At 37.1% G+C, this 60,948-nt stretch overlaps 7 protein-coding genes across 11 annotated transcripts; 5 read left to right on the plus strand and 2 right to left on the minus strand.

Annotated features, from left to right (window-relative positions):
• Positions 1 to 10,264: 10,264 nt before the first annotated feature.
• LOC137734140 (zinc finger CCCH domain-containing protein 11) lies at positions 10,265 to 14,954 on the minus strand. The gene is made up of 9 exons (XM_088696607.1): positions 14,830 to 14,954; positions 14,568 to 14,734; positions 14,302 to 14,386; positions 14,036 to 14,179; positions 13,861 to 13,949; positions 12,818 to 13,006; positions 12,511 to 12,641; positions 12,333 to 12,432; positions 10,265 to 10,633 (listed from the first exon to the last, which is right to left on the minus strand). Exons 2-9 carry the CDS (start codon positions 14,727 to 14,729, stop codon positions 10,442 to 10,444), a joined length of 1,092 nt encoding a protein of 363 aa, XP_088552733.1. The 5' UTR covers positions 14,730 to 14,734; positions 14,830 to 14,954; the 3' UTR covers positions 10,265 to 10,441.
• Positions 14,955 to 15,376: 422 nt separating this feature from the next.
• On the plus strand, positions 15,377 to 19,859 carry LOC137735075 (mitochondrial hydrolase YKR070W). Of its 4 annotated transcripts, none has more exons than XM_068474447.2 (13): positions 15,377 to 15,576; positions 15,677 to 15,780; positions 16,014 to 16,049; positions 16,190 to 16,263; positions 16,399 to 16,439; positions 17,142 to 17,213; positions 17,326 to 17,527; positions 17,765 to 17,860; positions 18,249 to 18,316; positions 18,712 to 18,916; positions 19,005 to 19,088; positions 19,202 to 19,414; positions 19,518 to 19,859. In XM_068474447.2, the coding sequence occupies exons 1-12, from the start codon at positions 15,422 to 15,424 to the stop codon at positions 19,268 to 19,270; spliced, it is 1,206 nt and encodes a 401-aa protein (XP_068330548.1). In that variant the 5' UTR covers positions 15,377 to 15,421; the 3' UTR covers positions 19,271 to 19,414; positions 19,518 to 19,859. The 4 variants fall into 4 exon arrangements, with proteins under 4 accessions (XP_068330548.1, XP_068330547.1, XP_088552735.1 ...); XM_068474446.2 differs by having other exon boundaries at positions 15,407 to 15,576; positions 19,202 to 19,262; XM_088696609.1 differs by having other exon boundaries at positions 15,407 to 15,576; positions 18,712 to 18,905; positions 19,202 to 19,262; positions 19,518 to 19,596.
• Positions 19,860 to 20,367: 508 nt separating this feature from the next.
• LOC137733119 (serine/threonine-protein kinase ATG1t) lies at positions 20,368 to 22,549 on the plus strand. Its single transcript, XM_068472278.2, has 8 exons — positions 20,368 to 20,773; positions 21,005 to 21,122; positions 21,226 to 21,284; positions 21,441 to 21,505; positions 21,627 to 21,720; positions 21,798 to 21,878; positions 21,957 to 22,068; positions 22,186 to 22,549. Exons 1-8 carry the CDS (start codon positions 20,507 to 20,509, stop codon positions 22,239 to 22,241), a joined length of 852 nt encoding a protein of 283 aa, XP_068328379.1. The 5' UTR covers positions 20,368 to 20,506; the 3' UTR covers positions 22,242 to 22,549.
• A 37-nt stretch (positions 22,550 to 22,586) lies between these two features.
• LOC137734047 (leucine aminopeptidase) lies at positions 22,587 to 25,534 on the minus strand. Its single transcript, XM_068473304.2, has 4 exons — positions 24,488 to 25,534; positions 23,827 to 24,060; positions 23,415 to 23,741; positions 22,587 to 23,063 (listed from the first exon to the last, which is right to left on the minus strand). Exons 1-4 carry the CDS (start codon positions 25,469 to 25,471, stop codon positions 22,767 to 22,769), a joined length of 1,842 nt encoding a protein of 613 aa, XP_068329405.1. The 5' UTR covers positions 25,472 to 25,534; the 3' UTR covers positions 22,587 to 22,766.
• Positions 25,535 to 30,727: 5,193 nt separating this feature from the next.
• Positions 30,728 to 33,486, plus strand: LOC137734977 (protein TONNEAU 1a-like). Its single transcript, XM_068474323.2, has 8 exons — positions 30,728 to 30,955; positions 31,296 to 31,428; positions 31,512 to 31,600; positions 31,715 to 31,837; positions 32,272 to 32,405; positions 32,510 to 32,535; positions 32,620 to 32,776; positions 33,230 to 33,486. The coding sequence occupies exons 1-8, from the start codon at positions 30,869 to 30,871 to the stop codon at positions 33,279 to 33,281; spliced, it is 801 nt and encodes a 266-aa protein (XP_068330424.1). The 5' UTR covers positions 30,728 to 30,868; the 3' UTR covers positions 33,282 to 33,486.
• A 10,228-nt stretch (positions 33,487 to 43,714) lies between these two features.
• On the plus strand, positions 43,715 to 46,176 carry LOC137735220 (putative adenylate kinase 6, chloroplastic). 2 transcript variants are annotated; one of them, XR_011068621.2, is made up of 5 exons: positions 43,721 to 44,141; positions 44,226 to 44,366; positions 44,745 to 45,017; positions 45,221 to 45,498; positions 45,836 to 46,176. XR_011068621.2 is itself a non-coding variant. In XM_068474630.2 (4 exons), the coding sequence occupies exons 1-4, from the start codon at positions 43,833 to 43,835 to the stop codon at positions 45,362 to 45,364; spliced, it is 867 nt and encodes a 288-aa protein (XP_068330731.1). In that variant the 5' UTR covers positions 43,715 to 43,832; the 3' UTR covers positions 45,365 to 45,734. The 2 variants fall into 2 exon arrangements, 1 of the variants encoding a protein (XP_068330731.1); XM_068474630.2 differs by lacking the exon at positions 45,836 to 46,176 and having other exon boundaries at positions 43,715 to 44,141; positions 45,221 to 45,734.
• Positions 46,177 to 47,840: 1,664 nt separating this feature from the next.
• LOC137734054 (two-component response regulator-like PRR37) lies at positions 47,841 to 59,231 on the plus strand. The gene is made up of 9 exons (XM_068473309.2): positions 47,841 to 48,373; positions 48,875 to 49,254; positions 49,953 to 50,114; positions 50,222 to 50,355; positions 50,513 to 50,683; positions 57,262 to 57,358; positions 57,444 to 57,900; positions 57,994 to 58,780; positions 58,884 to 59,231. The coding sequence occupies exons 2-9, from the start codon at positions 48,948 to 48,950 to the stop codon at positions 58,989 to 58,991; spliced, it is 2,223 nt and encodes a 740-aa protein (XP_068329410.1). The 5' UTR covers positions 47,841 to 48,373; positions 48,875 to 48,947; the 3' UTR covers positions 58,992 to 59,231.
• The last annotated feature ends 1,717 nt before the right edge of the window (positions 59,232 to 60,948 follow it).

The raw sequence follows: 60,948 nt of genomic DNA on the forward strand, positions 1-60,948 counted from the left end.
GTCGACGTAGAACTGATTGGTCAACTAAAAGAATCAATTGATGACGAATGAGATGAATGAAATAGTGAGAATGACGCCTTGTGGCGCAAGGCTTCTCTTATACGTCATGTGATTGATTGCAGCATTACAAACATGGTTGTAGTATCTCTGGGACCCTGATACGAAACCTACATGGAGTTTCCAAATGACTTACATGTACTGATTCAAATAGTTCTAGACCACAAGAACACCTTCTCAGTTTTGACGAGGCCTTCACTTTACGGATGTAGAACTATCCAGGCAAATGTGGTATACCCGCCTAAGTGAATATTTGATCCGTTAGGGATACATACCCCTGCGTGTACAAAATCCGAAATTGTTAGAGTTGAGAAAACCGACTCGCACCTAAAATCGGACTTTAAGATGAATGATCTTGAAATAACTCGACATTACCTCGACCTGAAGTTTTGAGCTAGTTCTAATGGTATTTTGGTCCACCAATCGAACTAAACCCAGAAGGTGTTATGTCTAATCATACCTTGATTGTCAGTACGCTACATGCAAATGAGACCTTTGTGAAGGGTATAAAGCAAAAGGTTCCATATTGGAACATAAGGCAACCATATCTAAGTATCATTGACATTTGTTTTACTTAGCTCAAAAGCACTAGATTGGACATCTTATAGGTTGATAATCTTTTGGCATAAAGCAACACTGCGCCTACACGCCACCACCAAATTTGGTGCTAAAGACGTTTTTCCGTTACTACAGATTTAGGCTTATATATCCCTATGCATCTTAGAATAGATCACACCCCTTTGATCTTCAGAATGATGCCTACCTTATGGGATTCGCTGAATCAGACTAACTATCTGACCGCACAAGGTGCGTTCCCGAATGGATATGTCTTTACCATTAAGGAACACCGTAATATCTTGGAGGTCAACCAAATAGACCTTTTGTTGCAAAACCTTTGAATTGTTCCAAGACTCAGTGTATCTCATCACATGAGAGATATGGTTCAAAATCCCTACGTTTTTCATCTATTGTTAAGTCCCAATAACGATGCATGAAGACAGCGCCGTATGTATCAACCAGATTATGATACATCCCAACAAGTCAACACCAAGCATATTGTGTCTACATCAGCATGAGCATCGGAAGATTGAAGTCAAGCAGTCTGATCCCAGACAACTTTGCTGACCTCTACACGATGTCACTGCCAAAGTCTACCTTCCAGAAACTTGTCCAAGGAATTGGTATGCGTACCTTTCTCACTTGCAATGCTTGTAGTTTCATTTGGAAGTTTTGTCAAACTTAGAGGGAGTATCCGGAAATATACTCCATTGACCTTAATGTACTATTTTTCCTACGATTAAGAGCATTTTTCCCACAGAGTTTTTGTTACTTGACTAGGTTTTAATGAGACACCCATCTTGGGTTGGTCATACCATTGTGTACATCCTACTTGCAACTCGAAGACGTATAGTTTTGACTTAATGCACTTCTCACTTTTCTCCTTTGACTATGGGCTTTTGTCCCACCTTAGATTTTGCCATAGCGAGGTTTTGTGAGTTTTACCACCATTACATTCTTTCGTTTGTTTTGAGACTTGCATTTGCTACTTGTGCCGACTAGACGAGACGACTTCATCAACTGCTTCTACATTTGCCTGAAGATCTGATGCGCCATCTACTTGAGTATTTGGCACACTCAAGGGGGAATGTTGTGACTTATGTTTTTATTAACATTGTGATTGTGTAAATCCTAAGTAGAGATAGATTAGGAATTCTTTAGGATTTAGAAGATCTTTCCTAATAGACTTTGTATTACTTGGAGAACAAGTTTCTCTCCTCCTTATTATTATAAATAAAGGCATAACGACTGGGGAATTAACACACAATTCCTCAAGCCTATTCTCCACTCTCTTTCTCTCTATGCCGCAACCCTCATTTAAATATAGGCCACAACATATATGAAGTTAAGTTAGAAGTTATATTCGCAACCTATATGTAACATTGAGAGCTTATAGGCATGAAATGACGATATTAACCTTTAAATGTTATATGCAAGTCACGTGACTTAAGTTGACAAAAATTCAATGGAACAACTTTAAATATTAGATTAGAGATGAAATCAACATTTTTTAATGAATTCAGGTACTCATTTTACTCAATAAATAATTTATGAATCTAATTTTTACTAAGATGATAATTCAACAGCTAAATCCGCAGTTCACCTTTAAAAAAATAAAAAAAATGAATGATTAATCGCCCACTTAGCTTTGTTTTTCTTTGGGGTTTTCCTAGCCAACATACAACATGTAGGCAATATTGTTAGCAATTCTCACTTCTAATTTGTTGTGTGTCTATCTATAGCATTACCTGTGATCAGACATGTAAACACATAGTAATAAATAATCAGTTACAATGTTGATTCTATCCTATGCATCCACGTGCATTTTTTTAATTTTCTCGCTATACATACATCCGTGCATTTTTGTGTACCGAACATGGTTTATGCACTAATAGGGAGAGAGAGAGATAGAGAGGGAGGAGGATGGAATCTATGTATGAAGATCCGAAGATTCCAAACACACCCAAATAGTCTATACAGTGTTCACACTGCATGCATGAATGATATGATTGCAGTCCTTTTTGACAAAGTTGCCCTAATTGATAATAATTGCTTTCCCCATCAACATATATTATTATAATTCCCTACTCATTCACTTCAGCTCACTTTACCACTTGATATCCTGCTCTTCCTTAATTTCTGCTGCTTCTTCACATAGAAAGCAAAAGCAATAAGCCGGTGAAGAAAGGCAAGGGATCAAAAGTCATAGCCAATAAGAGTATCCCACCATAATCAGCTCAGGTCAAAGCTAGAATCTTTGAAGAAATAGTGGAGATTGTGACCTACATAGCAGGAGGAGCACCAGGAGGAATGTATGGTGGCAGTTTTCTAGAAAGACCAGGCTCGTCAGGTGTCTACTCATATTCTTCTGATGAGAAATACTAGCACTGTTTGGGAAAAGAGGGCAGGGTGAGGAAGGGTAGGTTATTTTCTCTCTTTTTAAGTTGCTACTTTTAAATGTCTGAGGGTTTGGGAAAAAAAGGCAAGGGAGAGGAAGGTCAGGTTATTTCCTCTCTCTTTTAAATTGCTACTTTTAAATGTCTCAGGGTTTGGCAAGTATCCAAGTTGTTTAGCCCTAGGGGTTGCCCAAACGGCAAGGGTGATTACGGTCATGGTTAGGGTTAGGGCAAGTTAAGCATTCGATTTCCATTACTGTAACAAAAAAGTAATGTCCATTTTGATTTTGCTATAAATTAACTGTTCATCATTCATAATAATATGGATATATTCAAATCTTTTAGATGACAGTTTATCTACAAATAATTAGAACTTCTATTTGGGTTGGACCAATTGAACCTTAGCATGCCATAAATCCACAATATGTGATTACATTTGTTCTAATTTGTTTGTATGTAAGAATTCCCAGAAAAAAAAGTGATATATCACAGTTATATTCATGAATCTCCAAAAGATAGTTAGAGAGAGGTTTGCTAAGTAGGAAAAGGATCCTCTCCGGATCCCTTTCCACCTAATTCACCAAGTTCATGATTCGGCTACAAACAGGGGGTCCATTTAAAAGTTATAATAACTGTAGCCGTTGGATCAAATTTCAATGGTACAGATTCTGTACTTGGTGGATTAGGTAGAGGATCCCTTTCCTGCTAAGTATACAAAAACACTTCTGATGTGGTCCAAATTATATGCAAGTTGTGCTTTTGTCTATATTAGTATTTCTGATTGGTTGAACTTGTCTACTTGTGTGTGTCCAAAACTCATGTGTTCACACACATCTGCTGCTTTTCACTGTCATATACAAAACTCACTTTGGTCTCATCAAAAAAAACCCCGCCAACTTCCCTTCTTCTTCATATATAATTCAGCTACGATCTATAAATATTTATTTATTACAAAAAGCAGCCAAATTTCCACCCTAGAAAGGTAAAATTAAAGCTAAAACTTTGCTAGGAAAGAGAGTTTTTTTCAATCTAATAGGATGGCAAATCTAAAATAATTAGAGTTATGTATGATCTAGTTATGAATAAATAAATAAAATTGTTAAATCGATGATCACTGTAAAATTTTGAAGATTTTATTATAGTAGAATCTGATTTTTGAGCCACTTAATGTTGTCCATTTCGAATGATCAAATAAGCCTGATCTCGAATATAAAAATCAACTCACATTTTTAACTATTTGAGCTATTAGTTTTAGATGCATATGAATTATTTGTTTACATTACTTGTTTAAAAGTAATTTAATTTTATTTGAAAAATGAAAAGGGTTTCTTAGGGCAGCTCGATCCAGCGTGGGAACCCCCCATGCAATACACTATACTATCCACCCAGTGAACAGTAAATGCCTTTAATGAACAATAACCGCCTTTTGCATCTCCACCGTTGCACTTCAATAGTCATGGCAATAGGTAATAAAATATTAGTATTTTTTTTATTATAAAATAATACAAAATAATTGTATTTTTAATTTCAGATAAAATTTTTAATCGTTCTCGTTGCGTCACATGTCATTATTCGAAAAATTATAAAATAATTTTATTTGTAATTTGGGATAATATTTTTAATCTTTCTCATTCCAACACTCCAGATTGTACCACATGGCACAACGGTAACATTTCTAAATTTTAAAACTATTTTTTTATCTATAAAGGAGAATAATATCAACCGTTGATCTCAAATCCAACGGTTGATATTAAATAAGATTTTTTTTTTTTTTTTACCGTTGTAAATCAGATGGTCCACGTTATATATTGATCTCAGATCCAATTGTACCTTTCTGAAGTCATCTTCTTTTGTTCTTTATATTTTTTTTTCTTTTATTATTATATATTAGTCTTGATTATTCAATGTCTTGTTGGCTACACTTATATCCATGGGTACATTTTTAATCTACATGTTTCGTTCTAATATATCTATTGCTATAATATTTTTTGGTTGGTTCAAATTCGTTTTACATAAATATATGGGTACAAAGTTTTTGGAGAATATTATGTAAAATGGTTTTTAAGGTTGCTGCATTTTATGTACGTACCCACATATGCATATCTATAAAACAATGTGGTATGATGTACATTCTTTTCCTTGGGTTTTTAAATGTACTCATGAGTTTTCTTGTAAATTCGGTATGTACCCATATGCTATTAATGTATGGGTACGTACATTGTTTTTGATCTAAGTTCGTGGGTACATTGCTTTTGTATATATGAATTCATGGGATACATTATTTCCCTTAATTCTACTCAATAAAATTCACAAAATATGTGCAATGTGCATGAATTTTTATTGTAGAAATTGTTTTTTTATTAAGTCTCATAATTCGTGAGATTTGTACATATATGATCCCATAAAATTTTGAATTTTTAAAATTTTAAATCTCTTTTAGACTTGATCGATTGATTAAATCTCATAATACTAGGATTTTGAATTACATAAATTCTTGGATTTAAATCCCTTAAATGTTGGACTAAAATCAATATTTTAAATTACAGTTTTTTATTTAAGATTTCAAAAAGATGACATGGAAATATAGTAATACTAAAATGCTAAGGTGTATAAAGTTAAAGAACTTTGATAAAAAAAATAATAAATACTAAGATTTCAATCTATAACAATTGAGTTGACTAGGGTCCAGAATCAAAATGATCCATAAAGAAAAGAGGAAGCAGCACCGAAGCATCTAAAGAAATCGAAACAGGAGAGAAACAACCCGTGGCCTTCGAGGGCAGGGCCGTCCTTTTACTGTGGAAAAGATGGCAAAATTTTGGCTTAACAAACGAATTGAGGGGCATTTTCGTCTGCACACTGCCTGTGAATAGTGCACTTGAGTTTGAGTTTTAGTGTGTATATATATATATAATATAATATATTATATTATGTGTTTTTAAACGCAAAATAAAAATGATATGTACTGATTCCTTCATTCGTCATAAATAAATATACTATATATATATATATATATATATATATATTATCATCATCATCATCATCGTCATGCATGTGACACTAAGCCAATCATGGACCCAAAATATCTCGATATATTGGACAATAGGGGCCTCTCTACTTCTCACTTCACTTTACCATCTGGCCCTCTGTGACTCCTTCTCTTCTCTCTCAATTTCTTTCTTTTCCACCACAATTCAGCTGAGAAAAAAAAAATGGAAAACAAAGGCGGCAGCAGCAACCCAGTGATGAGGAAAGGAAAAGGGAGGGACTTGACCAATTTACCACCAAAAAGAGGTCTCATCAAACCCCGTATCTTTGGGATTGGGGGCAGATCTAATAAAGAAAGTTCATCAGGAGGATCAGCAGCAAGCTGTGACACCAATTCTTCAGGGGAAAGCTCACCTTCTGCAAGCTACTCTTCTAATGGGTTCGATTAAAGCCACCAGCTTTTGGGAAAGGGGAAGAGAGAGAGAGAGAGAGAGAGAGAGAGAGCAGATTGTAACTATATGATGAAAGAAATTAATTAAGGGTAGTTATCTGTTTCTGGTGTTTTTCTTTTTTTTACTTTGAATTTTGAGGGTTTGAACTTTGAAGTGATTATGTTATCCAAGCTGTTCTGCTAGAAGTATGTAACTCTTCCTCTTTCTTGGCAGTAATTAAGTTCCATTTTGCTACCTCTCTTCAGTTTTCTGGATCTACCTTTCTGCACTGCAGTTACAATCCTGAATTTTACTGAACATTTTGCATGGATGAACGTCTGTTTCCTAACAGCTCCAGATCACATAAATTCCAACTCGTTGTTATCACTAATTAATTAATTATCTAAGAAACAATTTGATCTATGATCAACTAATTAACTTCTTTTATTGGAGATGGGAAGTGAGATTATGTTCTCACTAATTAAGAAACAAATTATCTGCATCATGCACACTCCTTAGTAGTGCTCAAATATGTGGTTAACCAAACTAGCTCGCTTTTTAGCGACAATTCTGTATTGGCCCTTCGTGACTGACCATCGGCTCCCCGAGGAAGACCTTTCAATCTGTTGTACATTGTTGATGTATCCCTCTGAATTATGAATGAAATTTCGTATTGATGAAAAATTAGAAAAATTGTATAGGAATTAAGGAATCTGCAGAGAAGTATATGAATTATTAAAGTATGACAATTTTTTAAGCAGTTCATCAACCAAATCATATCCATCCAATATTCTTATTAATTAATTTAGCTTTTTTTAACGGATTTTTTGGATGATTGGAATCGAACTTATCCAGACATTGGAAGTGATAGCAGACGGAATATTCATTGTTTACTTCATCAAATTGTATTCATTCTTTGACTTCAATAATTGTCATCTTACATCGCCCATAGGATATTCATTGTTTATTTCATCAAATTGTTTCATTCTTTGACTTCAATAATTATCATCTTACATCACACATAGGTTGTATCATCAATATGTCACTCAACAATATCTCACAACTTTATAAATTAATTAATTAATTGTGGGGTGTTTGTTTAAGTGTTTAATTAATTATGTTTAAGTGAATATTAGAATGCTTGCTTAAGTGATATAATAATCTAATTATTTTGGCTGAGAGTGAAGGGATTATGTGCTGTATGTAAGTTGCCTGGTACCAACTCAGCTATAGTCTCCTTCTTTTCCCATTTTGTAAAAGTTGCAATCTCTACAAATATGAGAGAGAGAGAGAGAGAGAGAGAGAGAGAGAGAGAGTGAGAGTGGTTCAAGGGTGTTCAAAGTTCAACTTTCAAAAAGATTATTTCTTTAGGATGGTGAGGACAAGAAAGACAAATCCTTATGAAATATTAGATTTGGAAAGAATGAAATCATGTGTTCACATTTCACAGCAAATGCATAATATATAAGGAAAACTAATGAAAATGACTTAAAAATTTTGAGTTTTAACGAAAATGACAAAATAAAAGGGTAAAGTGAATAGTATCAGGATTGACTTTTTAGTGTAAAAATGTGGTTTTTCATTAAAGTGAACAGTACCGGAAGTTTTTCGTTAAAGTTCCCTAATATATATTTGTCCTAATTTGGGAAAGGGGATGAAAGAAAACTACCTAAAGCAAAGATGGCCAATGAAACATTATGGACCCGTATAACATTTGGACTCATTTGGTCAACACATTACCATTTAGTTAGTGAACCGCACCTACCTTTGGGAGTATGCTTTCTTAAGAGCATATTAAAACATGGATCTTGGGAATTAGTCTTTAATCTTATCTTATTTGGACTAAGAAATGACATCCGTACTTGGTTTTTTCTCTTTCTTGCACTCTTGTCATTTTCTTCTAGCCAATAAATTGAATAAATCGAATACAAATCAAGAAACTAAGAAATTGTATGTGAAGAGAAAATTGAAGTGCGGAAATCCTCTCTTTTAAATTAGCTTCCTAACCCAATTTTCTTCCTTTCCAAGGTAAAAGTGGATGACAGCGTTGCTTGAAGCCCGAGCCACAGATGTTGGTAAAAGGTCACCATCATGATTGTGAATGCATGGTGTATGTGAAATGGTCTTAATTATCATAAAGTAAATAGTGCACCAAATGGCCTGCAGCCCTAGTTACACAAAAGATTATTATTGGCTTAAATTAGCTCATCAAATCAACCACAGTGCCCAGTGGTAAGAGCGCAGACTGCGACTTCCCAATAAATAAAAAATGTGAGAGGTTCTAGGTTCAATGTTCCGAGTTGGTGAATCTATTTGACTGTGGCTACAGGTAGGATGAAATTCTCCATAGTCTCTATGGACCCGAAAATATTGATAACCGTAACTTACCACCCGTTGTCCCCTTTTACAATAAAAAAAAAAAAAATCAGCTCATCAAATCATGCATAAGCACTTTTTAACATCCTCATTCAAGACATCCAAAAGATTTGTCAAAGGACCAAATATCTATCATGTTCTTTATTTGACAGAAACATATATAAAGGAGGCGGGGGTCAAGATCAAAATTCCCACATGGAAATTCAATGGAGAATATGTTTTGAAATATAAGGTAATTTTGAACAAGGAGATGTGAACGTTTGACTCTCCTTTGGCACTTATCTCTACGAACAGAAAGGGGTCACCACCATTCAATTCAAGGTTTCTTCATAATTACGAATGTCTTGCCCGTCGTACTGGTGGATTGAAATTAAGTCCAAGCCAGTTCTATAGAGTTTTTGTTGAAAAGTCTGGTGGGTAATGAATGCCCACAATATATTAGCAGAAGTCTTCAGCATGGGCATAAGTTTTCAATGCCCATGCAAAGTAAAAGTTGAATATGTAATTACATAGAAATTGTATTATCAAATGAAGTGTCGTAAGTTTCAATATGCAGTTAATGCATCAGTTTGAAGTTGTTCTATAAATAGAGCACTCCGTATGTTTTCAAGTTACAGAAAATATAAGAAGAAGAGAACGAGAGAAAAATATCAGTAACATCATCTATTTCTCTGCCTTTTATTTATTATCCTCTTGTGCTATAGTTTTAGTGTGGCATTTTACATCTACCATTAAAAAGGTTATTCCGACCTTTTTATAACAGTTTTGTTATTCCTGATAGAACTTGTAAGACACAATATGTTGGACTATTGTCTATTTTAATAAGTATAGTTTCAATATTTTTACAACTTCACCAAATAGCGGCAGATATCGACATAGGAGTCACCAAACGAAAGTAACATTAGAGAATGACGAGGATTTTGATTCCAGAAACATTATCATTCCACCAGTTGTTTGTTACCTAGGGTAGGTCTTTAATAATCGGGACTACTAGATAGTCCGAATTTATATCCAATAGATTGGCAAGCAAGCAAAAATAATATTTTCTCAATTCAAACATAACCGTCCATTTTTCATATTACTGAGTAGTCTGCCCTAATGAAGAAAAATTGTGTTACCTATAGTGAAACTCTAACACTTAGTTTGGCATTGATGTGCTGTGGGAAAAATCACCTCTGGAAGTGCTTTATGAGAAATCAGTTGTGAGAAAAAACAGTAAACTAAATTTTAAATCCTTGTGAAACTCTTAAGCCCGTCCCTCTCCCGGAGTCCCACTTCAGAGGGGCTATATGAAGCTTATGCGTCGACCTTCAATCTTAACATGGCTCTCCCAAACTGTTCAGCTCTCTATGTTACAGTTAATTGAATTTTCATTTCACTGAAGTTGAGAACTCAGCAGAGTTTAAAAATGCAATTAGAATATGCACGAGACACCGGAATGTTAATTGAACAGCAATCTAAATCAAAAATTGGATTTTTCCTTGCATAAAATACCAAGCCACATCCAGAACACCAAGAATTTAGCATAAAGATAGCATCTCAGGATAAATAACACATTATTTCCTCACATTTCTCGTTATAGTCTCTTTCCACCCCCGACAAGCAAATCGTCAACGTTACTCTCCCTGCCCCTCTTCAAGATGCCTCTATACCTGGCTCGCGTATCTGAATGGATGTTCTTGACAAACTTGCTTCGAGTTCATTTAACTCATCAAGGTCCAACTCATCATCATCATCATCATCTTCAATGTCATCATTGACGGGAACTTCAGAACCAGCAGCACTAGTCGAGGCGCTTGGCCCTCCTGCTGCTGAGTTGTCTTTGGCCTGAAATGAAGCACGGTCAAACTCAGATCACATAAAATAATGGAAATTGTCGAATTGTTCATGTAAACGGGATCACACAATATAAGGGAAATTGCTGAATTGTCCATGTAAACGGGAACCATCGGACTTTATTTGAAATAGGTAGTCTTAAGAGTTCAATAAATCACTGGATACATTTCACCAAAAAAATAGAAAGCACTGGATAAAAGAGGACACCCAGGATATTCATCAATCCTGGTTTCAGAATATTTGTTCCTTGGTAATGAGCTAGATGTAGTTCTACAGAGTTGTAAAAATAATTGTTCACCGAATAGAGAATAACCAAAGCGAAGCTTTCAGTTATTGTGTCACTGATGTATCTTAAAAGAAAAAGTATGAAAATTTCTATTTTGGAAAAGACCACCACCTCACGTATGGTCTTGAGAATTTCTCACCATAGTGTATTCACATCAATATCAAACTTCAATCTCATGCAATCTCATGATGTCATCACTTCTTTTAACATAAGTGAACAGTGTGTTATTATGATCATGTTTTAAAGAACATGTTTTTATCTAAATGTACCGTAGAGTTTCCCCTATAGACGCTACAAGTCAAACAGGGGCCACTCTTTCAAAACAGGATACACCTAGACTTTTGAAACAACTAATATGGATGAAGGGAAAAGAAAGAAAAAGACTGAAACTAATTACGTAAAGCAATAGCACTCCGTGGCATGAAATATCATGTCAACAAATAACACTTAAAATGGAGTGCAAGCACATGTAGACATGTTAAGGGTTAGAGCACAAGTTTACCCAGTCACAGACGCTCACTTTAAAGAGTTCATGGTTAGAATTACTGAGGATGCGTGGAACAAGCAACACATAGAACAAAGAAGGGATAAGACATACACCGTATACACCCTTAAAAGGATCCTGATGCATGTAATCAAAATTTTATAATCTCACCAGAAAAACCCTTGAGACCATGATCTACTTATAAACAGAACCAACAAAGAGAGACATAACTAAATAAAAAGCATAACGAGATAGAAAAAGGATTTGAAAAGCAAATCACGTCAAGAACAGAAATTTTATCGCATAGCTCCAATCACATCATTTTGGTCATTGGCAAATGTAAAAGAATGTTCCATGATCTCTTTTAACCCATTTTTTCACAGCACTATCATTATAATTGCGGCCATTCTGCGCCCTATGCAATGGCCAGAAACCCAGCATTAAAACTTCTATCCCATTACACTGCACAAACTTTGTATTCTAGAGACAAGATAACAAAAAAAGATTAATTCCTTTTATTTTTCCTTCAAAAAAGAAAGAAACTCAGGTGATGCACATAGCAGATAATAACTTCCAGGCAATCAAACCCAAAAACAAAAAAAAAATAACAAACCAACCCACAATGACCAGAAAAAGAGCCTCTATGGACACTTATTTCTTTTGATAAGCCAATGCTTTTCTTTGGTAGCATAAAAACGTGCTGACTTGAGATACAGAAACCTCTCTTAATACCAAAATGGAAGCAAACTCACAGATAAGAAAATAAATTCACACAAGTCAGCGATGAGATGTTGGAAGTTAAAATTTAGCCAACACGATACCAAAAGATGTACAGAGACGTACTAAGGCGGCCGACTTCAAAGTGACATACTATCAGTCCATAAATCGATTATATTCATAGTATAAAAAGAAAATATTACCTTCTCTTCAGCGGCCTCAGGATCTTGTCTTTGATATTTTTCATACGCTTCAGCATCATCCACAAACAAGGTAGCATCTGATAGAAACAACTCACGACCACTGAAATACAGGAAAGCTTGAGTCAATAGCATAATACAGAGAACATTCACAAAATGCAAAGCATAAAAGGAACAGAACCTCATGCGGTCATTCTTAGCCCTCTCTGCTCGTTGTGCGGCCAGGCCAGCCTCTTTCTCTTCCGTCTTTTTATTCCTCCATTGCATGAACAACTCAGTGGTCATTGGAGTAATGGTTGTTACTTTTGCACGCTGCAGTAATCATCAGATGAGCATTAGTAAGAATTAAAAATAAAACAGAGGAAACAAGGCTAAAAATACTTAGGGATGCAATACACAACAAATGTACAAAGGGTTTCTATGATTCTATCACCAAATAAATGGACACAATGAAAATGCAAAGTCAACAAAATCAATATGATCATCACCTGATTTTCAATTTCATCCTCAATGGCAACTTTTTCAGCCTCTTCATCAAGAAGCGCCTTCATCTGAGATTTCAAAACATAACCAGGAGGAAGAGCATGTCTGTAGTGGCACTCTTTTCCACCATTTGGACAAGACCAAAACCAACCATATTGCTTCTTTTCCACTGCATCTAAGAAGTGTTTGCAAACCTGTACATATTAAACGCCAGCTTAGATTCATAACATATATTGCATGCTAAAGTCAGAAATTTCACGTTACCCAATGATTAGGTCAAATAAGAAATAGTATTTACTGTTTACCTGTCACCATTTTTAATATTTAAGTATTTTCTCATCTCGAGGACAAAAAAAATTTCCCCTCTATTACAATAACTCCACCCAGTTTAACTCACTAGCATAGCCTACAAATAGGGAACCCAAGCAAAAATCCCAAATATTTTGCAAGCAACATTACAAATTCTATACAAGAATATGTCTTAGTTAATATTCAGCAAAGCAAAACCCACAACTGAAATAGAGTAAAAGTAAAAGTATCCATCTGCCAAATCTTTGTACATAAGACAGAAAATTGATCGCCTGAACCCACTATAAAGTTGAGCATTTTAACGTATACCATTGTCAATGACTTGTTCTTTCAAAGACATAAATCAGCTATCAGATTGTGACGTCAATAATTTAAACTGTAACATAACCCTTAGGATCAATGATTGCACAGCTGATCTACGCCACCTAAACTAGTTTTAAGTGAAGACTGATGTCCAATGCAACTAAGGCTCTGCCAGTCTGCCTCCCTCTTCTTTTTCTCTCTCTTTTTCCCTTCATGAAACATAATAACATATCATTGATGTAGTGGGTAATGTGCCCAGAAAGGCCTTCATATTCTAATCACCAAAACATTTGGAGGGTGGGTAGGGAGGAAGGAGGGGGATAGATAGATGGATATCTAGAGACAGATGGAGAGCAACACATTCAACTGCCAATATCTTACTAAAAGCTTCTATATCAGAAATCAAAAATAATTTACTGTATGAAAACAGACATACAATTTCGGTGGGCTTATTCTGGTTATACTCATTCTTCTTTGACTCCACAACCTTTTCCAACGTCGCTTGATCCCAATCCTCCATAGTGTCTGAAATATAATGAGTAAAGAATAAGCAAATCACATGTGATATATTAGCATCAGAATATTAAACAAGATAATTCCATCCTTCTCACCTTCATCATCACGTTTATCACTGTAAATATCAATCTTTTCACCCTTCCTCTGGACATTCAAGTCATGCGAAAACTTGCACTTGAATCCCTTGGTACATTGTCCAACCTTGAAAAACTCGCATAATATAGACTTGGGATCAACACCTATTCAAATTCCGAATTCGATTACAAGCATTCCAAATCCAATCCGCTATCGAACACAACATAATCGACCACCACCAAACAACAATTAAAAAAATGTGAGAGTTGGGGGACATACTACATACCAGCTGGCACTTTAGGCTGACTAACAGCAACCTTAAACAAATCATTAAGCTCCTTCTCTTTTGCTTTCTCTTCCTCCTTCTTTTTCTGCAAAACCCTTTACTTTGATAAAACCCAATTCCAAAAACTCACGCCCAAACACTAATTCCCGATAAAAATAGTTAATTTACTTTCTCAGCTGATTTCTGCTTATCCAAACAGAACCCAACAGGGAAAAAACAACAGAGATACGAAAAAGGATCCGAATAACGAAAAGCGGGAGTATGACCTTAGCCTTGGTGGGGTCTACTTTGGGCTGGACAGACTGCTGGAGATTCTGGACGTACTTCTGGACATTCTTGCTCTTGTTCTTGTTCTTGAGCCCGAAGGTCTTGTCCTCCACCACCTTCTGCTTCTTCGCCAAGTCGGCCTTCGATGCCTTTGGCGGCATGGCTCCTTCGAATCCAACAAACAGAAAAATCAATAGTAAAAAGGGGGGAAATTGAACAATCTGTGGTTTCCGAATTGAATGAAAGTTATGAACTCGGTACGGATTCGCTTAATTTTGAATGAGATGGCGCTTAGGGTTTTCGACAGCCCTCTCTGAGGCGCGAGAAGGACGAGCGAACGGCGGTAGAGTGACGAGGCTGAGGACTTGAGAGTGTTTTTGATTGGCTGGGATAAGATGCCGATTTTGCCCTAACTTTCTTGCTACTATTGACTAGTGGTGAATTTTGACTGTTAAGCAAAATCATTAAAATTCTATTTTTAAAACTAAAATTAAATAAAAATTTAATAACAAATTGTTGAGTAATTTCAGGCCTTATTTCAAATAATACGTTTTGTGTTTGATTTGTAGCGTTGATAAATCAAACAATAGCAAGCTAAGACTAAAATGTCTTTTTGAATTTTCCCGTCCTTAAAAAGCTGGACTGCAACCATCAACTAGTTTTCCCCTTTTTTTTTTAATTAAAAAAAAAAAAAACTGATTTTGAGAATTAAAAGGATATAATCGTCACTTTCAAATTACCCTTTTAGGTTTGCCACGTGGCGTTCTAACTTCTGTGAGGTTCACAATTGCGTACTACGCGCCGAAGCGAGACCGTTTACCGTTAAAGTGTTAGCCACGGACCACACAGAGCAATGCTTAAAGAGGGAGAGGGAGAGGGAGAGGGAGAGATGACGCCGATGAGATACCGCGCGGTCTATCGGATTTCTCAGTACAAAAACAGAGCGCCATTTTTCTTCCAATTCCGTCCCTACTCTCAGTCCAATTATCAACAATCCAGGCCGGAACGGTTGGTCCAATTCAATTATCCAAATCCTCTGTTTGGCTGCCGAGAAACTGTAGGGAGGGAATAGAAAAAAGTTGAAAACATGTGTTTAATTGCATTTCAGGTCTTCGTTTGGGATTGCGTTCGACATCGACGGGGTTATTCTCCGCGGCCGGGCTCCGGTGGGAGGGTCGCCTCGAGCTTTGAGGAAACTGTACGGACATTCAGGTGCACTAAAAACTTCATCTTTCTCTCTCTAAAGTAAGAAATTTCGTTTATTTTTCAGAAATCTGAAATAAAAAATAGAGAATTTTGGTTTTGTATTATTGTGATCGTTGGTTTGGTTGTAGCTACATTGGCTAGAGCAGACGTGGCAGCAAGTTTGAATCCCGCTTCTCGTAGTTTAGATTGTAAGGAAAGGATGGTCTCACCAGCTTAATAAAACTATTGCTTCTTTGTAGGTACTTTGAAGGTTCCCTTTGTGTTTTTGACCAACGGTAAGACACCTAAGCGGTTTGTTTTCGTGTAGCATTGCGAAGAATTAGTATATATGATAAATTTCTATGGAAAGTGTATCTGCCCCCATTGTAATTGCATTGGATTTTTGTTCGAATTTCATTTGGTTTGGTTGGAACAGGAGGTGGCGTCCCTGAATCAAGACGAGCAACTGAGTTAACTGAAATTTTGGGAGTTAACATCCTGCCTTCTCAGGTAATATTCTGAGATCTAATTCTTTGATTATTATGAGCATAAGGACGACGTTGTGTTGTCTCCCATTTTCTGCGACTGTAATTTGACTGATGGAACCTTTGGCATAGCTCTCTTTTCTGTGTTATGGTGGTGCAGGTTGTTCAGGGGCACACACCTTTTAAAAATTTGTTGACGAGGTATAAATCAGCTTCACATGAATCTTTTTCTACAGAGATTTTTTTAATTCAATGTCAATGTGTCATACTCTTCTTCATCTTTCTAGGTATAAATCTTAGTCTGATTAATGGTCTCCTTGTTTCTGTGCTATCTTTGAGTAACAGTGTTATATCGTAGGAAATATCATGCAACCAAGGCCACAGAAATTGTTCTTACTTTACATGTTGGATGAGCTAGAGGGATCGAAAGTGGGTAGACAACTTAGACGAATACAAAATTTGGGGGATATTTCGTGTCTGCCAAATTGAAATTCTTTGGTTTGGAAGTTCCTGAATGTTGTTTATGCTGGTACTGAATAATAGCCAAATTTGGAGATAAATCTCATCGGAGCTAATAGCTGACTCTTCTTCCATAGGTGAAATTGTCCCTCCATGTCAAATAGTCATATCTTTTCCTATCGCATACCTCTGTTTAGTACTTCTTGGATGTCCATTTTGCAAAAGTTGAAAAAGCACTATCTCGTTGAAAGGTTCTATACATCCACCCTTTAAGAGCATCTCTTGCATGGAGACTTATTCCTCATTTTGTTATAATAAGAAATTCAAGTTTTCCTGTGTACATACGTACTTGGGCCATGACTTTGTTTATGGTTCAGAGTATAACAATGTATTGACCTGTTTTCATCATCTTATGTTATGTCTATTTTTATCCTTTTTATTCAGATATGAAAATGAACTCATTGTTGCTCTGGGAAAAGGGGAACCGGCTCTTGTAATGTCTGAGTATGGTTTCAAGTAAGTTTTACCTTCCGTTCTTAGTTGTAGCATCTTCTGGTTTTGAACTCCGTACCTTCTGTTGCTAGATTTTGTAAAAGTAACAGATAGCTAAATTTATATTGGGTGGCAGAAAGGTTCTCTCATTAGATGAGTATGCATCACACTTCAAGAATATTGATCCTGTATCCCAATATAAGATGTGGAGAACTAAGCAGACATCGGATTGCAGTAGCCAACACAAGGAGTCTGTGCCGAGATATGATGTTTATTCTGACAGGGTTAGTGCAGCTTTTGTTGTCAGCGATCCTGTGGATTGGGGTAGGGATATTCAGGTACTTCATTTCGCTGCTTACAATGCAGTATTAAGGAATCATTGTGCGTTAGGATCTCAAATTATAGCTTCTTTTGGCATAGCAGTTTCATTTCTCACATAAATTGCCAAATTTTGCATGCTTATTATGAACTAGAAAGTAAAGTTTTGGGAGCTGCAATACCGTCATGTTATTCCAGAAGGCCTCGATCATTTTTGTTCCTGCAAAAGCTCTGAGCTGGTTCATGAATTGGTTTAGGTTCTCTGTGACATTCTAAGATCTGGAGGGCTTCCTGGACAAGAGAATGGGCATCAACCACCTCTATATTTTGCCGCAGATGATCTTGAGTATCAGGTTGGTCACTATGATTTTCCCTCTCTAAAGATGCTGGACCATGAATATGGAGATATAGAAACAACCTGAGATTTGTTTGGTTTACCATTGACACATTATCGTTAGAATAAACTGAAAGAGGAAACCCTTATTTAACTATTGTCCCATCATTTTTTCGTGAGTATGTGATCCGCTTGCTGAAATCCATTGAACCTTGACTATTCCCATGAACATTTTTAATGAATCCTCATGTCTAATAAAAGGGTTCTATTTGGTTGATTTGCTCCATTCCCTCGCCTTTGGAAGAGTAGAATTCATTCACTCTTATTTTCATCACGAACTTACTTTTTATTCAACTTGAAGTTTCACATGATGATTAGGATTGTACTGATAAGCTGCCTACATACAGGCTGCATTTCCTTCTGAGCGACTTGGAATGGGTGCTTTCAGAATTGCACTAGAAAGCATCTTCAACCGGTGAGACTGGCTGTTTTGTCACGCCTAATTGGTGTACCTTTTCAGTGATGCACATCTGATCGAATATTTAGTCAAAGGGCTCTTCGGTTGTAACTGCATGAGCTCATAAATGGCCAATACAATATCTTAGCATTGCTTCTTTGATCCCTTTTGAGAAGCCCGGTAATTGTCATAGCTCATCCATTAAGAGAGTTTTACAAGATCAAATTGATGATGATTGAAGAAAGTTTAGCAGAGATAATTGATTTGTTTTGGGAAACTAAGCACAACTGAAATATGATTTTAAAATCTTGAACTACTTATATGAAAAAAGCATGCTCATGCACATTTAAACTAGTGAGTTATTCTGGATATCTACTATGTCGTAATATGATTTTTGTTTGGCTTTGCTGCAGAATTCACCATGATGCTCTGGAATATGTATCTTTTGGGAAGCCAAATCCGTTTGTATTTGAGAACACTGAAACTCTGTTGGCACAGCTTCAACCATCTCATTGTGATAATGATATTACAACTGCTGGAGACTCTCCGTCACATGCTTTCAAAACCCTTTATATGATCGGCGACAACCCTTCAGTTGATGTCAAAGGTGCTCGGCAGGTTTGTTTGTCATGTTTCTTGTGGTGACAAGTTTTTACCGTTAAATGATTTGAATGTGCATTGACAAATCATCACGCCTGATTCTCAGGCTGGACATCCTTGGTTTTCTATTTTGACGAGGACCGGCGTTTTTAAGGGCAAAGATAATCATGCTGAGTTTCCAGCAGACCTGGTAAGTTGGATATATATGTGTGCGCGCACATGTGTACATATTACTAGAATACTTGGTTGCGGGTGAAACGAATTCTACGCTAAGAAGTTCCTTCGCTTTTGTTCCTTCTGTAGGTTGTAGATACTGTACAAGAGGCAGTGGACTACATTCTGAAGAGGGAAGGAACTTCTGTAGGTTGTTAACGCTCATAAGCGCACTTGCTTTTACTACAAGAATGTTGAATTGCTCGAATCTAATTAATACAACAAATAATTACGGGAGTTGTCACTGGCACCCTAAAAATGTCACCATGCATTCCTCTCGAGTGAAGGAAAAAATAAATAAAGGTGAAATAGCATGACATATTTTCAAGTGTTTACAACAAATTAATGTTAATAGCTGTGGCTAGGATCGGTGGTAACTTCATACTTCTTTTCCTTTTTGCTTCAGCTTGCGTTTTCCCCTACTCTCTCCTAATATGCCTTTGATCCCACCGTCCTTAGCCCCAAACTCCGTCCTCCACTTCATTCTACTCCCTGATTCTTGTTGGTGGATCTACAGCGGTAGCGGGGGTTGCAAGCTGCTAGGGTTTGTGTTTTGCTTTCTTGCTTTGTTTTCTTTCTATTTTGGGCTCCAAAACCTGTTTTGGGCCATGTTTTGTTTTGTTTTGAAGGTCCTTTTCTTTATATTGTACTTATCTTGTAATTTAACCTCTACAATGAGTTGAGCCCTTACATGATGGTGTGGGCTCGAACCTCTTCAATCATTAATCTAACATTTAATTTAATAAAATTTATTTTTTGACCAAAAAAAAAAAAAAATACCCTACATGTGTACATTTACTTTGTTGGTAATAAAATTTACCTTTTAACCGAAGAGTCATGCTCTCTTAAGGTCCTCATTTTAAGGACGTATAAGAATCAAATGCATATTAGCTAAGATCCAAAGGCTTAAAATATTTGACAACTTAATAAATCCAAACAATGAAATAAGTAGAAAATTAGTTTATGCATTTGGTTCTCATCCTTAAAATGAAGACCTTAGAAGAACAAGAGACTTTAATCAAAAAGGAAAGGGAAGTGTTATTGGCACTCAAAAAATCACATTCTACACTCCTCATAAGTGTATTTTTCTTTCTAAATATAGAAAGCATGAAGTGTAGAATGAGAATTTTGGAGTACCAATAACAATTCCCAAAAGTAAACTTAAAAAAGATAAGTTGGCAAAAATGACCCTGGAATTTACAAATTCTAACATACCACCCGGTCGGCCAATTTTTTACTTACGTAAACACCAAAATGTCATGTAGGTTATTTTCCACCCCTCCTAATACCATTTAAGCACCAGAAGGTCCGGAACCTTCGACCAACCCCCACCCAACAGAAAAACCGCAATAACATGTTGTCACTTGTTACTTGAGAGCTCAGCTCGAAGAATCCATGGAACCCGAAAGCAAGGGACTCAAGACAGCTGAAGAAGGAGAAGGAGAAGGAGAAGGAGACTACATTGTAATTTCAGAGGTGGGACGAGGCTCTTTCTCCACCGTGTCAAAAGCCGTGCACCGCCAAAGCGGCCAGGTGGTGGCTCTCAAGCAGGTCCACCTTTCCCGCCTCAACCGCCACCTCAAGAATTGCTTGGATTGCGAGATCAATTTCTTGTCCTCCGTTAACCACCCCAACATCATCCGCCTCCTCAGTTCTTTCCAGGTTTTCAAGTTTTTCTGCGTTGCGGTTAACTGCACTTTTTTAATGCGGACATGCTGTCAAATAAATATGTTGTCGATGTTGTTGATATTATTGATACTGCGAACTTACAGTTGCCAATATGCGATCGGTTTGGTTGTGGATACATTAATTTGTCTGCAGGTGCAGTCAACCGCAACGTACAAGTACTGTTTAATTTGGTTGCACGAAGTTGAGCTTCTGTCTTTATTGCAGGATGAAGGTTGTGTATTCATGGTGTTGGAATTCTGTGATGGGGGAAATTTGGCTGCGTATATTCGGCGTCACGGAAGAGTTGAAGAACGTATTGCCAAGAGATTTATGCAGCAGCTCGGTAGCTTCTTATTCGCATTGTTCCCTGTGAATTTGTAATGGGGATCCACAGCGCTTCGATTCTCCGGTCTGAAAATCTAATCAACTTCTTGTTATGCTTGCAGGGGCGGCGTTGGAAATACTACATTTGCACCACATCATTCATAGAGACTTGAAACCAGAGGTAAAAACAGGAGTCTACTGAAAGATGGTAACAAAATGCAGTTTCATATTCGTATTTTTTGAACTCGATTCTGTTGATTTTTTCGCTCGCATCCAAAATTGAAGCAATGAATTGGTTTGTTCAAAAATTGCCTACGTTGTGATTTTGTTGTACTAGAACATTCTACTCTCTGGCACTCAAGATGATGTGGTGCTAAGGGTAGCTGATTTCGGTCTCTCGAGGTAAACTCTAGCAGAGAGATCCTTATGCGGAAATTCATCCGCTAACCCGTTTAGTATGATTTAAAGCAACCAACTGTGGTAGTTTCATTCCTTAATACCTTTTCTTTTCTATATTGTACAGAAGTTTACATCCAGGTGATTATGCCGAGACAGTTTGTGGATCCCCATTGTACATGGCACCTGAAGTTCTTCAGTTTGAAAGATATGATGGGAAGGTACGGTCTTGTCTATAACTCGTGCCATTTTCCCCTTTCAATCACGATGAGTCAAAATTGACGGGTTCAGTTTATAGGTTGACATGTGGAGCGTTGGTGTAATTCTTTTCGAGCTTCTCAATGGTCGCCCTCCTTTCCCTGGTAGGACTAATGTTCAGGTACTAACTTCTGCTTTTCATTGCAAAAGGTCCCTTTAGTCACACTTGCCCAGATCGTTGATAAATTTTACTTTCCAGGTGCTTAAGACCATCAAGTCATCCACATACCTTCCTTTTGACCAAGTCATCCTTTCTAGATTGCATCCAGACTCCGTCGATATGTGTTCAAAACTGTTGTCTCGAAATCCAGGTTTAGCGTTTTACCTTCCTCAGTTTCATACGCCCTTTCTACATCGCATCCTGACGTATGTGTTCAAAACTGGCTATACATTAGCTATTCTCTGATGTATTTGATGCACTACTGCAGTTAAGCGCCTGTCCTTCAGCGAATTCCATTCGCACAGGTTTTTTCGAGGTTTTTGAGAAGAATTGAGATGCGAAAACATTTACAGGAACACAAATGTTGTAGCACTCTGCACATAAAGTGATTTCACCGTTGTGTATGATTCCCAAACCGATAAATTGCGTTAGAAGAGGTGTTGAACAGAAATGTCAAGATTCCAGGCTCCGTTGTGCAATTTCGCTGTTTAAGGCAATTGTTTTGGTTGTAACTATGAGCGTAGAAGTTGTAATCCTCCTACGAAAGTGGACTACACAAGTATTATCCTCGTTCCTGTTATGCATCAAGTAAAGTTGAGTTTGCAGGCATAGCGTTCCTGTGAGTTTTCAAATTTACGCATACATAAAATATCATCAGGCATCAGCAAATGCGATATAAAAGGAGCTACTTCTTATTTACGAGATCATTCATATCAGCGAAAGCATCAAGAAGGATGCGTGTGTTCAACGAAATCAGGTCTAGCCTACAGATCTCAGGGATTAGCATATAGCCAATAACGGTTAGCTTCCGAATTTCTGTTCATGTGTAATCTACATTCTCACACCATTTCAGCAGTGCTTGTTAAAAATTGTCTCGATAACACTCTGAGCTATAGGATGATAAGTCTCGCGAGCGGCTGCAAACACCTGTTTCGCCAAAATCTTCTCTTCCTCCTTTCCATTGCCTTCCACAAGAGCACTGTAGAGGGGGACAAGGTACTTCTTCCTCCCAACTTCCTTCAAAGTTCTTTCCACCTCGCCGAAGTAGTCTTTGCACTTGGAAGCAATGGCCAGCAGGAGAAATGTCACCTTCACGTCATAATCTCTCGATTCTGACAGACTGAAGCGCGAGTTCAACTCTACAATCTGCAAATACATAAATCATGATGAGACAACATAAAAGTTTGGAGAGATTCGACGGTAAAATGGGAACTGAAGCTGACTCAGAAATGTGTTCTAATAATTGACAATATTAACATTTTCGGTTCTGAGAAAACAAGAAGATGTTTACTTAAATTTAACTTTTCAATGCAGAAAGAAAACGAAAACGCGAAACTTTCTAAGCTCAGTATGATTACCTGGGAATTGCCACAGCATTGCAGAGCTTAAACAAACTAAGAAATTAACTACAAAAAGTGTGTTGAAGGCCGCTATAAAATCAAGTAATAGAAAACAAGGTAATACGAAAATCTTAGAAGAGAAGAAACACAACAGTACCTGTAAAGGTTCAATAGACTTGGGGAGGTTCTCCAAGTAGAGTTCCCACTCCTGCCCTCTCCAGTCAGCAACTTCATCCGCCCCTGGCATCCTACCAAACTTAAATTCATTTGCCATGGACACAATCTTTGCATATATGTTAGAAACCGGTTCATACGCATCAGGAGGGATACCGGTGCCCTCAGTCCACAACACTAAGTCAACCTCTTTCTCTATTCCAGGTAGGTTTGCTTTCAGAAAGTCGAGAAATGTATCGGTATCAATTGATTGGAACTTGAAGGTGGCAATGTATTTCTTCAGAAACTCATCAAATGCAGGCCTTCCAACCTTTATATTTTTAAAACCAAGTGCCAATCAGATCGTCTTTACAGGTCAATACCAAGAAACAAAAGAAGTTACAATTTCAACATACCTGACGTTCAATGCGCCACAGAAACTGGAAACCCTTTTCGTATGGAACTTCAGAATACACATCATCTGGGTCAACTCCTTCCTGGTTGGTTTTCAGCTTTGTGACCTCCAAGTTATCCTTGAACCTCTCCATTTCCTTATTCAAACCCCGCCAGCCAATTCCAATGTTCAATGCAGCTCTGTCCTCACCTTGCACAGCCTCAACAATTCTCCTCTCAGCATACGTCGTGAAACCCTGTACCAATAAGTAAAGATTAACACCCTGATCTCGTTTCCAAGAACAGTACGAGCATAACATAGATCAACATAATCAACTACAACCGGAAGCTCGTAATCAGTAAGACATTCATTCTTCACATTCTCCTAACCCTACACGGCATTACTCCGTCAAGGATTCGCACATTGCGGTTTTAACAAGACAAAACTAAAAACTGGCCTCAAATGCACTGTAGGCAGATAGTATTACGTCAAAAGAAGAAAACAAGCATTTCAAGATCACAACATTGATCAAATTTGAACTTAGCACCAATCAAATAGGCAAAAACAAACAGCATCTATCTATTGAAAATTTCGACATAAAAACCGAGAATCTGAACCAATTGATAATCAGGAATTGAAAAGTTAATGCCATCAAACGAATGTATGAATGTAAATTTTGGTACCTCATTCAACCAAAAATGTTCATTAGTCTTGTTGGTGATCAAGTTCCCAGTCCAGCTATGAGCCAGTTCGTGCGCCACCACCTGCGCGCCGCTGGAGTCGCCTTTGAGCACCGTTGGCGTCAAGAACGTCATTCTCGGATTCTCCATTCCACCGTACGGAAAGCTCGGCGGCAGCACCAAGAGATCGAACCTTTCCCACTCGTACGGCCCAAACAAGGCCTCCCCTTGCCTGATCATGTCCTCGGTGCTCGCAAACTCCGTCGCCGCCGATTCAAGCACCGCCGGCACCGCCTCAGAGTAAACCCTCGTTCTCGGGCCCACCTCCCGGTACCCTAGCTCACCGACGGCAAACGCGAACAGGTACGGCGGGATTGGCTGCTCCATCACGAACTCCTCGACGACCCTGTCGTCGGCACACCACAAGGCGTCGCCAGAGATCAGCGCCGACCCCTCACCGGGGATTGGGTCGCGGCGGTCCACGTGACGCGCGGACATGACGGCGGAGAGCTGGCGGGGTACATTGAGCTTGGCCGCGTAGCGCACACGCGCAGCGGGAGTGTCCTGGCAGGGGAAGACGGAGCGCGCGTGGATGGCCTGGCATTGGGTGTAGACAAACGGCAGCCGTTTGTTGAAGGTCTGGGGAGGGGAGAGCCACTGGAGGGCGGAGGAGGAGGGGGAGGTGGAGTAGAGGATCAAGACGGAGGAAGCGTTGGAGAGGGTGAAGGCGAGGTGGCAGCCTTTGATTGGGTCAGGAGGGGAGATGACGTAAGAGATAGGATCGGAGGGGTTTTGGGGGTCGATGACGGAGTGGATGGTGAGGCCACGGACGTCGAGGGAAACTGGGCCGGAGTACGGGGCGGGGAGGGTGAGGAGGGCGGAGGCGTGGATGGTGGAGGAGGGGAAGTCGAAGAAGAAGGAGAGGGAAATGTGGGTGGCGAGTGGGTGAGTCGAATCAGTGAACGAGTGAGGGTCGATGGGCGCCATTGAGAAATGTTTTGGGTTTGGGGCGTGGAAACGGACAAATGCTGAATTTAGTGAGGGTGGATGGGCGCAATAACTATTTTTCTCAATTTTCAATTTTCTCTTCTTTTTTTTTTTTTTTTTTTTCCTTTGACATGAACTTTTTGGATGGAGAATCAGGCGCGGGTAGATATATGCTAAACTTTTGTGGTTTTTACATTTTTTTAGGGAGATTTATTTAAGAAAACTAATAAAAATGATTTAAAAATTTTGAGAATGACAAAATAAAAAGGTAAAGTGAATAGAATTAGGATTGATTTTTAGTGTAAAAATATAGTTTTTCGTTAAAGTGAGCAGTACCTGGAGTTTTTCGTTAAAATTCTCATTTCTTTTAGGGATGTGGTATCCACACATCCCTTTTTACTTCTTCCACACTTTTTTAGTTTTAACCGTTGGATTGAATGAATCAACGAAGATCAACGGATAGAAATTAATAAGGGTGTGTGAGAAGTAAAAACGGGTATGTGGATAGCACACCCCTTATTTAATTGAGAGATTTTATTTTTTTTAATAAATTTAGGGATATTTAATTGAAAAACATTATTTGAACTCATCTAAGATCATCTTCAAAGGAAATATCAAATTTTGAACGTAAAATTTAAATTTTCATAGTTTTTGTGGCACTTTGACATCTTTTAAGTTTTGTTCTCCAACTGATATATCAAATTAAATTTATTATTTTATAAAATAAATTATTAAACTAATTAAAATTTAATAAAAGACATTTAAAGTTCAATCAGTAATCTAATCACCTTCCTTGATTGAAAATAAGAAAAAAAATATGATAATTGTATCGGTCAACTCAACATTAATTATAATAAATTATTAAACAAATTAAAAATTAATAAAATACATTTAATAATTAATAATAAAAAAAACATTTGAAGTTGCTATCAAATTTGACCGCAACCTTTTTTCCATGTCATTGCCACATAGGATTTGGCACTTCGGTTGGAGAATATTAGTGTGGTCTTTTTTTACTATTATAGTTGATGTGTACATTTTGGCATTTCATTTGGAGATGCTCTAACCTCTTTCTACACTCAAATTAAAATATGAAATGTCTTTATTACCCTATTACATAATTATCAAGTACAAAATAAAATTAACAAGCAAAATAAGATTTATCTATAAATCCATACCCAATAATGAAACCCTAACCATCACGTAATTTTTCTCCTTCGTTCTACTATGACAAAAATCCTAAGACGCTCTCATAGAGAAAAACAAGCTCTTTTATCGAATAAACGTTAATTTTGAAGTTTTGGATCCTCTAACTAAGACATGAATCGGTTTATGCAAGAGTTGAATTATTGGTTTATATGTCATATACTAACGTTATGATTGATGCGGGCTGTAAAGTTTCTCAAGTCTTTTCATGTTCATTTTGGACACTATTTACCAAGTCTTCTACTTAATTTATATAACATAATCATGACATTCTGCTTTCTTTTATTGAATAACAACAGCTACATACTTTGTTTCATTGTTTTGGCATTCTTCCCAACTATTTTCATTTGATTCTTCAATTCACCACCATTCTAACTCTCTTCATTAGACCACCACTTTCACTCTCTTCATTGCGCCACCTTCTTTTGGTTAACTTTCTTTACATGTTCTTCTAAAATTGAAAAAGCAGATAAAAAAATTATATATATATATTAGCGTTTAAATTTTCCAATTTTCGTTTGTCCCTTGATTTAAATTCTATCATTTCACCTTTGTCTTAGTTTTACTTTGCAATTTTATTCCCCAAAGAACATTACTTATTACAAGAAAAGGGAAAAAAGAAACCAAAGACTTCATGTCATTTCACCTATAACCTATATATGCTTATAGGTTATAACTTATAAAAGTCTTTATATCATCCAAAACATAAAAAAATAAAAATAAAAACTCAAATTCATATGCAACATACATCGTCACGCAAGGCAACCAGAGATTATCGAGCAACGATGTAGAGGATGATGAAGACTCCATCAAAAACAACTGTTGGAAGGAGAGAACGTCAAAGGAGATAATGCTTTGATTTTGATTTTTTACTTTATTTTTTAAATGGGTGTAAAGATAAGTTAACACATATATTGAATTGGGGTTGTAAGGGTAGTTTAGGTTGAAAGATTGGGTTTGAAGAGATATTGATTGTTTAATTGAAAATAATATGGGTGTAAAGAGTAAATTAGGTGTACAAAGAGATTATATGAGTTTAAATAAAAGTTTCCTATTTAATTAGAATCTTGAAATTCATAATGTATTTAATTAGGATTTTAAAATATTTTATTTTATTTTATTTTATTTTTTGAATATCCGGGTGTATTCAATTAGGATTTTAAATAACATATGTATTTAATTATGAATTTGTTTTAAAGAATTTCAAAAAGTAGAGGAATATGAGGGAATTTGAGAGATTTCATAGTGTATTTTAAGCAATCACAAATCTTACCTCTCCCCTAAGATTTTGAGAGAAATGAATAAAAAATTAACACGAAATCTCTACAATCGATTAAACTTTGTCAAAATCTATTAAAATATTTCAAAATCTCAATTGATTACACCCCTAATGAAAATCTGAAACTTTTGTTCTAACAATTGAAAACATGACACACTCCTTTTTATCTCTCAAACACTCCTTTCAATATTTGATCGTCGAGTCGAATAAATTAAGGGCGTGTTTACACACTTGTAATCGGAATGAAAATAAGGAATTCGATTCCGATTACAAATAACTCTTGTGTTTACTACAATTTAGAGGAATCAACAGTTTGTGGGACCCACACGAAAAATGGACTTCAATTCCTGAAATTGGAAGAATTAGACTCCTTCCATAGGTGAGGTATTTGGATTCCAGGATGGTGAGGGAATCGGGAATGCATTTCTTCTTTCCTATTATGCCCTCTTATCAAGAGGCTTCGCAGATGCTTCGACAGACGCTTCGACATCGTCGACACAGCCAGCTCATCCTCGTGTAATGTTGGTTTGACAATCGGGACCTTGAAGTTCGGGGCCAAATTGCTTGTGCCGTTGGCGATGTTGATGCTCGTCTGATCATTGGCTCCAATTGCTTTCCGAAATATTTTCTGCAGGGTGGGAACTAGGAGGATGCATAGGCTAGGTTCTTAAAATGTTAATTTTTTTTCTGCGGGGTGGGAACTGGGAAGATGAATTTGGCTAGGTTCTTAAAATAGTATTTTCTTCTGCGGGATGGGAACTGGGAAAATGATCTGGGAGAGTGGTGTTGGAGGATTGGGGTATGGCGATGCTGAGGAAGAGAAGTGAATGAGGGCATTTTAAAATAACTAATGAAAATGTGATTAAAAATAAATATAGATGAAATAAAAATAAAAATAAAGAACTAAAGGGGCATTTTAGTAATGAAAATGTGATTAAAAATAACTAATGAAAATGTGATTAAAAATATTTGATTTGAGACAAGGACATTTTAGTAATCATATTAGTTTATATTCCAATTTTGGTGAATTAGTAAATAGCTTTATGAAATTGTATTCCGATTCTGGACAGTTTTAGTAAACAATTTCAGTAGGAATCTAATTCTTATTCCACCTCATTTCAATTCCTCCTCGATCCAATTCCTCCTCAATTCAATTCCTCTCAATTTGATTACGGATTAGTAAACGTGCTATAAGAAAGATCAAAAGACATAAATGTATAGAAGGTAAAAATAAATATGTGAATAGCATCACTCTTCTATTATGTTTCGAACAAATATTGAATAAATAAAATATCCAATATACGATTAAAATTTTTTGTGCATACTAAAAACTCCTATCAAGTATCAAATTTGAGTCCTTTTTTAATTAATAGATAACATCTATGTAGCGTATAACTTCTCTCTCTTTTTTCTTTTTTTTTTTTAATAGTAACTTGAGTATATTCTTTGGAAATTCTCTTGATAGTTACAATATTCGTGGATTGTAGGAAGAATTGGAGTGCATAGACCTCATCCGCATGTGACAGGTTTTAAGAGCAACTCTACCCTCTAACATAATTATTGCTTAAGCTATTAAGCAAATGTAATTTTTGTTCAAGCTATTTAGGAGTGGAGATACACTCGACAATTACTGTTCACTAAGACAGTAATTGTCTTTGCTCAATAGCTTGGCAATAATTACCTAGTAGGGTGGAATTACTCTAAATAATCACTCAAAACGTTTATTGTTACATGTGTAATTGTGTAGTAAAATACAATGATTTAATTAAGTAAATTGCGAAAGACACAATGGTATGCGTGTCAACAATTTTCTTCCCACCATTGTATATTAATGATTAGGGAAAAGAATTACCCATCAGCCAAGAATGCACTTAGATCGTATATTACAAATTGCATCAACGCATAGAGTATGTGATGAAACAAACAAAGTATGCATACTCAGGATTAAGAATGATACTCATACCTTATATAATCACATTAGTAAGAGCTCGTTTTGATATGCTTTTAAAATGACTAAAAACACTTTTAGAGAAAATGTTTTTGGTTCCAAAAACACTTAAATTGTTTTATGCAATCAGACAAGAATGCACTTAGATCGTGTATTACAAATTGCATCAACATATAGAGTATGTGATGAAACAAATAAAGTATGCATACTCAGGATTAAGAATGATACTCATACCTATATAATCGCATTAGTAAGAGCTCATTCTGATGTGTTTTTAAAATAACTAAAAGCGCTTTTAGAGAAAAAGTTATTTGGTTCCAAAAGCACTTAAAGTGTTTTATGCAAAAAACACCAGTTATGTGCTTTTTCAGAATTTACTTATATTTTTACTAAAAATTGGTTTTAAAAATATTTTCACCAAAAACGCTTTTAGTTATTTTAAGAGTAAATCCAAACAAACATTAAGTCAACATGCCTAGTTGCAACCAATCACACAATAAGCAAAACATATACGATTACGCAAAAGTTTAATACTTGTACTTAGAAATTCTCTCTCGTAATTTTTTTTTTACAACAAATGAGCGGTTGAAATTTAACTAAATGCGTTATAATTTAACGGTGAAGTTTGCTCAAGTTATGCGGCTAATAATAGAGGCTAGAAAAGAATCCCAGGCTTAATTATTTAACGGCCCAAAACTTCACGATCCAACTTCACAGCACCAGCCCAGATAATAGTACCGGGAAACTGCAGGCCAGCAGTGGAGCCCGCCTTCACCCCCACCCATCATTCCGAGAGCAACTTTCCTCTCTCTCTCTCTCTCTCTCTCCTCCTCTTTCTCTCATGAAGCAAGGCATCGAAGAGAGCTGAGAATTCAAAAAATGCAGGGAAAGCTCTCTCTCTCTCTCTCTCTCCCCCCCAATCAAAACCCTCTCCCTCTGAAACCCTAAAAAACAGAAGAACAAGATGGACGACTACACGAGGGAGATGATGGACCTCAAGACTCTCGTCACTCGCACCCTCGAGAAGAAGGGCGTACTCGCCAAGATCCGGGTACAATTTCAAATTCCCTTTTTGCCCATTTCCCCCTTTATGTTAACGTTCGTCATCTAGATCTCCTTTCTCTGATTCCGCAGCTGATTTTACCCCAAAAACGAGGTTTTTTCCTCGGGTTCATTGCGTAAATTTCCCCCAGCTTTGTTGACTTCGGCTAGGGTTTTGCAATTTCAAAGCTTGTCTGCTTTTTATTTGCTTATCTGTAATTCGAAGCTTCGGATTTTGAGAAATGCGATGCATTTTTTGCATAATTAGGCAGTTATTTGTGAATAATCGAACTTGTTATTTTGGTTTTTGGGTTGTTTTTATGATTAATTCAACTGTTTTGTTTTGGTAGGCTGAGTTGAGAGCAAGTGTGTTTGAGGCAATTGAGGAGGAGGACAAGGTCATCGAGAAAGACGAAGGCTTGCCTCCAGCATTGCTTGGTAGCTGCAACGATCGAGCTAAACAGCTCCACGCTTCTCCTTCGGGTTTGTCTACTAACACAATGCTTATGCTTGTTTAAAACCTTTTGTTCATCAGCTAAATTTCACTTTGACATGCTTTGTTATAGGAAGGTTGCTTACAGCACTGATATGCGAGTACTTAGACTGGGCTCAACTAAACCACACGCTAAAAGTTTATCAGCCCGAGTGTAATTTGGTAATCATGTAAACTTTTAGTGCAGAAAGTGTCAGGTGTTTTCAGTAAGTTTTGAACTAATGTGTTGGCTATCTGATGCTAATGAATGTTGCATTTATGTTTGCTGAATCGCAGCAAAAGGATTCTTGGAAAGCTGAGTTGAAGGACTTTAGTAGCAAGAATGGATATGATCTTAACCGAAACGGAGATAGTGGTCCTTTGCTTTTGGATGTGCTTGAAGGATTTTTGAAATTTGAGGTTTGGTATTATTTTCAAGTTAAAACACAAAATTTTCATGTTCATTTCAGAATCTGCATTAGGACGGTTGTTTTTCATGGCAATATTTTATTGGCTTCAAGGTACATTTACCCGATTGTTATGTCTTATCACATAATTAAGGCTTATTTTTCTGGACATAGTACAGATTAATTAAGATTGCATGATTTGTTCTCTGGTATATGTGTGGGCACTTTTCCTCTTTTTCTTTAAACCTATTGGTCAGTTATAGGATGGGATTAATATACAGTTTAGAGGTTCAACTGACGTAGGGAAAAAGTTCTCTGGCTAGAAGAGATAGGGGATGATATGATTCTGGATTGATAATGAAGGAAAAATACAAATTTCTTTAGCTTATGTTTTGTTTGTAATTATTCCTTTGGTGGATTGCTTACCACTAGATTGTTTTACTACAGAATCTATCTCAATCAAGGGGTACTGGAAGGAGGCTAACGACTTCAGAAACAGAATCCCTGTCCAATTTAGATTCTCGCAATATGAGAAGACCTTCTTCATCATCTGTTGCTGGTGGGCTACCTCCACTAGGAAGGTGCTGATCTACCTTACCGCCCCAATATTACGTGTTTGATTTTCCCCTTTTATTTTGTCCTTCAGCTCGTAATTGATGTTAGTTTGTTGGTGTGCTTATGCTAGGCCTGGTGCATCTTCCCAGTCATCTGGTGAGTGACAAAGCTATTTCTTGTGTCTTCCCTTTACATGATTCCTTTTGTTTCTCTTTATCTGATACATTCTAGCATATTCAGATCGAAGAGGTGGGTCATCCATGTCTGGCTACAGGAAAGATGACTACAGCTATAGATACGACATTGATGAAAGTCCAGAGGATGTCATTCGAGCTTCAAGTGCGATGGAAAACCTCCAGTTGGATAGAAAAGCTCGCAATCTAACAACATCTTGGCGGTATGTTCTCAGCCCCTTTTTGTTATATCCACGTTAAACTAAGACTAGTTGACCATAACAAAAAACAAGGCTAGTATAAGCTTTCTTTCCAAAGAAAAAGAGTGATGAGAAATGGTAGAGAGATGGATTTTCAATGATGCTGAAAATCAAAGTAGGGCTATTTGCCATGTGTTCTGTTTCTTAGGTGGTTTAATCCAAATGTAAGAATCGATGGTTACATTTTCCATGAGATCATATTGTTTAGACCGGCCAGTAAATGCACAGCATTTACCAGTGAATGACGTGCTGATCCACCTTTGTCATGTATAAATGAAGGATGTGAAATTTTGAAACCTTGTGATTAAGGTTCGTTTTAAGTTGCCATCGAGTAGCATTTGTATTCAAAAGAGTTAGGAATCACATTTCTTGTGCATGCATTATTCTCTTAGCTTTGTTTGCTTGATCTGGCTACAGGCACGCAGGAGATGGAATTAGTGAGGATGACGGCAGGGCTGACCAGATGTAGCTGCACGATGACAACCTTTGTATAACTGCACGTGTATTTGATTTTGTACTTTTCACCCGCAAATGATAGGCGTGTTATGTAAGATTATACCCTATTCCGATTTGATTTAGTGCTTTGTTCGAGTGCTGATTGATTGTAATTCCATTTTCACCCTTTCTTGAAATATAAATTAGTAACTGCTTCATGCTTGCAGTTTTCATTATAATTAAGGGTATGAAATTTCATGTAATTCATAAGGTTGATCCATTGAGGGACTTGTTCTGAGATTAGCTGGAGCCAAACTCAATGAAGCATTAGAGCATCCCCAATGGAGATTGTATACTCCATGAGGCTACTACATTTCAAGCTTTAGTGTGAGAAATTTCATCCCCAATGAGCCGGAAAATGGAGTTAAATTTATCACTAGGGCTAGCAACTTCCTTTCTTGGACAGCATTGGGCTACATCTAGCCTAAAAAAAAAAATGGGTCCCACAAAAAGGTAGTAACCCATGTGAGCAAAGTTAAATCACTTTTTCTCCACTTGCAAACTTGTATTCTCCCTTTATTCTTTTTACTTTTTCTTGTAATTTGGCTTATTAATGATTGTTTTAAATTGATTTAACGTTCATAGGCATTTGTGGGTGAAATTTTCAAATAATTTTTTTCAAAATTATATGATACTAATTTAGACAAATACAAGATAATATTCTCATTGCCCATGAAGCTTTCCACTATGTAAAGATGAAGAAAAAAAAGTAAAGCTTGTGAGCTTGGTCTAAGTTTGACATGAATAAAGATTATGATCGGGTTGAACCACTATGACAAGGATGGGCTTTGATGATCGTTGGATACGGTTGGTCATGTTGTGTGTCACAACATTTTCTTTCTTCGTAGTGATCAATGGAAAGCCGAGGCCATATTTCTATACTACTAGAGGATTGAGGCAAGGGGACCTTTGTTCTCCTTATCTCTTCCTTCTAGTTGGCGAAGTTTTATCCCAAATTATTTTTGTGCCACTAATGATCATTTTTTTGGGGGGGGGGGGGGGGGGGTGGGGGGTATAAAAATCTGTAGAGGAGGGCCCATTTTGTCACATCTTTTATTTGTTGACGACTCTCTTTTCTTCATAAGATTTACTGAGACGAATTGCAGTAGATTGATAACAATTTTTGCGGAATATTGCCTAGCATTTGGACATAGCATAAATTATCATTTATTTACTTAAGCCCAAATACTCCATTCCCATTAGCAAATCAAGTTTGCACAATTCTGAAAATCCCTGCCTCTACAGACCAAGGCAAGTATTTAGGTCTACCATCAATATGGGGAAAGTCTAAACGTGATGCTCTCGTCTACGTCAAAGATCAAATCTTGAACAAGATTCAAGGATAGAAAGCAAGTTCACTCACTATGGCAGGTAGGGAGGTCCTCCTGAAGTCAGTAGCTTTAGCGGTTCCTACGTATCCTATGACTTGCTTCAAGTTTCCCACTTCCACTTGCAATTCTATCAATGGGGATCCTGGGAGATTTTGATGGGGTGAGTATGAGAAAGGAAATCGTATTTATTGGAAAAGCTAGAAGTATCTTTGTGGCACCAAGGAGGGGAAATGGGGTTTAGGGACCTTTAATACTTTAGCATCTATCTTCTTGCAAAACAATGCTGGAGAATGATGGAAAATCCAGATGCATTTTGGGTTCGTGTTCTTAAGGCTAAGTACTTTCCAAGGTGTGATTTCCTAAAAGCTACAAGAGGAGCTTGCCCTTCTTGGGCTTGGTCTAGTTTACTTGAAGGCAGAAGAATTATTCTCGAAAGAGCTAAATGGCATGTAGGGAATGATGAATCGATCAAAATCTGGCAAGATAATTGGCTTCTTACCTTGGAATGTACCAACCCTCTACCTCTACAAGTAATTCTTGGGCCAATTCCTACTTTGGTGGCCTCTTTGATTGATGTGAACACTGCTACTTGGAGACTGGACTCAATTTCTAATATTTTGTCTTCATATGACATTGCTCTTATCAAATCTATCCCACTGTACAATACTCATGATCATGATTATCTTTTCTGGCCTTGGAACAATGATGGTGTTTATACGGTAAAGAGTTTCTATGACTACCAATGCATCCTCTTCTTACTTGATTCATAAAGAGGTCTGGAAGATTTTGTGGGGATAAAGGAAGTTCCTAAAGTTCTCAACTTTATTTGGCGTGCTTTAAACAATGCTCTTCCTAGCATATTTAATCTTTTTCGCAGGCATCTACATGTGAATCCAATTTGCCCTTTCTACAAGGATGAATTTGCCCTTTTGCAGTACAAAGATCTCTTTCTTGGCAAGCTCCTCAATGGCCTCTTATTAAAATTAATGTCGATGGTGCATGGAATCGAGCTACATGTGAAGCCCGTGCAGGGATTATTGCACGTGATCACAATGGTACTTTTTAAGGTGGTGCTTCTTTACACTCACATCGATTCACGTTCGATGCCGCTGAAGCAGAGGCAGTTCTTGAGGGTCTGAAATTTGTCAAAGCCAAATGTTTCAACCATATCATCATTGAGATTGATTATTCCAAGGTCATCGATTGCTTGCTAAAACCAAACCTTTGCAACCAATGGTGTCTATATTGAATTATCGATGAAATTCGTCGGGCAGCGGCTTCCTTTGCTTTTGTTTAGTGGAACTGGGTTCCAAGAACGGCCAACCAAGCAGCTCATGTGGCTGCATCTTTAACCGATTTGAGGGTGAGCAATCTCTCATAGGCAACTTTGCCCCCTCCCTTATTGGTTATGGTGCTATCTTGGGATGGGCTTCCATGTCCTTCGCCAACTTTTGATTGATGTTAGATAGTGGTATCACTATTAGCGTCTTCCTCTTTTGTTTCTGTTGACCCTAAAAATTACAAAGCCTACGTGGCACGCAGGCTGAGTAACTAATAAGCTAACTACGTCATTCGGTTGAATGTGGGGCATGCCAACTCGTCAGCCGAGCTTGGCTGAGGAGTAAAATTTGTTGATGTTGCGTTGAGTGCGTTGCTGACTTCCTTATCTTGCGACTGCGGCCAAGGAAGGAACAAATCTCGGCCTTTGGATTCTCGAGCCTAAAGACAAGGCTGCTAGTTCTGCGAAGTTCACAAATCGTCGACGCCAGATTTGGTCACAGTGATTATATTCGTGAGAGTATAAGCACGTCGAATCGACACCAGACTGTACGAACACAAGTATTCAAAGGTGATGTATGTCTTAATGGTGAATGTGGTTCGGCCGTCAGAATGCCGAACTCTGAAACTCACTTGTGAGTATCCAATCATAAAATCACTCGGCGTTCAATGCGCCGAATGTCGTAACTCGTAACATCTTACTTCGTCGAGAAGGCTAATAAGATGATCTCTGCCAATAAGGATTCGGAAACCCTTCTCGACCGAGACTTGGATAGGTAACTAGTCGGCCTCGACACAGTGCTGTTTATCCAAACTGAAGGTGCTCCTCGGTCGGCTGATTCTACGGCGACAATGCTGTTTATCTAAACTGAAGGTGTTCGCCGGTTGCCTTCACGATGCTGTTTATCCAAACTGAAGGTGTGTCGACAGGAAAAAGAAAATAAAAAATCTCAAGATGTTTAAGAGGTTTTGCGCAGAGCAATTGTGTGTTGAATTGAAGGTCCTTGAATTGTTGTATGATGTCTTGTATTCATAGCACCAAATCTTTCTTGAGACCGAGTTAAAATCATATCTGGATTGGGACTTCTTGTTCCGTTCTAACTCTGCTTCGACCAACCCTACCCCCATTAGGACTTTGAACTCACCCCTTTTTGAGGCTTTATTCATTGTTGGTCGAGAATCCTAATTGCATTAGGACTTCCTCAATCCCTTTGCTTATCTGAACTACTCATTTTTGTGATAGGACTTGATCATCCTTGCTAAATGGTCCGGGATCACCAGACGGCCCATAGTATTTTTGAAACAGCTTTGGGCCGAGCATAAACCTACACTTGGCCCAACAATATTATTTTGAGCCCAAACAGTTTCACCTGAGTAGTGTTCAGTAGTGTTTGTTTGATTGTCTAGGTTGTATTCCGCTGTTGCCTAGTTTGTATCGACTACACTCTCTCTTTTATTATGGGTTTTGCCTTTGGGCTATAATAGCCTTTATTGTACTTGCTACCCCTCTTCGGGTCTTTAATGAAGTTTTCATTTGACCATAAAAAATTTTACCAATTGGTGCTAGGTAAATTGTTGTGTTGTACTTGAAAATCAAATTATTTTAGAGGGCGAAGTGGGGGTTGTATGTTTCAACGGATGAGATTGAGATAATAAAATCTAATCTACTGAACGGTTTATAAGTGATGAAATCTAATTTTGTCACGATTTGAACTTTTTTAGGTTGAAAGGTTCATAAAAAGAAATTTAAGATAACATGTCAAAAATTAACTTAACAAAAGTTAACACAATTTTTTTTTTTTTTATGCATAATCAAATTATTATATAAATAAATATATATAGCCTCATATAAAGCTCGAAAGAAATAGCCCCTCATTGGGAGAGATTTTTTTATAAAGCCCAAAGATTCTTCAAAGTTTTAAAATGGGCTATATCCACCGTTTTTCTAGCTCCATATAAAGCCTCTCGCTGGGATACTCTTATATATCTCTTTAGTAATTAAAGTTGTTATCTTGAAAGTTTGGGTCCAAATAATTGAGTAATTTTATTTTTCGTACAACACTATATTTTATTATGGTTGTGTTTGTGTTTGGTATGCTAAAAGGAATTCATGATAAATTATTTTTCATGTCTTTTTTCTAGGGAATGCAAATGCAAAAGTTCTTTCTCATGTTTGGTAACATTGGAATAATAGGTAGGAAATTACTGCAGTTCTAAATTAATTAGAATTGTGATTGTTTAAATCTTAGTAGATTGTATTTAATATTATGTTCTAAATCTTTCTTGTTGGACTTTGTATTCCTTATAGGACAAAGAAGTTTGCTATATTTTCAATAAATAAAGGCACAAAGTTGTGAGGATTACACCACAAAAATTTCCCAATTCTCCTCTCTTTTCTCCTTGTGTCGCATCTACCCTATTCCCTCATTGTTTTTTATTGTTTGTCAAACGATAGATTTGTTAAATTAGATGTTTGATTAGGGAATCGACGAGATTCGAACCAACGTTGTGGTACAAGGGCAACAATAAAAATATCCTTTTTTTTTTTGGAAATAAAATTGGCATTTTCAATTGTTAATGAATAAATTTGTCATAAAAAAAAGATAGCAATCAACGCATTTTATGGTTTTCCATGGGGAAGGAAACTGAATACCAAGGTGTGGAAGGATTCTCCATCCCACTATTTTTCCATGACATAGGAAATCATTTCTCGCGTACAAGTGAATGAGTAAATATCACCCAAATGATATTAATTGGAAATAATTTTGTAATTTTTTATTATTACTTTGATGACATATCATAATTATTTAGGGAAGTGTTATTGACACTCCAAAAATCTCATTTTACACTCCTCACAAGTTTATTTTTCTTTCCTCTTATAAAAAGTTTGAAGTGTAGAATGAGATTTTTGGAGTGCTAATAACAATTCCCATTATTTAAACAAAAAAAGTCATCTCCAAATACTTAAAAAAAGGGTTGAGGGCAATGGCTAACTATGTTTTACGCACTCTGGGTTTGATCTGGTTTTTTGGATGGATCGTGAAATTTTAATTTTCTGACATCACAAACAAAAGAAACAAGAAAAGGGCCGTGATGATGATCTTATGTTCATTTTTGCTTTGCTGATGATCGTAAGCTATGTCCTCCATCACGACATCGAATGATATCAAATCTCAGGGACATGGTCTAATCATGAGTTTAGCATTGTATGATGATGTCGAATCTCAAGTTATGCTTACCTAGTTGCATGATACATCAAAAAGAGAAAACGAAAAGCAGAGTTTAAAGGGCAATGAAGAAGCTTGCTGGTGTAGCCTTGTCGATGCTTTTTCGCCTTTTCTTTGCTATAATTGAACGTAGAAAGTATGAGAAAGCATCTTTTGGAGATTTTGAAATTGTATTTAAAGAGAAGTATGCACAAGTATAACAAATTTTCTTTCATGGTATATACCAAAGTGTTCCATAAAATCATTGATTTAAATCTTGTACATAGGGATCAAATGAACTTTGTAGCAATTAGATCTTGCATAACATACGTACCACTATATAAGGCGTAACATTGTAGTCAATTCCTAAGTGTAATTGATTTAAAAAAAAATTAGTTGAAATCAAAACCCAAAGGACATTTAGAGTCTGTTTGGTACTCTTCTTGAATCCAACCTTTTAAACTCAAAAACAATTTTCAAGTTTTAGGCTTTAAAAACTTGTTTGGTAGAACTATTTTAAAAAACTGAACTCAAGACCAGCTCAAAAATAGTCTATTCTCTAAAAACATAAAAAGTGACTTTTTAGAGTTTTTAAACTTAAACTCACTCATTTCTTTTCTTTTCCTCCTCCCCTCTCATTCCAAATATATCTCTCTTTTCTTCTTTCTCTCCCCCTTCTCGTTTTTTTAGGAAAAATTAGAATCCCCTACACTTTTCTAATACTATTTAGATTAAACATTGGTTCTATTTTAAAATTTGATTAGAACGCCTAAACAATAGCCATGTCAGCATTTTTATATTTATTTAGATTACATGTAATTATTGTGTTTTTTTTAATTTAAAATGTTAATTATTAAATTCCATATATATCCTTTTAGGTTGATATATTTTTGTACATGACCTTTTTTTTAGGAAGCCAATTTCTTCTCTCACGTTTGAGCCGTATGGTTTCTTCTCCCACATTAGAATTATGTGATCCTCAATTTTGAATTTTGAATGGACTTATCCATTTCAATTAGTGGTTATTTTCACTATTTTATATTGATATCATGTGAGATAACTAGACGTATTCTCTATTTTCGAAGGCTTGAGGCTGGTACGTTCAAATAATATATTTAAACGTACCAAGAAGATATATAAAGTAACGTACCAAATATGTTTTTTTAAATAAATATAAACGTACCAAAATAATATATGAACGTACCAAATACGTACCAAGAATAAAGTAACGTACCAAATATGTACCAAGGAGAAATATATGTTTAATCAAGAGGAAATATATGTACCAAATAAGTTTTTTTTTTTAATAAATAAATATAAACGTACCAAATACATACAAAAAAAAAAAACAAACATACCAAATATGTACCAAGAAGATATATTAAGTAACGTATCAAATATGTACCAAGAAGAAATCTACGTTTCATGTGTAATTTGAAATTTTTTTTGACACACCCCAACCGAAATCAAGGCATGCAGGCCGTCACGTGAGGGTGACGTAACCATGTGCACAGTGCGGAAGCTAAGAATAATAATAAAAGTACGAACAAATAAAAATCAAACTACACACAAAGTAGTTAACATACATGAGCAAGCGTAAGTGTGAAAAACAATATTCAGAGCACAGAAAACCTAGTGCAGTCCATAGGAACAAACACTACTAAACACACCCAGAGGGGGTCCTACACTGGAGATAATCTGTCAGATATGCCGTGAATTCCTCGAGAGCCACCAAAAGAGCAATCCAAACTAGAACATAGAGGGGCGCAAAACAGAAAGTGTGAGTGGGCAAAAACAAAGTTTTTCAAAATCATTTCATTATCAAACGTTCTAACCCCTCGCCGTAAAACCTGTATAGTTTCCCAGAAAATAGAATATACACATATATAGAATACATGCTCAGAAATATGCCATGTCGAATGCCTCTACATAAACTGTAAGTAACCCAGGTAATGTCAATCAATGCAATGTAATATGTTAGCCGGAGTCACCTAGCGTGACCTGTACGGCTGAATTTAGAGCTCAAATCTCTAACTCACTAACTATACCTGCACACGAGTCGGAACCACCTAAAGTGGTCTGTACGACATGACTGGGTGTAAATAAATACGTGAAGACTGGTGAATAATCGCGGGTCACCTACGAGTCGGAACCACCTAAAGTGGTCTGTATGACAGGACTGTGCACCTAACTTGGATCCAAGATGAGCGTGTGGTGCGGGAGGTGAACATCACGTGAAGGACTGTGCCCTACTCTGGGCGGGAGCACTAACATCGAGGGTGCATGTTATAAGCTCTCTATGTATCTCACATAACTACTAATTAAAATCATAAACCATAACTTACTTAGCACTTACCTATGAGTCTGCAGCACCAAATATACATATATGCAACTACTAATGCATAAATAGATTGGCAAACACTATGCATGGCATTTAAAACATATAAATATTTCATTTCATTTTCTGGGAAAAACCACAGTATATAGGTATATATGGAAAACCAAAAGCCCACTCACTGGTATGTGGAAGGGTCGTAACCCCCTTGCCTCGAGTGACTGCACTCGTCATCGGGATAGGTCTTACCTATATGCGAAACAACTATAAAAACGTTAATTTAAAGCACATAATCAAAATTAGGTGATAACTTCTCATACAATGCTCAAATGGGGTGTATGAATACACCAACGTGATCTACTCAACCTCACGAACATCCCCATATTTTTAAAATAATTTTCTGACGTCACACGCGCCCCCACGCGTCGGCCAAGGCACGGCCAGACGCACTGGCCACGCGCAGGCACGTGCCTGACACACGGACGGAACCCCTAACGGCGTAGGGAATATTCCGTCCAACAGTAAGCATATTCCGTTAAAACTAACCTGACGCCGTTAAGAATATTCCGTTAACTTAACGGAATAATCCCCTGTCTTCTCCGGTGAGTCTCGCCATAGCCGCCGCCATCTGCGTTGTCGGAAACTGGGAAAATTTTCAAAACTTCATATCTTCTTCATTTCTCAACCAAATTCAATGAAATTGGTACCAAAATGAAGCTTACAACAAGTAGAACAAAACCTTACCACTTTGGAGACCTAAAACCAATGGAATCTCGCCGGAAAAACCCACGATATTTCGGCCAAACCCGCAACTCACTGAAACTGAGCTTCCAGACGTCCAAAACGCTTCAACTTTCTTCCCCGAGCTTCGTGAGGACTTCCTAAAGCTCCTTGTGACCTTAAAAACTCCTAAAAACTTCATGATCACGCGTGCATGAACAGTGCACAGAATTGGAATTCCCTGGTTCTCGGGTTTTCGAGGGTTTCACGCCTAACAAATGGTATGGATGAGTTCCTGAGCTTGCTAAGAGTCTAAAACCCACCTTCAAACCTTTGATCCGTGCGTGGAAGATTGAAGTTGAAGTTCGTCCGTACACCTTGTAAAGAAAATGGAAGAAGTTCAAAAGAGAAGAGAGAAAGCAAGGGAGTGTAGTATGGGTGTGTGTGTGTGTGTCCTGTAGAGTCAACCCCCAAAAATAACAAAACAACACCCCACAACACCAAATAACGTCCAAGGGCATTTTAGTCTTTTCACACCTACGGTACAAATAATTCGGGACGGGCTGTCACACTTTTTATTAAAATTGAATACTACAATATTTATCTACAATATTTTAGGAGTTTTGAGATATTATCTAAGAAAATTAAAAGGTATATTAAATATAATGGCAAGTCGCATTCATGGGTATTTTGAAAGACATTTTATTGGAATTAAATTCTACAATATTTATCTACAAGATTTTAGGAGTTTTGATGTATTATCTAGGAATTAAAAGGTATATTTATATAATGACAAGTTGGGTAATTTAAATTATAAAAAATGCTACTTCTAACTCATGTGGCACCTAAATTGTAGGAAAACGCTTAATCAAAACTCTAAAAGGCATAAATGTTTAATCTCAAAATTTGAAAACCTAGGCGTCTATATCAAAACCCTCATTTTTTTTATTACCTTTTTCATCTCTTCTCCAATCCGCTCTCTTCATTCTCTCGGTTCTTTCTCTCACTATCTTCCTCTCTACCTCCTCCGATCCTCTCACTTCTTTCTCTTTCCTCTAATCATCTCTTACTTTCTTTTATTCTCTCATCTTTCTCTCTCGACCCCCTTTTTTTGGATCTCTTTGTCCAGTTTAAGTTATAAGAGTTAAAATTTTTAAATCTCATATCAAACAAGTTTTTGAGTCTTAAAGAAAACTATTTTCAAGAAAAAAAATTTAAGAAATGTTTTGAGAAATTATAAAAATTTTCAAATAAGATACCAAACAAATCCTTAGATGTTGATTAAGAAAAATACTCGGTCCCTTTGTACATAAGCACATGTTATTTCATTTATGATTTTAACATCTGTTTTAAAACGTTTCTCAATATAATTTATTTTAAAAAAAAATGCCAACAAATTCCAACAGAAAACAGAACATGTTTCACATGCGTACTTTTTTGACATTCGCAATCGCGGAGCACACTAGATTTTTTTGCATGTGTCGTGGCGCATTTCTAAGCGACAAAAACCGCCAAAAGTAGGTAAAAATCACAACGTAATTAATCCACCTTCTCACTCTCCCTCTCCCCCTCCGCAAACTACCTAAGCCTCTCTCTCCTCCCTCTCTCCCTCTCTCTCTGCAACTCAAAAGAAAAAAGACTTTTTGGTCCGTCCCATGGCGGTTCTGAACCGCGTTCTGAGATCACGACGACCGGGAAGCTTCTTCTCACTCCGGAGCTTCCGCTCCTCGTCTTTTCTAAATTCCGAAACGGACCTCAAAGCGTCTGCCTCCGTCATCCCAAAGCCCCTTCCCCTGCATCGCGACGTCAACGACAGGAATGTCCAGTGGGTCTTCCTCGGCTGCCCCGGCGTCGGAAAAGGCACCTACGCCTCCCGCCTCTGCCACCTCCTCGGCGTCCCTCACATCGCCACCGGCGATCTCGTCCGCGACGAGCTCGCTGCCTCCGGCCCCTTGGCTCTTCAGGTCCCTTCCAGTTGCCCTTAGGGTATTTGCAATTTCTGTAAATTTAATTCGTTCAAAACCTAACAAAATTATGCGAAATTGCAGCTTGCGGAGGTTGTGAATCAGGGGAAATTGGTTTCGGATGAGATCATAATAAACTTGTTGTCCAAGCGTCTTGAGGCTAGTGCAGCTAAGGGTGAAACTGGCTTCATTCTTGACGGTTTTCCGAGGACGATTCGACAGGCGGTAATACATCTTCCTTTTTATCAAAATTTTGAATAGGGAAGCATGAATTTGCTTGATATGTGGACATATTGATCACGTAGGTGTAGATAACAAAATGTAGTAGCCAGAATTGAAGATTTAGTTGAGATTAGTAGAGTTGAAATGTGAAAGTAAATTTGTGGTGTCTGAAAAATGATTGCTTGTTTATACTGCCATCCAAATTCCTGCATAGCTAAATTACTATTTCCATCTTGCTTCTTTTCGTGTCAAAAGTTATTGCTTTTTTACGAATTTAATGTTTGTCTCGACCGAAATCTGAATTCGGCTGGTTGGTTCAAGTCTTAAACAAGGTTGTCTTTTGTATTATAACTTGCCCTTTAAGTTTTGATTATTTTGCAGGAAATTTTGGAGGGAGTGACAGACATTGACTTGGTTGTCAACCTAAAGCTTCGTGAAGAGGCTTTGCTTGCGAAGTGTCTTGGAAGGAGGATTTGTAGTGAGTGTGGAGGAAATTACAATGTTGCCTCCATTCACATTAAGGCCGAGGATGGGAACCCTGGCATGTACATGGCTCCACTTCTTCCCCCTCCACAATGTGCATTAAAGCTGATCACGAGATCCGATGACACTGAAGAAGTTGTTAAGGAGCGACTTCGTATATACAATGATATGGTATTGTTTCAGCATCTTGGGAATGCTCTTTTACATTCTTGTTAAGTATTCAAGCATTAAACTTATCAGTGTTTAAGATTAAAAATGTTTAAGATTAAGAATTGTTTTTGTTATTAGTCCTTTAATTTTAGATATAGCAACAATAATATTCAGTTTTGGTTCGGTTACTAATCTGTGGATCACATATTATCTTCTTCTTGCAGAGTCAACCCGTGGAGGAGTTCTACCGAAGTCAGGGAAAATTGTTAGAGTTTGATCTTCCTGGAGGGATTCCCGAATCCTGGCCAAAGCTACTTCAGGCTTTGAATCTGGAAGACCCTGAAGACAAATGGTCTGCAGCAGCATGATTCATAAATCCTGTACTATATACACTAGACAAAGTTTTCATTAGGTAAGCTATATCATTCTTTGCAATGTCATGGAAGCAGATGCATATAATTTGCAATTGAAGGGGAAAACTTTGGTGTGCAATAAAAAGCAGGTATGGTATTATTCGTTCGCAAAGTTGAGCATTTGTAATATTCAGTCATGTTCTTTGTGTGACTGATGCTTTAGATTGTAGTGATTATCTTTCGTGGGAAGTAAATTTTTCATTGCACCACAAGTTTGCCATGTTTTAATGAAATTGTATCGTTTAACCAAATGTAAATATGGAATTATGTACACAAACCATAGGAGGAGACAAACATGAAAAAGTTTCCATTTGTTTTCTTGTCATCTTTTTTCCTTTTCATGCATCTGCTCTTGGGTTCTTGTTGAGAACATTCTTCTAAACTGTCAAAGACTCGGTTTACCGATATCGATGTCTTCACGGTCAGGTTTAAAGTTAGAGTTCCCTCTCCCCCCCTCCCCCTCGTTGCAATTTGCTTGGGTCAGAGTGATACTTCTCATTCCAGCGTCGGAAGAGGTTTAAAGTTAGAGTGCCCTCTCCCCCCTCAAACGAGGGACAAAAGGGAATGGACTTGTTGCATTATGTGGGTTATAACCATGTAAAGAATAAAATGTTGGATCGGACGAGGGTTAGCGTCGTTCGGAATCCAATCTGGTGGTGGTTGATGCTGATGCTTAAAGTTTTGTTTCTGTATTTGTCAATAGAAGATAGATTTATCGACTTGTAAACCATCTGAGGTATATTAATCAACTTTGCACCTTGAAAATATGTGTGTTTTTACAAAAAAATTTCTCCAAACATGTGCAAGAAATTACACCGAGGGCGAGCCTTAGTGCGATGGAAATGTTGCTCTTTTGTGACCAAAAAGTCACAGGTTTGATTCATAGAAACAACTTCTTTGCAAAGCAAAAATAAGGTTGTGTACGATAAATGTCCTTCCCTCGACCCTCGCAATGCGAGGGTCTTGTCGACTTGTCCTCGCCCCATATGTGCAAGAAATTACCTCATGATATTTGAAGAAGCTATACCCTAGAACAATGTTTGTCAAGCCAATTGATTAACTAGGAAAAATTTAACAAAACTCCTTGGAATTTTACACTTGTCCAAACACCCATGTGAACTAAAATTTGTACAATCAACTACCCAAATCTCAAGTCGTGTGACAACTTGGCACTGCGTCCACTTTCATTCAAGTATATGGCAAATAGTGGCAAATTGTTTAAGTATGGGTGTTTTTAAGAACATTCTAATCAGTATTAAAAACTTTTATGATATTTCTTGAAGAAATGTAAATGAAATGTCAATCCTAATTTGAAAACATATTGAAGAAACAGTTTTATGAAATCAATATCATTTTTATTTCGATTCTAGAAAGTTTTAGTAAACAACTTTTATAGAAATCAAAATTTTGATACTTCTCAATCAAGTTCCTCTTATTTTAATTGTGGTTAGGTAAGCGAGCCCTAAAATCTTGTAAATACCTCAATAATGTAGAGAATGCCCTTAAAAAGGGCCTAAGCACCCAGTAAGTGCCATTATTTAATTGAAATTAGGTGAAAAGGGATGAAGGTATCAAATAATCAAATAATTAAAAAGTTTGGATGATTAATTGTAAAATGTTTCAATCCAAAATGCACAAAAGCTAAAATATTAATTCATCAAGTCCTATATTATAGAGTTTGAATTTTATTAGAAGTGATCATTTCAATCTCATAGAAGATAAATTTTCTCTTGCAATCGATAACACAACAGGACAATTCTTAAAAAGACGGATAATGTATTTTTTATTTTATTTATATTTTTAGACCAAACGATATTATTTACATTAAGGGTAGGGGATGAGCTTAGCCTCACAATGAACTAGTAATAATGTGGTTCAAACTCGTCTTTGACGAGAATTAAACCTAAGATCTCTCACTTACAAGTGAAGAAGAATATTATTAGATCGTAGTATTAAGTTACTTTACTGTTTAAATACATAACAGTTATTTATGCTAAATGACCCAAACATTTAAAACGGTGCTGAATAACCTAAACATTTAAAACGGAAAATTGATGACGTGGGATTTCAAGCAGATATTTTTACGATGACGTGGACCATTCGGTGAGGGAGGGCATTTTGGTCGGCTCCGGGTCTGCTGTCCCGAAAGTGGCGTCTCCTTCATGTCTCCTTCTGCTCTGACTGCATAACCAGGGGGAGGCGGAGGGGGAGGGGGTGGGTGGGGACTGGAAATGGGGAGTTGTTTCTGCTTTTTTTTTTTTTTTTTTTGACTTTTTTTTTTTTTAATTTAGTAAAAGTTAACATAGTTAAATTAGAATTAAGGGGCTTTTTGAAATGAGTCCAAAATAACTAAAAATTGAACTTATTTCAAAAAATCCAAAGCAACTAAAAATTGAATATATTTCAAAAAGTAATATATAAAATTAGACTTATTTTAATTTTTTTCTAGAATTTTAAGTAATAGTACACATGTCAAACAAATAATGAAGGAAACATGAAGGAGATACCACTTTTGGGACAGCAGACCCGAAGCCATTTTAGTCCTCCCACAAACAGTCTTTTACGCCGTTAGTGTTGGAACCCGCCAAATCCGTCTCCTACAACGTCGACGAATCCAAGCGTCCCATAACCTTTTACTCTCCCCAAAACTCGACACGTGTCACGCGCGAATCCGGCATGTCCTACTACCCCAGTTATCCCAGGTGGCATATGTTATCGGTGGAGTTCCCGACCACCACTACGTCCACGTCATCTACGTATAATATCTTTATCTCAATTTTCGAGACTTCCGCCTTTCCCCTGCTTCTTCTGCTCCGCCGTCTCGCTACCGCTGAAGCCGTTTTTTTTTTCTTTCTCCGATGCTTATTTTTCTCTTTGTTCTTTTGTTCTTTAGAAGAGAAAAGCCCTAACGCGCTCTCAGCTCGGAAGATTCAGACCTTCGTAGTAAAAATATCTGAATCAAAGGTGGGGATCGAGCTCAGAAAATGTCTAATTTTTTAGTATTTTTAGCTATATTTTCTGGATTTAGAGGTCTAAAATCGAAGTAATCAAATTAGTTTCTCAGTTTATTAAAATTTTAATCTTTTGACATTTTATTCAGTTTATTGTACTTGGTTTAGTTGATTTTAGTGCAGCATAGTGTTAATTTCACTTCAATTTCCTACTGTTTTTATTTTATTATTTTTTATATATCTGTTAAAGGAGCAAATCGAGCAAATCTGTTGAACTTTTGGTATGTTTGGTTGCTAAATTTGAAAATTGAGGGAGAAAAATATTTTGCTGTATCAATTTTCATGGTGAATAGAATATTGGGAAGATTGTTTGAACTTGAAGTAATCTTTGTTCTGGTTAGATAAATCAATGGGGATGAAGGGTGTTTGCTTACTTTCGAATCGATTTCATAGAGCATGTAGTTTACAATTATTTTGAATCTGATGGTTTTTATTGAGCTTTACTCCATTTTAGGTCTTGTTAATGCTTGTATCTTGAAGACAACGGGATGTGCAACGTGATCCCGTTGTCTCTTTGAATCTAATTTATGGGGGAAGTTGGGATGAGTAGCAATAGTCCTGTTACCAAAGAGCGTGCGGAAGTAAATTGCCACATTCAAGATGAGAACAAGGAAACTAAGGATGGGGTTATGGGAGAGGGGCGAGGGCTCCCAAAAGAAGATGATTTTTGGGATAATGCGGACTTGCTAGGCGTACATGATGGGCGGGCAGAACAACAGCTCCAAGGGTGGGAGGAGTTCTTATCTGTAAGGTCTCTGAAGGTTCTGCTAGTGGAAAATGATGATGGAACTCGTAATATTCTTCGTGCTTTACTGCAAAATTGTGGCTACGAAGGTTAGTATAATGCAACACATGAGATCCTATGTGTAGGACTAGGATCAGTTGAAGTGTACTGGTGTAGATCTTTGTATGACATGATATTTCAAGTTTATAGGTGGCTTTCAGTTGTATGATCGATCAATATACGTGTAGATTTCAGTAAAAGTATTTTAGTTGTAAAAGTTAAAAGGCTGCAATTAGTATTTAGTATTTTTTTAATACTAAACAAGAATGTTTATTTTGTAACACACTCACCCTTGTATTGTGGAATTTAGGTTTTTTTTGTTTACAAAGGATAAAAAAAAAAAAACCTTAATCCACTAAGAATTAAGGCATTTAATTTCATCCTTGTGCGCTGCCGACGATCTCAGACTCCGGTGCTTAATCCACTAAGGTTGTCAGTAACTGAGGCATCTACGATCTCAGACAATAATACAAATTATGTAGTCTTCAAATCAAAGGCTTTCCTTATGATGTTAAAGTTGTGACTGAAAACATTTTTGCAATCGTAAAAATAGATTTTGTGATTCTAATTTTCATATGCTTTAGAGTTGAGGGTTCTTTGAGAAAGTTCACTTTGCAAGAGTAATAGACTCGATAGTTCACTTCCAATTATCTTAAATAATTTGGGAAAATAAGGCTAATTTCCATTTCCTGTAATTGCTTTTTTCTTTTTTTTTTGGTAAAATTAACATTATATTCGATCTTTGCAGTAATAGAGGCAGATAATGGTATACGAGCTTGGGAAATCTTAGAAGATCTTACAACTCATGTTGATCTTATTTTGAGTGAGGTTGTCATGCCCAGTTTGTCAGGCATGGATCTCCTGACCAAGATAATGGACCACAAAAGTCGCAAGAATATTCCTGTAATTAGTAAGTATACTTTTACATTTTTACTCAGGCGAACATAATACTGATTTACCTATAGTACTTTTAGAAGGTCGATACTTTAGCTACTGAACCTGTTGTGTTTTGTGCAGTGATGTCGAGTCAAGATTCTATGAGTACAGTTATCAGGTGTTTATCGATGGGCGCAGTTGACTTTCTATTGAAGCCTATTCGAAAGAATGAACTCAAAAACCTCTGGCGGCATATGTGGAGGAAATGCCACAGGGTAAGTGGCTCTAGTTATTACATTTTATGTATGATACTATGTCGTGGAACTATTGTTTTCATTTTGGATTTCGTTTATACATTCAAGCATCAGTGCATCACCAGAGCACATGCAGAATTTTGATATCTATTTTTTCGCTCATTACTCATCCTTTCAGCAATCTAGTGGTAGTGGGAGTGCAAGTGATATCAGAACTCAGAAATCTACAGAGTCGTCAAGTTTTGAGGAGTCAGACAAGAACACTGGCAGTAATTGTGATGATAACATCGGCCTTGGAAACATTGGTCTGACTGATAGGGATGAAGGTGACAATGGAAGTGGCACTGAGGTATGAATTCGTCCGGTCTAGGATCTTTCTGGTTCTACGTTTTTAATCATTTATCCTCTCTTGGCTGGTTTATTCTATTTCATTTATCAAGTATGTTAGGTGTTGATTGGTAAGTATCAGTCAGCTTACTAATTGCCTTCACTTTACTATCATATAAAAGAGTAAACTAACGTTTGAATTCTTTTTCATTGCACTCGATTTGAATATATGTACACATAACATTTAATCACGAACTTGAGTAAAATTAAACGTAATTTAAACCGGAAAGATAAATGATCATTTGCAGTAAAAAATACCTTTTCATGTTGAGGTTGTTTGGCTGCAATGTTCTGTGCCACCCAGAACGAAAAGTGATATCCCAAAAGATCTTTCTGGAGAAGCTTCATCAAAGGAATCGTTATATGCAGACTGGAGTTGCAAAGCACTTAAGCTACTATATCATGTTTCACCGTTGTGTGAGAAAAAGAAGATGCTTTAAACGAATTGAATATAATATAAGTCAGACGTCAAATATAACTTGCTCGGATCTCATTGAAGCTCTTCCATTCCAATAACATAATATAGCAATCCTCTACTTTTCGAATCACATTTGCTCTATCCACCCCATGTAGCAATCCTCAACTTAGGACAAGATTAATGTTGTGTTCCTTTGAAGTGCAAAAATAAGGATAGTATAGTGGCACAAGTAAGGGTGTCGAACCACAGGGACTACAAATTACTAGCTTGATGTGAACCCTAACTAAACAATGAAAATGCAAACTGAATTTAGATTTTTCAATTGAAAGTTTAAATAACTTAAAAATGCAAGAAAGATAAAGATAAATGATATATTGATTCAGAAATAATGGGAATGGAACTAAGGATACCGATTTCACCGTTGCAAGTCAATTCCATGAAAATTAAGTCAAAACGCATTCAACTCTCCAATCTACAACTATGGTTCGTTTTACTTATTTATGATCATCCATTTGATGTGTGGTTGTAATCAAGTACTCCTAATCTGCAACCTAGTTGTGATGTTCAACTTAGATTACCAACTAAGAATCCATTAAGAACAAGAAAACTTCAAAAAACCAAAGAAATCACATGGCAGGATGTATGCATAGCAGTTTCTTTATTCATTCACATGTCTACCAAGATTAAGCATGATGTGTACTTTAACCTTGATCAAATAATTTATAAGCAGCCCTAATGGTGATCAAACATTAAGATTAACAAACATATTAAACTATAAAATCAGTGAATGAGACAAGAACACAGATTGGTGAATCGAATACTTTAACTTAATAACATAGAATAGTTTTGTAAGGCTACATTGAAATCCCCAATTATGAACTTAATTACACAACATGATTACAGAATATATAAATATCAAGAACAACATGAATGAAACTAAAGTTCATAGAAGAAACCCCCTTGAAGCAATTCTGATGTTGAAATCCTTCAAGAACAGCGCGGCTGCGTGGTTTCTTCGGTGGCAGTGGATGGTGAAGGGAAATAGGGTTTTGTTTCTGGTAGAAAGGCTAAAGAAAGAGAAGAGAGAGAGCTCTAGGCGACCCCCAAGGGGGGCTTGTGAAAAAGTGATCTGAAACCCTAATATTTATATGCTAAATGGGGCTGTAGCTGATTGCAAGGTGATCCTAACCATTAAGCCAAAGTTTTGAACGTTTTTCCTTATTTGGCTCCTCTAAATCAGGCTAGATATTCCAATTCTTTTTCCATTTTGCTCCTGGTCTTCTAACAAGCCAGATTTATTTTGGATTCTTTATTTAGGCTTCAAAACAGACCACTAAACTTTTTTCCACGTTTGAATAAGGATCAGCTCCAAAAGGGGCATGTTTTCACTTCTTTTGCCCTCAAATTGATCCTAAAGTACATGTAACTGCACACTAACACAAAATAGGGTAAAATTCAACCAGTTTAACTCAAAAACATCACAAAGAGACTAGAAATGGATGGTAAAAATGCATGAAATATATTAGTTATCAAATACCCCCAAACCTAGTTTTGCTAGTCCTCGAGCAAAACTATAACTAAAAACACACAAAAACAATAAAATCTAACTATACCACTTTCGTTGGCTAAACGATTGCACTGAACATGTGCAACAAGCCTTTAAACCTCTAGGTGTCCCTAGTCGGAAGAGTTGTGTCTCCTAAGGATTTATAGTGATGACACCCACAAACATCTACAGACTCTGCAAACAAATTGGTTAAAGCATACTTAAAACAAACTAATAAGAACCAATGAAAGCTTAGTCATACGTTCAAACCAAAAGTCCGCCACTTCAAAGAATCGTATCATGTGTAAAGTGTAAAAATATTACTCCATGACTCATGACTTCAAAGACACCATACTCAAATGCTAAAGATAGAATTCGCCTCATCTCTATTCCTCTCAGATATCACTCAAATTTTCAGATCCTAAGGTGTAGTCTCTCCACAAACATATGTGAATAAAATTATGTAAAAGGGAATCAAAATTCTCACATATGAAATATGAAATAAAAGCAGAATTTCTGAACATATCTCATGAAATGAATCGACCACTAAGAATGTGGATAACACACATACTTACCATCACCCATGAATACATCCTCAAAGATCAGCTAGGTCTTTCACACGATTGTAATGTAAGGCTTAGGTGGGGCTATGAAAGAATGGATAGGAAATACTAGAGCTTGGGACATACCAAAGTGTCTTTGTTGTGAAACCAGCAAGCTCTCCTCTTGAATTGATCTTTGTTGTTTATTCTTGGAGTCCAGGACCCATGCATGATAATGGGAAGATTTGGGAATTGCTTCTTCTCTGATTTTTTTTTAACTTTTTTTTTTCTTTCTATTTTTGCAATTCCAGCACATATTACCTCGATACACGCCACATTCTTGATCTAGAGCTCAATCTATCTATGTCTTCATCACTTTGGTATTCCCCAAACTATAGGGTATGGCTTAATGGGCTAAGTATCTTTGATTGAGATGAAATGGTAGGGAAATATAGTGGTGAGAAAAGAAAAAGGCTAAAAGTGTTTGGCTTCAAAACGGGGGGTAATGACACACACATAAAGGCAAGGAATTTGGCCTTTTGGTGGTTTAAACATGCATAGTCTAACATTGTCTCATTGAGTTCATTCATGAGTGATACCAAACACATGGTATCTGCAAAAGAGAATAATTCTTAGTATTCAATCAAACAGAAATAAGAGATAATTTAAAGTGAAATTGAAAGAAAAAGATAGGAGCAAAAACACTTTAAACCCTCTCAAAGAAGCAAATAGGCTCAAAATAACTCACTAGGGTAGTCTCCACTATTCTTCTTCCAGAATTTGAGCATGGTACTTTTACCATCATAATTCCAAGAGTAACAGTTTTGTAAAACAAAAATAAGATACGAAACTTTTTCATGACAACACGGTAGTTTCATTTGTAAACATAGCCCTCATATACATTCACATTAGTAAGCAAAAGTAAACTTAACCAAAACTAAAAACAAACGAAAATTTTCAATCCCACACCCCCAAACCTAAACTAAGCATTGTCCTCAATGCTTAAAAATGAATGGAATGAATGCAGTGCAAATAGGCAGTGTGTGGAATAAAATAAAACTAAAAGACACAAATAAAAGGAAAAAACACAAACCCAGCTAGGTTGCCTCCTAGCAAGCGCTTTATTTAACGTCTAGGCAAGACGCGGTGGGTCTGATGGATGAATGCCTAGGGTGGCAAGAAGGCAAGACGCGGTGGGTCTGAATAGGGTGGCAGGAAGGCAAGGTACCCCCGAACCTTGGTCGAAAGAAGTGGTTTCTTTTGAGGGACTTTGAATATGGTGCGTTGAATTTCCATAATGACTTGATTGTGATGGTGTTTTCGTCTCTCCTTGCGAAGAAGCATATCCTCAAAAATTGTTGAAGATGTGGCTGGAGCAATGATTTCAATGGATGCGTTTGTGGCTGCTAAGGATGAATGAAATTCGTTCAAGGCAGCAATCTCATCGTTTAGCTCCGAATCTTCTTTTTTATGGTGAATGGGTAGCAATGATTTGTCATCCAACTTCAATATATTTTCCTCTTGATATGGTAGCAAATCATCTCCAAAAGACTCCAAAGATGGCACCTGCAAAGATGTAAAACAACAGGGAGAATCCAACATAACTTTTGAAAAAAATTCAAGCAAATTAGGAAAGAAATTCAAGTTCAAGATCTTCTCTATGTATATAGACACAACTAGATTCCAATGATTGTTCAATGTTCACATCTTAACCATCACCCCAAGGTTGTTGTTCATTTAACACTTGGACAATCTGCCCCAATTGAATTTCCAACTTGGTAAGTGCAGTGGAGTGTTCTTGAATCATGCTACTCGTTGATTGTTGAAATTGTAAAGTGCTTTGAGCAAGTAGCTCCAAAGTGTCCTCCAATGAAGTTTCAAAGGGGGTCTGCTCTGGGAGAGGTGCAAATGCTTGATTTGGAGCTTCCATACTGCTCCAAGATTCATGATTAGGGTTTCTCCAAACAGAGCTATATGTGTTTGACAATGGATGCAATGGCTCTTGGTTAGAGAAACACATACGGTGTGAGTGCTCTTAGACAAACGTAGGAAACTCATCTCTCCTTGGGTAGAATTGAAGAGGATGGCCAGTTTTTGGGCAAATGGACATTCGCCATATATCTCTCTATAACACCTGAAATCAAACAACCTAAAATGTAAATTAAAAATCTGAACTAAGAAAAGAAAAACGGATAGGGTTTATAAAGCAAGCAATTATAGGGGACTGAAATCAGTCCCTGGCAACAGCACCAAAATTTTGTTGTGTTCCTTTCAAGTGCAAAAATAAGGATAGTATAGTGGCACAAGTAAGGGTGTCGAACCACAAGAACTGATTAGACATCTACAAATTACTAGCTTGATATGAACCCTAACTAAACAATGAAAATGTAAACTGAATTTAGATTTTTCAATTAAAAGTTTAAATAACTTAAAAATGCAAGAAAGATAAAGATAAATGATAGGTTGATTCAGAAATAATGGGAATGGAACTAGGGATGCCGATTTCACCATTACAAGTCAGTTCCATGAAAATTAAGTCAAAACGCCTTCAACTCTCCAATTTGCAACTAGGGTTCGTTTTACTTATATATGATCATCCATTTGATGTGTGGTTGTGATCAAGTGCTCCTAATTTGCAACCTAGTGGCGATGTTCAACTTAGATTACCAACTAAGAATCCATTAAGAACAATAAAACTTCAAAGAACCAAAGAAATCACATGGCAGGATGTATGCATAGTAGTTTCTTCATTCATTCACATGTCTACCAAGATTAAGCATGATGTGTACTATAACCTTGATCAAATAATTCATAAGCAGCCCTAATGGTGATCAAACATTAAGATTAACAAACACATTAAACTATAAAATCAGTGAATGAAACAAGAACACAGATTGTTGAATCGAATACTTTAACTTAATAACGTAGAATAGTTTTGTAAGGCTACATTGAAATCCCTAGCTATGAACTTAATTACACAACATGATTACAGAAAATATAAATATCAAGAACAACAGGAGTGAAACTAAAGTTCATAGAAGAAACCCCCTTGAAGCAATTCTGATGTTGAAATCCTTCAAGAACAGCACGGCTGCGTGGTTTCTTCGGTGGCAGCGGATGGTGAAGGGAAATAGGGTTTTGTTTCTGGTAGAAAGGCTAAAGAAAGAGAGGAGAGAGACCTCTGGGCAACCCCCAAGGGGGGCTTGTGGAAAAGTAATTTGAAACCCTAATATTTATAGGTTAAATGGGGTTGTAGCTGATTGCAAGGTGATCCCAACCATTAAGCCAAAGTTTTGAACGTTTTTCCTTATTTGGCTCCTCCAAATTAGGCTAGATATTCCAATTCTTTTCCCATTCTGCTCCTGGTCTTTTAACAAACCAAATTTGTCTTGGATTCTTTATTTGGGCTTCAAGACAGGCCACTAAACTTCTTTCCATGTTTGAATAAGGATTAGCTCCAAAAAGGGCATGTTTTCACATCTTTTGCCCTCAAATTGATCTTAAAGTACATGTAACTGCACACTAACACAAAATAGGGTAAAATGCAACCAGTTTAACTCAAAAACATCACAAAGAGACTAGAAATGGATGGTATAAATGCATGAAATATATGAGTTATCAATTAAGCATCTGAGATAGGGACAATAGTAGGAAAATAAGTATGGGATATCACGAAAACTATATGATGGTTTTTAAGACAGGTAAACCGAGTAAGATAATGTAAGATGAATTCGGTGTGTACTCTTCTAACATATTGCAGGACAGAGGCTTATAATATTAATTATCTAGACTGGTGTTAGCTTACTTCGCAGCAGCTGCGAACCTGGAGAAGACCAGGCAGTGCACACAATTGAGAAATATCGAAACCAATGGCATGAATACAGTTAAAAGAAGAGCTTGGTAGCTGGATATCTTCCTTTATGTTGGATCTGTTTACGTAATTCATACATTTATGCATAAAGTTATATGCGAGATAGGAGAGTAGGAGAGGCACTGATCAATTTCCAAGCATTAGCTTGGATTTATTTTTTCAGATCACTCAGGCTAATCCTTCAAGGGCTGACACATTTGGCAATGACGGGGTGCCTGCATTTAAAACTAGCGAGTGCGAAGGCCAGGATGAAGAGCTTGGTAGGCATCTTGGTTCTAATTATCTATTGGTTTCCTTTTCTCCGTCTTTTTGCTAGTTAAAAGGTTGCTAGCTTTTTATCTTCAGATGAGATTGTCGTGGGTAAAGAAGACTTGGCTGTAGGACTTCCGAGAACTTCAGTTTTGCAGCTTGATGAACCAAAAGAAAAAGGGTTAACCAACATGGCCAGCGCTACTAAAAACAAACTTTCAGAAACTGACTCAATGATCGGAGGTGAACAAATAGAGAAGGGACAACCAGAGCTCAACAATGAAAAACCAAATCGGGAATTGAGAAACCAGGCTGCTGATCTAATGGGTTGCATCGGTAACAGTACCACCGATCCTCAGATGCAATGTGTTATGTTTGACAGCCCAAATGGTGTCTCCAAGGTTCCAGAGACAAAAGCTAAGACCATCCATGACAGTAAAGAAACTCCTTCTCTTGAGCTCACTTTAATGACGCAGAGAGATGTTCGAAATACTGGGTTCAGTGGTCATGATCGAAATGTTCTGAGACATTCAGACAATTCAGCCTTTTTAAGGTATGCAGATACTCAGAAATTGAATCACAGTCATCTCTAACGACGTTTAAGTCAACTTTTTCTACTCTGAAAATATTTTTTCGTACTGCGCAGGTACAACTTTCCTACAAATTCTAAGCAGGCCCCATCTGGGAATGTTGGTAGCTATTCTTCTCTCGATAATAGCTCAGGGGCAGCAAAAGCAAAATTATTTCAAAATTTTCAATATAATTCGTATGGCACTCCTCTCTACCAGCGTTCCAATGGCTCTAGCAATAACAATGACACTGGCTCTGCCACAAATAAGTTCTTTATCAATGAAGAGGCATCCGAAGACAAGGCAGAGCCGGGATCAACAATGAAATGTCTCCACGAATCCTCTGTCTTCCAACCAGACCATAACAGGACTATGGCGTATAACCAGCCAATAGAACATGGTTATGCCGATGCTGCAGTCCATAACACAACTTTGTCACAAGGATGGAACATGAATCAGCATGTGCAAGTGCATCAGCAGCACCATATGTATAACGTGCGTCAGCATCAGCAGATACTGAATAATGATGATTTGACACTGAAAAATCTGGCGGCAGCAGCTCCACTTTGCGGGTCATCCGATGTGCAGTGTGCACCAATGGAAGAGAATGTTGGCAGTAACAGTTTGCACGGGTGTGCCTTAGAAAGAAACAACAGTAGCAACGGGCAGAGTGGGGGTAGCTTTGCCATAAATTCTAGGGGAACTTACACGGAATCTGGTAAGGACATAGCTGGAGAAGAAGGAACCATCAGTGCAACTGAAAATGGGAGCAAAAGTGGAGTTGATCAAAACCGTCGTGCACAAAGAGAGGCTGCTTTGCATAAATTCCGCCAGAAGAGGAAAGATAGATGTTTCGAGAAGAAGGTAACTCTAGTCGTGTTTTGAGTTTTCAGTTTTGTCATATGTAATTCTTACCTGTATGGTTAATTCAGTTGAGTATTTACCAGAAAATCTTCACCCTTTTCAGGTGAGATACCAGAGCAGGAAAAAACTGGCGGAACAAAGGCCGCGTGTTCGTGGACAGTTTGTTCGACAGGTGGTAAATGAAAACAAAGGCAACGACACAGATAGCTAAGCTGACTAGTGGTTTTGTACATGAGAACAGCACTATAGCTATGTATACCGGATGGAGCATCTGTTTCCTTGATGCAGGATACGGGCATACAACATTCGGCATTCAAAAGTATATAGAACTGATATGGTTAAAGACTAGATTTACTGCGCGGGGACAACATAACACGCATGGATTTATGTTTATTGCTTTTTGAATCGAACAATTTCTTTTGCGATTATTACTGAATGGGTTTTATGTTAATGGATTTATATATGTTCCTCGAATCAAACGATGAAAACCTCGTACATTCAAACAGAACAGAGATTGCACTTTGCACTCGTAATTCATATTGTCCAGCGGCTAGCCTAGGGAGCCGCTCGACAATATGAATTATGAAAAAGCAAATTGGGTGCCTTAACATCATCAGGTCAGCCTCACCCAACAGGATCCTCTCCGGATTCTTTTGGTGAGGATATTGAGGATCTGTGAATCGTGCTCGTTCATCGTACATCGTGCGATCAGTTTTTGTCAAGTATTGTTTGTGTTTAATTTTAAATAAAAATATTTAAAATAATTTTTTAGTGTACGATATACAATAAACGAACATGATTGTCAGATTTCCGGATCCTCAATATCCGGATTCCAGCCTTACTATTATTCACAATGCAAAACATGTGCTAATTATCCAAAAACGTTTCTTTTAATTCGGGCTACAAACCTTCTGTATCAGCAGACTCAGCACCCTACACCCACTCCGGTCACCCTCTCTATCGGCAGACTCAGCACCTGCACAGTGCGCACACATCCCTGGCGCCGTCGGTGTCGGGCTACTCTTGTCGCTTATTGACGGAGGGGAAGGTGGTGGTGAAATGACCGGTCAAATCATCAATAACGTTGACCACTGATCACACAGAAGACAAGATTAATTGCATGTACAAAGTTAATTAGAATCTATTTTAATGCAAAAATAAATCACAAATGAAAGAGAAAAGGGAGAGAGGTAACGAACACTTGAATTTTGTGAGGGAGAGAAATGGTTCGGCGGACTGACTTCCATTCCATCAAGCAATTGAAAGACCGACTCATTAAAACTGTGTCAGGTGCGTTTACCCTCGTAAAATATCGTTCGGCAGAAGAAAATATGCGGTGAGTGGTTTAGTTGGTAATGATCATTCCTTCGTTATATCAGGCCTAAGTTTAACTCACAATCTCTTTTAGGATACGATTTGTAAAAAGTTTTAAAAATATTAATAATAAAATAATATCCACTTTATAACAGAGATTTGTCGTATGTCTTGATCGTTGAATAGCGTAAACTCCCCTCTCGTAGCCCTTGGATCATTTCACCTTTATGATTTACTCACAAAAATACCATGGACGACTTGCCTTGCATATTGTAGTCTCGTCCACTCGTCCGGTGGTTCCCATACCCTATCAAATCTTGGTTGTGGCCATCCGGAAAAAAGAATCTGTCCTCTTATATGAAGCACAAAATATGACTCGGTGGCCCCTATGGCCTAACTTCTATATGATTTCGTGAACATGTAGTGTGTCTGCAGCTGCATTGTTATCGTCTTTCCAAATTCCAAGACTTCGTATTTAGTTAAACAAGCCGAAACAAGTCACTTACTACGGTTTAATAGTATTTCTTTTTATTTGTAAGTGAAAGATCTTATATTCGATTCTCGTTAAAGACAAATTTGAACCACATTATTACTAGTCTATTGTGAGGGCTAAACCCACCTCTTCCTCTTAGCGTCAATAATATCGTTTATTTAAAATAAAATAAAAAAAGCCGAAACAAAATTTGGCTTAATTAAATGGACATTCCTGCCATTTAGTACTATGATTTAGTGATATTCCTCTCCACTTACAAGTAAGAGGTCTTTATATTAGATTCTCGTTAAATGTGAATTTGAATCACATTATCCCCCTCTAATGGAAGTTATTCTTTGCAAATGTGAAACTCACAAATTAA

The sequence above is a fragment of the Pyrus communis genome, chromosome 7 (genome assembly GCF_041283825.1).
Source record: "Pyrus communis isolate YQ-2024b chromosome 7, ASM4128382v1, whole genome shotgun sequence".
Lineage (NCBI taxonomy): Eukaryota > Viridiplantae > Streptophyta > Magnoliopsida > Rosales > Rosaceae > Pyrus > Pyrus communis.

Coding starts and splice junctions, on each gene's coding strand:
- LOC137734140 (XM_088696607.1), bottom strand. CDS start 14,729: ATGCCGCCAAAGGCATCGAAGGCCGACTTGGCGAAGAAGCAGAAGGTG. Junction 13,950..14,035: donor TGATAAACGTGATGATGAAG/GTGAGAAGGATG, acceptor ATTATATTTCAG/ACACTATGGAGGATTGGGAT. Junction 12,433..12,510: donor GCTAAGAATGACCGCATGAG/GTTCTGTTCCTT, acceptor CCTGTATTTCAG/TGGTCGTGAGTTGTTTCTAT.
- LOC137734047 (XM_068473304.2), bottom strand. CDS start 25,471: ATGGCGCCCATCGACCCTCACTCGTTCACTGATTCGACTCACCCACTC. Junction 24,061..24,487: donor AACATTTTTGGTTGAATGAG/GTACCAAAATTT, acceptor TTATTGGTACAG/GGTTTCACGACGTATGCTGA. Junction 23,064..23,414: donor AGTCTATTGAACCTTTACAG/GTACTGTTGTGT, acceptor ATGTATTTGCAG/ATTGTAGAGTTGAACTCGCG.
- LOC137734977 (XM_068474323.2), top strand. CDS start 30,869: ATGGACGACTACACGAGGGAGATGATGGACCTCAAGACTCTCGTCACT. Junction 30,956..31,295: donor GCGTACTCGCCAAGATCCGG/GTACAATTTCAA, acceptor TTGTTTTGGTAG/GCTGAGTTGAGAGCAAGTGT. Junction 31,601..31,714: donor ATCAGCCCGAGTGTAATTTG/GTAATCATGTAA, acceptor GCTGAATCGCAG/CAAAAGGATTCTTGGAAAGC.
- LOC137735220 (XM_068474630.2), top strand. CDS start 43,833: ATGGCGGTTCTGAACCGCGTTCTGAGATCACGACGACCGGGAAGCTTC. Junction 44,367..44,744: donor CGAGGACGATTCGACAGGCG/GTAATACATCTT, acceptor ATTATTTTGCAG/GAAATTTTGGAGGGAGTGAC. Junction 45,018..45,220: donor TTCGTATATACAATGATATG/GTATTGTTTCAG, acceptor TTCTTCTTGCAG/AGTCAACCCGTGGAGGAGTT.
- LOC137733119 (XM_068472278.2), top strand. CDS start 20,507: ATGGAACCCGAAAGCAAGGGACTCAAGACAGCTGAAGAAGGAGAAGGA. Junction 21,721..21,797: donor TTGAAAGATATGATGGGAAG/GTACGGTCTTGT, acceptor TTCAGTTTATAG/GTTGACATGTGGAGCGTTGG. Junction 22,069..22,185: donor ACTGTTGTCTCGAAATCCAG/GTTTAGCGTTTT, acceptor GCACTACTGCAG/TTAAGCGCCTGTCCTTCAGC.
- LOC137735075 (XM_068474446.2), top strand. CDS start 15,422: ATGCTTAAAGAGGGAGAGGGAGAGGGAGAGGGAGAGATGACGCCGATG. Junction 15,781..16,013: donor GAAACTGTACGGACATTCAG/GTGCACTAAAAA, acceptor GCTTCTTTGTAG/GTACTTTGAAGGTTCCCTTT. Junction 16,050..16,189: donor CTTTGTGTTTTTGACCAACG/GTAAGACACCTA, acceptor TGGTTGGAACAG/GAGGTGGCGTCCCTGAATCA.
- LOC137734054 (XM_068473309.2), top strand. CDS start 48,948: ATGGGGGAAGTTGGGATGAGTAGCAATAGTCCTGTTACCAAAGAGCGT. Junction 49,255..49,952: donor GCAAAATTGTGGCTACGAAG/GTTAGTATAATG, acceptor CGATCTTTGCAG/TAATAGAGGCAGATAATGGT. Junction 57,359..57,443: donor AGGCCAGGATGAAGAGCTTG/GTAGGCATCTTG, acceptor TTTTATCTTCAG/ATGAGATTGTCGTGGGTAAA.